Source organism: Panicum virgatum, chromosome 1N, assembly GCF_016808335.1.
Source record: "Panicum virgatum strain AP13 chromosome 1N, P.virgatum_v5, whole genome shotgun sequence".
NCBI classification, from domain to species: Eukaryota; Viridiplantae; Streptophyta; class Magnoliopsida; order Poales; family Poaceae; genus Panicum; species Panicum virgatum.
Window position 1 is genome coordinate 4,062,934 of NC_053145.1, and position 70,892 is coordinate 4,133,825.

General features: G+C 46.4%; 2 protein-coding genes, 6 long non-coding RNA genes and 4 pseudogenes across 12 annotated transcripts in view; 6 read left to right on the plus strand and 6 right to left on the minus strand.

Moving 5' to 3' along the window:
* Nucleotides 1-102: 102 nt before the first annotated feature.
* Nucleotides 103-3,193, plus strand: LOC120654675. The gene is made up of 2 exons (XR_005667143.1): nucleotides 103-237; nucleotides 2,585-3,193. It is a non-coding gene; the product is annotated as an uncharacterized LOC120654675 (long non-coding RNA).
* Nucleotides 3,194-5,345: 2,152 nt separating this feature from the next.
* On the minus strand, nucleotides 5,346-7,510 carry LOC120654311 (annotated as a pseudogene).
* A 20,982-nt stretch (nucleotides 7,511-28,492) lies between these two features.
* Nucleotides 28,493-31,082, plus strand: LOC120654681. Its single transcript, XR_005667151.1, has 5 exons — nucleotides 28,493-28,792; nucleotides 28,957-29,029; nucleotides 29,161-29,213; nucleotides 29,331-29,757; nucleotides 29,949-31,082. It is a non-coding gene; the product is annotated as an uncharacterized LOC120654681 (long non-coding RNA).
* A 51-nt stretch (nucleotides 31,083-31,133) lies between these two features.
* LOC120654679 lies at nucleotides 31,134-32,686 on the plus strand. Its single transcript, XR_005667149.1, has 2 exons — nucleotides 31,134-31,373; nucleotides 32,241-32,686. It is a non-coding gene; the product is annotated as an uncharacterized LOC120654679 (long non-coding RNA).
* On the minus strand, nucleotides 31,908-41,856 carry LOC120654674 (annotated as a pseudogene).
* On the plus strand, nucleotides 34,148-35,083 carry LOC120654680. The gene is made up of 2 exons (XR_005667150.1): nucleotides 34,148-34,593; nucleotides 34,726-35,083. It is a non-coding gene; the product is annotated as an uncharacterized LOC120654680 (long non-coding RNA).
* Nucleotides 37,993-39,657, plus strand: LOC120654676. Of its 3 annotated transcripts, none has more exons than XR_005667144.1 (2): nucleotides 37,993-38,171; nucleotides 39,443-39,657. It is a non-coding gene; the product is annotated as an uncharacterized LOC120654676 (long non-coding RNA). The 3 variants fall into 3 exon arrangements; XR_005667145.1 differs by lacking the exon at nucleotides 37,993-38,171 and adding an exon at nucleotides 39,151-39,222; XR_005667146.1 differs by lacking the exon at nucleotides 37,993-38,171 and adding an exon at nucleotides 39,316-39,333.
* A 17,694-nt stretch (nucleotides 41,857-59,550) lies between the features above and the next one.
* LOC120654686 lies at nucleotides 59,551-60,460 on the minus strand (annotated as a pseudogene).
* Nucleotides 60,461-61,750: 1,290 nt separating this feature from the next.
* Nucleotides 61,751-62,856, minus strand: LOC120654685 (annotated as a pseudogene).
* A 1,208-nt stretch (nucleotides 62,857-64,064) lies between these two features.
* On the minus strand, nucleotides 64,065-66,574 carry LOC120654688. 2 transcript variants are annotated; one of them, XM_039932298.1, is made up of 4 exons: nucleotides 66,418-66,574; nucleotides 65,946-66,087; nucleotides 65,489-65,551; nucleotides 64,065-65,415 (listed from the first exon to the last, which is right to left on the minus strand). In XM_039932298.1, exon 4 carries the CDS (start codon nucleotides 64,915-64,917, stop codon nucleotides 64,321-64,323), a length of 597 nt encoding a protein of 198 aa, XP_039788232.1. In that variant the 5' UTR covers nucleotides 64,918-65,415; nucleotides 65,489-65,551; nucleotides 65,946-66,087; nucleotides 66,418-66,574; the 3' UTR covers nucleotides 64,065-64,320. The 2 variants fall into 2 exon arrangements, with proteins under 2 accessions (XP_039788232.1, XP_039788233.1); XM_039932299.1 differs by lacking the exon at nucleotides 65,489-65,551.
* A 133-nt stretch (nucleotides 66,575-66,707) lies between these two features.
* Nucleotides 66,708-70,892, plus strand: part of LOC120654692 — an 8,354-nt gene continuing 4,169 nt past the window's right edge. The window contains exon 1 of one of the 2 annotated variants that reach the window (XR_005667153.1): nucleotides 66,708-67,157. This is a non-coding gene — a long non-coding RNA (uncharacterized LOC120654692). Of the gene's footprint in view, nucleotides 67,158-69,584; nucleotides 69,939-70,892 lie in introns of those variants that run through there. The other variant, XR_005667152.1, reaches the window with a different exon arrangement.
* Nucleotides 68,215-69,564, minus strand: LOC120654687. The gene is made up of 2 exons (XM_039932297.1): nucleotides 69,196-69,564; nucleotides 68,215-68,704 (listed from the first exon to the last, which is right to left on the minus strand). The coding sequence occupies exons 1-2, from the start codon at nucleotides 69,524-69,526 to the stop codon at nucleotides 68,322-68,324; spliced, it is 714 nt and encodes a 237-aa protein (XP_039788231.1). The 5' UTR covers nucleotides 69,527-69,564; the 3' UTR covers nucleotides 68,215-68,321.

Below are 70,892 nucleotides of genomic sequence, written 5' to 3' on the forward strand. Positions count from 1 at the left end.
ATAGTGAGAGACCAGCCCAACCGAACTACTCACGGCTCGGCCAGGTTAACAGCCTCAGCGACAGCCCGTTGGGCCGAACCAAACAAAGCCACCCCCGTCGGCCCATACACCCTTCGTCTCCAGAGCGCCGTCCTCGAGAGGCGAATGATGCGGCGGCGAAGGTCTTGCAAAGATGATGCGGGGAGCTATCGCTCAATCAGTGTGCTTGCTTAAAATGCCGGCTTCTGATCATCTAGGGTTAGTACAGTTCTTATCGTTCCTGTATATGCTACCTGTGTTGCATCAATTTCTGGAGATTTCTTTCGAGATTATGTTCCATCTAACTAGATAGCTTGGTTGATTGTTTAGCCTGATGCTGCCAAATTTGAGGTCTCTTGCGACGACAGTTCTGGTAGAAGTAGCCAGTTTAGATCCCACGATTTCCGTCTAAGTTGCTTGAGCTGTTTGGACTTTGTAATGAGAAGATTCAACATGCTAATCTACTAATAGGTTGTAGGTCTGTTCCCTGATTTTATCGCCACAATCACCACATCGTTTCACAGATGATGCAGAGTAGATATGTAATAAATGCAATACGTTTAGCTTAACATTCTCAGAGAACAACTGTCCTGCTGGTAGTCTGGGTATATCTACTCTAGTTCCCTTCTTGCAGCCCTCTGTCTACTGTAATAAGCTAGAACTTTGCCTGGAGTCTGCTCTGTGCCGTGGGCCGGTTGGGCTGTTACTTTTGCTACTAAACTCCGAACTCTGTTAATTTCGTTACTATGAGGCATGCCCAACTTGGAGATTCTGGTGGAAATCATGATTCTCTGTCTATTTATTCCTAGGTTCAGTTCTGTACACTGAATATCCATAAGCCAGGAGATGTTATAACAACCTATTGCAGCAGTAGATTCGGCTGAAATAGATGTATCTGGATAAACCATTTGCTCATATAGCACCCCCTACTCCGAAGAACATACTGAAGGCAATCACAAAGATGACCTTATCAATGTAGTGTCCTGTGGAGATGCTGGGGGCCGGAGCTGCATCTGCTGAACTATACAATAATGGTGCAATAGCATAGGGTTGCACAGCTTTGGGTTTCCAGCGAAGCTAGAATCTGGAAACGTGCTGAGCTGGCCTCCAGTTGGGACAGGGTCTTCTAAATCATTGTTGGAAATGTTGAGTTCGGAAAGGAAGTGATGCATCTCCAAAGTGGAAGGAAATGCATCGGTCAGGTTGAGTGAAGGAGTGCTTTCAACTGACCAATATCTCGGGGGATTACACCAGTAAGTTTATCGTAGCCAAGATTAAGGATTCTATTGGAATCACTGGTAGTACGGTTTTGAAGAAATGGAGCCATATAAAGAGGCAACTTAAATATAATTGAGTCTGAGTTGGCTGGCTCAAGCATTGGCATCTCCATCAGTGCTGTTGGTATATCTCCATTAAAACTGTTATTCGATATGTCTAGATAGAAAAGGAAGTTTAAGCTATGAATCCATGCTGGTATTGACCCACAGAGTTGATTGTTGTATAGAAGCAATGCTTGGAAATTTTTTAGCTTAGACAGCCACTTTGGTAAATTTCCATAGAATGAGCAGTCATTTATGGAAAGATCCATGAGATTCTTAAAGCCATAAACTGTATCATAGTCTGGTATGATCTCATGCTTGAAGTTGACCCCGAGTATCAACATAGTGAGATTTAGGTATGAGAGGCACTACAGATTTGCAAGCTTTGTATTAATATTTCATTTGCAAAACTAAAGCTGTAGAAACTATTTGCAAATGTTGTATTGGTAAAGACGTTTTAATTTGTGGGTGGTTGTATATGATCTAAACCTAAACCTAGTAAGAGTTTTTCATTTTCCATGGCTGTACATGAACTGACTATTGATTCACCAAAATAAATTTATAAATGTAGTGAAGCGCCAAAGACCAAAACTATTGGACTTTGGATAAAAGTGATGCTGATGGTAAGGGGAGCAAGGATAAGTAATCCACGGTTCTAAATTGCAAGCATGACTTATATGTATATTCTAGACTTGAAACTTTGACCATGTATTAGCTTTCTCTGAAGCTTATTTTCAACGCAGGAATAATAAAAGTTGTGAACAAGCATCTTTATTTTACAGCCATAGAATGACACCCGCCTATCCTAATTGGTGACAATGCCAACAGAAGTAGGATAACCAAGTGGAAGCTCCACACCTATCCTGATCTGATTCGATCCAGCTTTTTAGAAAGAGAAGATGCCATCAAGATATATGCTGGAAGGTAGTACCGGTACGTGTCATTCGGTCTTGTGAAGTGATTTGCTAACCGGTTCACTTCAACTTATCCATCCATAGTTCGCGCATATACTTGCATAAGTTACCACAATGACAACAACGTGGAACCTTTGAATATGTGATGCTCCATATAGTTGGTTACTCGGGAATTTTGTGTTTAAGGATAAGAAAGTGGCCAGTCAATTCGTCATGGTACATTTTGATCCTCTTTTCCATCCTCCTGATATACATTCCTCTTTTCTTTTCTTGAGAATTTTTATCTTTGCAATTCATCAGCTTATTTCTTTTTTTTATCTGAATCTTTGGCAGGTGATAATTAGTTCGGACTGATAATTGGTTCGGCGATACATCCCCCCTCCATGATCCAGACTTGTGTAACCTCATCCATTCATGCACCAGGAAGAGCAGAATGATCACAAGGCACTAGTGAAGAACCAACGCATGGATCAAAGATATTTGTCACAAGGCGTCTCCTCGATGGGAGACACGGCCTAGGGTTACAACCAGAGAGCTGCACTCCAGAGGTAACTGTGAAGATCTTCCAGAGGTCATTCAGGAGCTGTTGCCACTCCCAATCCGTGTCCTTAGCTTGTTCCAATGTTGGGCATGTGATTCATCATTTACTTGGGGTTCGTTGGCTCTCGCAGTTGCAGGCATCTGCTACCCCTACCGGATGAATCCGTACGTGTTGCTTTGAAACTTCGCTTGTTGTATGATGATTTTGCTAAACTAAGGGTAGTTAGGTTCTATATTTAGTATGCTTTTGTAGTTTGGATTGTTAAGAGTATAATAGTCAATGGTAGTATTGTAATATCCTGGTGTCTAGGTTTTGAATGCTCTCATGTATATGTATCTCTATTGGGCTATTCGACATGGATACACATTCTCAGTTCTTCTCCCTTCTATCTATTCGTAACATGGAATCAGAGCTCTAGGTTGCCTGATCCTGCCGCCACCGTCGTCATCGCCGTTGCGCTGCCCTAGGAGCTTCGTCTTGCTCCTGAGGGGCGGCCTCTCCAGCCCCAAACCCATTTTTTTAGTTGTGTCATAGCAGCAGCATCAAAGAGTAGTGTACCATTTGGGTTTTTTTTGAATTCGTGCCATTACAATTTTCCAACTTTTGAAGAGTGCTATTACAATTCAGCTATTTTGAAACTTGCCATTACAATTCTTCCCTTCTTTGAACCGTGCCATTTTATACGTCTTTGATGCTCTTAGACCTACTCACAGAACCAAGTATTTTCGTATGGTCCAAAATACCCCTATTGCTTCCCTCCTTCACTCACTGCCGCCTAGGGCCCACACGTCAGATTCTTCTTCAACCTCCGGTGCTTCTTCTTCCGGTCGTCGTCATGCTCCTGGTCGCCGGCCTCGAAGGTGTCGGTGATGCATGACGATGCAGAGGACGGCGGTGAAGGCCTCTCCTCCGCATCGTCATCTTCCCAGCTGTGGTGCGCCACCGGCTTGGTCCTCTTAAATATGCGGCAGACCACCCAGTCGCCCGCCGCGCCCTGGCAGCTCACCTGGATCAATCAATTTACCACGAAAGAGCAATTAGCCGTCGTCGCGATTCAAAGGTTATACCATCTGGATCGTGAATGCTACAACGCGCTTACATGCGTCACGATCGGGCTGCCGGCGGCGGCGCAGCCGTGTAAGGGGTGGGGGCCTGTGGGGAGGAGGCGGTATTTGTGCATGGCCCCGTCGATGCACACGGCGCCGCGGGCGCATACGCAGCAGCTCCTCGTCGGTGGGGCAGAAGCGGAAGCCGATGGGCAGCCGCACGACGGTGCCCCGGCGGGCCCCTGCAGTGGCCATGCACCACCCGACCGCCCCTCCATCGCCGGCGAAGGACTAGGCGAGATTCGAAACTCGCCCGGCGGGGGAGCAGGCCGGCCGCGGCGTGGGGGGCGGGGGAGGTGAGTAGCGGGTGGTGAAGAGGAGGATGTACAAGGAAGAAGAAGAACCAGAGGTTGAAGGAGAAGCTCACATGTCAGTGAGTGAAGGGAGAAGCAGCAGGGTATTTTGTGTCATACGAAAATACGTTGATTTGCAAGTGGGTTCAAGAGCATCAAATACCTATAAGATGACACGGTTCAAAGAAGTGAAGAATTGTAATGACAAATTTCAAAATAGGTGAATTTTAATAGCATATCTTAGAAGTTGGAAAATTATAATGGCACAAATATAAAAAAAAAACCCAATTTTTTACCCCTGCCGGGTGCCGTGGCCGCCTATCCGTTCAGTTGCGGGGCAAGCCGCAGCCCGTGCTCGTCATGGATCCATCCCCATCCGCTGTCGATCCACACGCGGGAGGGGACCAGCAGTCCCTGCCCATCATGGATTCGCCGCCATCGTCCTCCCCGTCGCCTGTTGCAACTCGTCCCGGCGTCGACTCATCTGCCATCCGCCCGTCCTCATCTCCACCGGCCACCTATCCGCTGCTCGTCGCGGCCATCACCGCCGTCACAGCCGCTCGTCGAGGCGGTCCTGTCTTTTGCTCATCGTCCGCCCACGCCTCTACCCGTCCGCGGCCATCCGCTCACCACCGTCAATCGCTCTTGATCGCCCGTTTCTAGTCCATCTGCCTTTATCCTATATTGTAATTTTCCCTAGCATGTTAGTGTCATGTTCCACCATTGTCTATCCAAGTCCACATACACTTCTCCAGTTTGTCAAAGCCGTGGGTGTCCACATATTCATGTTGTTAGATCAGCCAATATCTTCTTTTTTATTAAGGTTAGTTGAATCCCGTCGATTTAGTATCAACTCTCCACATATTTTTTTATTAAGGTTATGTATCATTTCATTTTGTTGAGTCTAGTGCTTAGTATCAACTCTCCAAATGCAGCATCATTGCATTCACATTGCATTTGAGAGGGGTTTTTAAGACTATAATAGTCAAGGGTAGTATTGTAATATCCTAGTGTCTAGGGTTTGGGTGCTCTCATGTATATGTATCCCCATCTGGGGTTATTCAACACAGATACACATTTTCAGTTCTTCTCCCTTGTCTCTCTTCGTAACATGGAGTAATAAGATGATTTAGCACACAGGTGTCACAAGTACATCTGGTCCACATCAATTCACAGATGTTATTATAGAGTAAATGTTGTAAATGCAACCACACACATTCTCAAAGAGACATACACATAGTGTTACACTAACACATAACATGCATCAACATAGTAGAGTCATATTTAAGTACAGATTGTTCTGCGACTCCACTGATCATCCATCGAGTATAGGGCACAGGCTAAATGTCGTCAACAATCTGTGATTTGAGGCTTATGAGAGGTTCTGATCTTCCTGCTGCTGGAGCCACTCAATTGCATTTCTGAAGTTTCAATCTGTGGCTGTTTATTGCTAGGTTCAATTCTGTATACAGTACACTACTGTATATCCATTAGTCATAACCCAGGACACATTACTGTAATACATTTCAGTTTATGTAGCTTCAGCCAAAATAAATATATCTGGATAGGATCATCTGATCGTATAGCACTCCGACACCGAAGAACATACCAAAGGTCACTGCAATGATGACCTTGCTGAATTACAATGGTGCATCAGCGTAGGGCTGCACAGCTTTGGATTTCCAAAAAAGCTAGAATCTAGAAATGTGTTGAATTGGCCTCCAGTTGGAACTGGCCCCTCTAGATCATTGCTGGAAATGTTGAATCTGGAAAGGAAGTGAAGCCTCTCCAGTGAGGAAGGGATTGCACCAGTCAAATCATTGTAGGATAAGTCTAGCACCTGCAAATTCGTGAGGTTGCCGATCGATGGTAGGAATTGGGATATCCCCGTGAAAGTTGTTGAAGCTCAAGTTGAGTGTAACAAGTGCTTGTAGCTGACCAATCTGGGGGGGGGGGGGGGGGATCACTCCACTGAATTTGTTGTTGCCTAGATTCAACATCTTATGAAAACTACTAGTCGCCCGGTATTGAAGAAATGGTGTCAGGTAAATAGGAAACTTAAGTACTATTGGGTCTGAGTGAGCTGACTTAAGTGTTGGCATCTCCATCAGTTCTGTTGGAATATCACCAGTAAGATTGTTATTAGATATGTCAAGATAGAAAAGGAGGTTTAAGCTATTAATCCAGGTAGGTATTGGCCCGCTGAGTCTATTGTTGTATAATACTAACCCTCGCAACTTTTTGAGTTTAGCCAGCCAGTTAGGTAAATGTCCATACAGTGAACATTCATTTAGGGCAAGACCCTGCAGATTCTCAAAGCCATGAAATGTATCATATTCTGGCATTGTTTCATTCTTGAAGTTGCCCCCAATTAGCAAGAGAGCGAGTGTCCTTGACTTACTGAGGATCTGAAGTGCATCTGTGATATTTGTAAAATTGTTGTAAGAAAGACTTAGGAATCTGATGGACCTGAGATTGTTTATCGATGATGAAAATTGACCATGGAGATTGTTGACAGATGGGCGCAACGCAACAAGGTTGCTGCAAGAGTAGAGGCTCTCTGGAATTGTGCCAGTGAATTTGTTTGACCTGAAATCTAAAATTTTTAAATTAGATAGGGTGGAGAAGTTGACACGTTTGAGCTCTCCTAGGAAGTTGTTGTCCTTGAGGATGATAGTTGTGAGATTTGAGCAATTGCTAAGAGCTGATAGCAGCACTCCAGAAATGTTGTTGTTGTCTAAGTGAAGCTCCTGCAGCCTCTTGAGCTTCCCAATAGAATCTGGGATCTTGCCATTTAGCCCATTCCACCCAAGATCAAGGATGACCAAATTGCTGAGTTTGCCTACATGATCAAGTGTACACCCGCCGCCCTTGTCCTGCTGGAGTCCGGCCCCAGATCCGGCCCGCCGCCCTTGTCTTGCGGGAGTCTGCGCCCGACGGCGCCGCCGCGGGAGCAGGGGCTGCGGACGCGGAGGGCGCGGGGGGCGCGCCGCTGCCTGGGCCCCCGCCTCAGGCGCCGTCTGGGCCACTGCCGCAGCTGCCTGTGCTGCCCGCGCCGCCCCAGCCGCCCCCTGGGCCGCTGCCGCCGCCGCCGCCGCCTGTGCCGCTGGAGCCCACCGCCGCGTCTGCCACCGCCGCCGGCACTAGGGCCGCGGGCGCGGGCGCAGGGGACGCTGCCGCCGCCGCCACCGCCCATCGCGCCGCTGTCGCGGCCAGCAAGCAGCCCGCCGCCGACGCCGCTCTTCCTGAGGCTTCTCCCGCGTGTCCTGGGCCCGGGATGCCGCCCGCAGATGCGCCGCTCGCCGATGCCGCACTCCATGGGCAGCAGGCCGACGCCGCTCTGGCCGCGGCCCTCCTCGCCGCCAAGTCGGGGGCCGCGGCGGCCCAGGAGCGGGTCCGTGTGGCCGCCCTCGCTTGGGAGCGCAAGCGCGCCATGGCCGACGCTCTCGCTCGCCGGGTCGCTGAGGCGGAGCACTCCATCCTGCTCCCCGGTCCGCGGCCCGTCGTCCCCTTCGTCGAGCACACTGCCTCCTCGTCCCACCAGGGCCCGCCCCCTAGATCTGGACCTTGGCACGACCCGACCGACTCCATGGTCGCCCAGCTCTGTGGCAGAACCGCCTAAATTATCCCGGCTCAAGTGCGCAGGCCATCACCATAAAGGCAACATTAGCTTAAACGCACTTCAAACGGAACAATTCTTGGTCTGTCGGGTAACGTCCCGATACAACCACCGATTCTCGGATCGAACAAGCATACCCCGCACGAAGGCGAGTCCAGAGATATTACAACCACAAATTTTACAACACAGGCAAGTTCAGTAGTGATTACAAAACAGTTCAAACCATTAATACAAAACCAACTTAACTAAAGCAGTTATACCAACTATAAGTGTAAGTTCAGAGTTTGAACAGCGGAAGATAAAACATGACGGCTACAACACGTCGCAAAAAGGATACCAGGCTAGCCCAAGCATGGTATCACTCGTCAAGGTCATTGCCGGTCGAAAACGTATCCCACTCTACGGACCAGCCAGGAGGCAACGCGCAAGGATAGGTCAAGCTAGCGACTTGATCCTCAAAACTCATACCTGAAAAAGAGTTTCAACAACAAGGCTGAGTATTCTAATACTCAGCAAGACTTAACCGCCAACGGGTATAAAAAGCCCACCTTAGCTAGACTATGCAAGGCTTTGTGAGGCTCTGATTTTCTTTTGCTGAAAAGCAATAAAGAGTATGTCCTTACTTTCAAGTTTTAGCTTTCAAGATTCTAGTTGATTAACCATTCTATGTAAGCAACTACTATCCAATCATGGTAGAAATCTAAGCAAACATCAAGATTGATTAAAGTATTGTTGCTCTTCTTACTCTGTGTGGCAAAGAGATCAAGCAGTCTCATTTCATCGTGAGAGGCGGACGATTCTGAATCGAAATTCAACCTTGCAAGGATAACCTAGTACACACGTCCGGAACACCGTCGGGTCATTCCCAAACAACCGTTGACCTTTCTTTCCGGCTTGTGGATAGGGTCACTCTCCCCGACTACAGGGCTCCAAGGCCGAACCTTGTCCCTTGAAGTCGTAGTGTTGCGCAACATAAAAATAAAACCTATCCCTACTGAGAGAGTGAAAGGTATATCCACTCCCCGGTCCAATCGGCTACTAGGCTTGCCGCGTACCATATTTACGGCATGTGACTAGTACTTTCAAAAACTTAACCAGCACTACCACACACCGCGACCTTAGCAAGTTCATCAACACAGACGGGGTCTCACATAAAGTCATGATATTGATCACAACCCCGTCCGTCGTCCTTATATTGATAACAGAAAGTAAACAGGCAATTCCTATAAAGCTCGCGAGTGACAGGCAATCACTCGACTTTTACCGGTCCTATAAGCTTAGCAAGTAGTCGAACACAAGTCTAGTGTTCAGTACATAGATTCCTAGGATCATGCATCTAGGGTTTCAATTCAAATCCTAAGAACTGTAAATGCACAAGTAAGTAATACAGTAAATGATATTAATTTGAAATATAGGTTATGTCCGGGGCTTGCCTTCTCGATAGTTGCTAACTATTTCAGCCCTAGGCTCTTCCGAACTTTGGTCCGGGGCTTCAGTTAGTTCAGCGGCGTTTACTTGAGCTTCGAGATCACCTCCGTCAGATTCAGGGATCAGCTCGTACGTCCCGTCCGATAAGGCAGTCGTGTCTACATGTAATGCAAGAACAGTATTATAAGCACACATGGGCAATCGTTTATAGAGTAGTTAAATAACAAATATAACTACACAAGGCATCATGATCAACAGCACAAAAGAAGTTGACTAACTTCATAAACAAGTGGGGGTGGTTTTCTAATAACAAACAAAACATAGTTTGCTAACAAAACAACTACTCATAGTACAAACAGTAATAAATTCTGCCTAAAATACACTAAACAGAACATGAACAAAGCAATCTACCCTGTAAAAATCATGCCAATACATGTATCCATTTAATCACAACAAATCATTCATGCAGGCAACACATAGAACAAACTTGAATTATACAGGTAAAATTAGAACAAAGCAGAACCTCAAAATTTAACAGGAGGTTGATACAGAAATTAAATAACTTCAGTGAATTTTTCAAGATTTTATCTATACAGAAATAAATATGAGAAAATAAACAAAACAAACAACAGATTAGCAAGATTTATTTTTAGCTCCTGATCTAGCCATGAACTGAAGGTCAAACTTCCTGGACAAACTAAGATACTCAGAAAGAGCATGCTGAAATAAATTCATGATTTATTATGAACAGAAACTATTTACCATAATTAAAGTCTACTAAACAAAGATTAAATCAAATAAATAGCTACACCAAAGAACTGATCATGAAATTTTTATAGCAAAACAAGTGTTTCAAGAGTGAACTACCATAAAAGTTTCACTGCAATACATGGCTTTATACAGTAGTTAAGAAAAAGATGAAAACAACTAATATTTAAGCACTAGTAACACAAATTAAATTCTACAGCAAAAACTTGCAACTAAAACCTAACATATTATGGTTCTACTGCATAGAGCTCTTCAAGAGGATTCCAAAACATCAAGATTTGCTATTTTACGAATTTTCTACGAATTGATATTGAATTACAAATATCACAACAAACTATTACAAACAAGCCCCTATAGCACTATTCCCCTGAGTCACTGACAACGCAGATAGCCCCCCGGGGTTTTTCAAATTCAAACTCGGGGTCCCTGGCCGTGGGGAAAAGAACAGAGGGAGGATGGCCGGCCAAATCCGGCGACGGTGAGCGCCGGCGGCGAGGGTGGAGGGTCGTGGGAGGTTAAGAAGGCCAAGGCGCACCTCTGGGTGGCTTTGGAGCTCGAGAGGAGGGCCGGAGATAGCGGGTCGACGGCGAGCGGCGGCTTGCGGGCTCGGAGCACGGCGGCGAGGTAGCTCCGGTAGGTTTGGGCGAGGGGAAAATGGCCTGGGAGCTGCGCTAGGACGAGGCGCGGCTAATGGTGGGGGCTGTAGGGGTGGAGCGGGCCTGCAGTGGCGGCTCCGCGGCGGGGTGGAGCTCGCCGGGATTCGGGGGGAGCGGCTGCGGCGTTCTGGGGCGTAGGGTTAGGGAACTGGCGTAAAGAAGAGAGAAATAGCGCGCGGGGCTTCTTGTAGTGCTCAGGCGCGCGAAAGATCGAGAGCTGGGCCTCTGGTTTGGGCTCTCCACGGCGGCGGCGAGGTGGCAGCCGGCGGTGGTCTCTGGGCGCGTGGCATGGGAGGGAGAGGGCCAGCGCGAAGCCAAGGAGCGGTGGAGGAGGCTCTGGGCGACGCGTGGGCGACAGCGCACGGCGAATTAATGGCCGGGAAGGCCGGGAAGCCTCTCCACGGCGGCGGCGTCGGTGCCGTCGGTGAGCGGCGGCGCGGAACAGAGCAGGGGGGTGGAGGTGGAAGACAAGGGCAATTTTGCAATTTCCAAAAATTCCAGGGACTAAACTGTAAACCAGCGATAACTTTTAAAATAGGGCTCAAATGAAAAAGTGCCCAACATGAAAGTTGTTCAACCTTTCAAGATCTATAACTTTGATGTTGAGCAAAAATTTATTTGACCAAAGATTCAAGAGCTAAAAATAAAAACATAGAAAGGAATTCGAATTCTAGGAAATTTGTCTTTTTCAAAGCAATTTCACTTCAAATGTAGACTTACAAGCAAAATTGACTACCAAGCATTAAATGCACTGAAATTTTACAAAAAAACCCTCCACAAAAGCTATATTCAGAAATAACTATATAAAGGACCTTGCATAAAATCATAATTACACATATAACCTTTCATAATTACAAAAAGATCCTTTTCAAGCAAATCAAACACATGATGCATAGTAAACATACATAATTACTGTGCAGACACCTATTTAATTACTGTGCAGACACCCGGGGTGTTACAGCCTTCCCCCCTAAAAGGAATCTCGTCCCGAGATTACAGGAAGAAAAGGATGCAAAGACTTGGTACCTGGATTGGTTCTAAGAAAGTCGGGAAAGTTTCTTTGGAGAAAATTTTCAGTCTCCCAAGTAGCTTCTTCTACAGTATGCTGATTCCACTGGATTTTGTACATTTTAACTTTCTCCCTTCTAGTAATTCTTTCTTTGGTGTCAAGAATCTTGATTGGATACTCCGTATAAGATAGATCGGATTCAATCTCGATATCTTGGGGTTCAAGGATCTCAGTAGGTACCCTGGTGCACTTCCGGAGTTGTGATACATGGAAGACATTATGAATGGCAGCCAACTGAGATGGAAGACGAAGTCGGTAGGCAACGGGTCCACAAGTTTCGATAATTTCAAATGGTCCGATGTATCGGGGTGCTAATTTCCCTTTTACGCCAAAGCGTTGAACACCTTTAGTAGGAGACACTCGCAAATATACGAAGTCCCCTACCTCGAATTGTAAAGGATCTCTTCTTTTGTCTGCATAACTTTTCTGTCTTGATTGAGCCGCTTTAAGATTAACCTGGATAACTTTGACTTTCTCCTCTGCCTCAGAGACTAAATCTGGCCCAAAAATTTTGCGTTCTCTAGCTTGTGACCAATTCAAAGGAGTTCGACACCTTCGACCGTATAATGCTTCAAATGGTGCCATTTGCAAGCTGGATTGATAACTGTTATTATATGAAAACTCTGCCAGTGCTAGGCATTTAACCCAGTTCTTGCCATATTGAATAGTACATTCCCTCAACATGTTTTCAAGGATTTGATTGATTCGTTCAGTTTGCCCATCTGTTTGTGGATGATAAGCTGAACTACGAATCAGTTTTGTTCCAAGGGATTCTTGCATTTGCTCCCAGAAACGTGCAAAAAACTGAGGCCCACGATCAGAAATAATCGTCTTTGGAATTCCATGTAAACGAACAATTTGATCGAGATAAATCTCTGCGTACCTCTTGGCAGAATAAGTTGTGTATACTGGAATAAAATGAGCGGTCTTGGTGAGTCTATCAACGATTACCCACACAGAATCATGCTTAAGAGGAGTAGTGGGTAGACCAACGATAAAATCCATACTGATGTCCTCCCATTTCCAGGATGGAATGGGTAAAGGTTGGAGAGTACCAGCTACTTTCAAGTGACTAGCCTTAACTCTTTGACAAACATCACATTCCGAAACATATCTGGCGATCTCTCTTTTCATTCGAGTCCACCAGAAATTTTGTTTGAGATCATGGTACATCTTGGTACCACCGGGATAAATCGAAAACTTCGATAGATGTGCTTCATCAAGGATTTGCTTTCTAAGCTGAAGATCCTTAGGTACCACCAGTCGAGATTCAAACCCTAGAACTCCTCTATGATCCACTCGGAAACATTTATACTTTGCTTCTCCTTGTGATTACTTTTCCTTGATGATCTTGATACCCTCATCATGTAATTGCCCCATGATGATGCTATCATGAAGTGTAGGCTCAAGGGATATATGGTTCAAACTTCCTTGAGGTACCATTTCTAGGTTTAACTTCATCATTTCCTGGCATAGAGTTTCATTGAATGGTTCTATAGATAGACAATGGCATTGTGACTTGCGGCTGAGTGCATCCGCAACCACATTAGCCTTTCCTGGATGATAATGCACTTCTAGATCATAATCCTTTATCAACTCTAGCCAGCGTCTCTGTCTCATGTTGAGATCAGCTTGAGTGAAGATATATTTGAGGCTCTTATGGTCAGTGTAAATATTACAGTGAGTTCCCATAAGATGATGTCTCCAAATCTTGAGGGCGTGAATGACAGCTGCTAACTCCAGATCATGTGTTGGATAATTCTTTTCATGATTCCGGAGAGCTCTTGATGCATAAGCAATAACCCGGTTATCTTGCATAAGCACACAACCAAGTCCCGTACCAGAAGCATCACAATAGACGTTAAAAGGTTTGGTACTGTCCGGTGTAGCCAATACTGGAGCAGTAGTTAAATGTGCTTTGAGAGTTTGGAAAGCTTCTTCACACTTATCATTCCAAGCAAACTTCACTCCCTTCTTCAATAACTCCGTCATAGGCTTGGCTATCCTGGAGAAATCAGTAATGAACCGACGATAATATCCAGCTAAACCAAGAAAACTGCGAATTTGATGAACTGAAATAGGAGATTCCCAATCCATCACTTCTTGTACTTTAGTTGGATCAACAGATATACCCTCACTGGAGATAGTGTGGCCTAAGAATTTCACACTGTCCAACCAAAATTCACACTTGGAGAATTTGACATAAAGATGATGATCTCGTAATCGTTGAAGAACGATACGCAAATGTTCAGCATGATCTTCTTCATTCTTGGAGTAGATCAAAATATCGTCAATGAAAACCACGACGAATTTATCCAGCTCCGGCATGAAGACTGAATTCATCAAGTACATAAAATATGCTGGGGCGTTGGTAAGGCCAAAAGACATAACCAGATATTCATATAGTCCATATCTGGTAGAGAAAGCAGTCTTTGGAATATCACAAGGCTTGATCTTTATTTGATGGTAGCCAGAACGAAGATCAATCTTTGAGAAAACCTTAGCTCCAGCTAACTAGTCAAACAGAATATCAATGCGGGGAAGAGGATACTTATTTTTAATAGTGACCGCATTGAGTGGTCGATAGTCAACACATAGCCTCAAGCTGTTATCCTTCTTCTTCACAAACAGGGCTGGACATCCCCAGGGTGAAGAACTCGGACATATAAATCCCTTATCGAGAAGGTCTTGGAGTTGGACTTTCAATTCTGCTAACTCATTTGGAGGCATTCGGTACGACCTCTTAGAAATAGGGGCGGTACCGGGTTGAAGTTCGATAACAAACTCGATATCTCTATCAGGGGGCATTCCAGGCAAATCATCTGGAAATACATCCGCATACTCCCACACAACAGGGATATCTTCAAGTTTAATTTCTTTTGCGGCATAGGCACAAGAGTTAAAGCACTCTCGTTGTGGTAGATAGAGTATGGTGGCTCCTTGATGTGGTGAATCTATCTCAATAGCTCGGGAAGAGATATCTAACAGTACTTTATGTTTAGTCATCCAATCCATGCCCAGAATAACATCCATGCCTTCTAAATTTATTAAGATCAAATCTGTCTGTTGAAGCATCGATTATTACCATTCCCACTATTGAATTGTGGGACACTTGGCCTTGGACCAAATTGCTGCTGTTGCTGCTGCTGCGGCACTGGAGGTCTGAATCCTCCTTGCTGCTGAGGCGGTCTAAAGACAAGCCTGCCCACTGGGGTATTTCTCGGTGGAGGCCTGGGTGGAGTATTTTGCACTAGACGATACCTCGGCGGCTGGGCACTCGAGGGTCCCGTTGGTGCCTTTCGCTTTTTCTCAGCACGATGTGCAGCAATACAGTCCTCTTGCGTAATGGCCATATTAACCAGCTCATTATAGGTATTGGGCTGAACCAAGTTTAAACGTTCCTTGAGCTTGGTATTGAGGCCACGACGGAAACATTCACGTTTCTTGGCATCCGTATCAGCATGATGGCCCGCATACTGGCACAGATGATTGAAGGTCTGTGCATATTGTAGAACAGTGCGGGTTCCCTGATCTAGAGCCAAGAACTCATTCAACTTTCTTTCAATTAGTCCATCCGGAATATGATGTGATCTGAAGGCAGTTCTGAATTCCTCCCAAGATATGATATGTTCAGCAGGCTGCATTGCACAATAATGATCCCACCATATACGTGCAGGACCACGAAGCTGTTGGGCGGCAAAGGGGGCCTTGTTTGCATCAACACACGGTACTGCTAACAAAGCAAATTTGGAATTGATGGTACGGAGCCAAGCATCGGCATCCAGTGGGTCATCAGCTTTGCTGAAAAGCGGAGGTTGGGTGCCAAAGAATTCCTGGTAACCCGCTGGTTGTGCCTCACGTCCTCCATACTGTTGGCGTGGCTGATTTTGTTGCCCTTGGACTAGTTGGCGAAGTAATTCTGTTTGCATGGCCATTAACTCGGCCAGATTCGACGGGGGGTAGCGGTGGCTGCTGAGATCCACTGCCAGCTTCACAACCGAAGCCATCAGGCGTTCCACGAGTATGACCTACCATCTGTAATTATGGAAGACATCCATTAGATACATATTTCTTGCTTCCAAAATCAATGGTACATGCAATGATCATACATTGGATATCAAAATAAAATCAGCAGAATTTAACTAAATGCGGTGTAGCACAATATGCATAACACATATTTGTGCAACCCATAATACTCAGAATAGGTCAGCTGTCAGATAGCTTCATGCTCCATCGTTTTGGATACTTAACGCTGAGAGCAAAAGGGTAAAGAAGATAATCTAGCCATTCATTCTTTATCGCTATGTGCTATGCTGCTAATCAACGGAGATCATGGAAGTGATCGGACTAAAAATTTAGTCTCTCAAATTCAAACAGATAATCTAGCCGTCCGTCGTCCTTATATTGATAACAGAAAGTAAACAGGCAATTCCTATAAAGCTCGCGAGTGACAGGCAGTCACTCGACTTTTACCGGTCCTATAAGCTTAGCAAGTAGTCGAACACAAGTCTAGTGTTCAGTACATAGATTCCTAGGATCATGCATCTAGGGTTTCAATTCAAATCCTAAGAACTGTAAATGCACAAGTAAGTAATACAGTAAATGATATTAATTTGAAATATAGGTTATGTCTGGGGCTTGCCTTCTCGATAGTTGCTAACTATTTCAGCCCTAGGCTCTTCCGAACTTTGGTCCGGGGCTTCAGTTAGTTCAGCGGCGTTTACTTGAGCTTCGAGATCACCTCCGTCAGATTCAGGGATCAGCTCGTACATCCCGTCCGATAAGGCAGTCGTGTCTACATGTAATGCAAGAACAGTATTATAAGCACACATGGGCAATCGTTTATAGAGTAGTTAAATAACAAATCTAACTACACAAGGCATCATGATCAACAGCACAAAAGAAGTTGACTAACTTCATAAACAAGTGGGGGTGGTTTTCTAATAACAAACAAAACATAGTTTGCTAACAAAACAACTACTCATAGTACAAACAGTAATAAATTCTGCCTAAAATACACTAAACAGAACATGAACAAAGCAATCTACCCTGTAAAAATCATGCCAATACATGTAGCCATTTAATCACAACAAATCATTCATGCAGGCAACACATAGAACAAACTTGAATTATACAGGTAAAATTAGAACAAATCAGAACCTCAAAATTTAACAGGATGTTGATACAGAAATTAAATAACTTCAGTGAATTTTTCAAGATTTTATCTATACAGAAATAAATATGAGAAAATAAACAAAACAAACAACAGATTAGCAAGATTTATTTTTAGCTCCTGATCTAGCCATGAACTGAAGCTCAAACTTCCTGGACAAACTAAGATACTCAGAAAGAGCATGCTGAAATAAATTCATGATTTATTATGAACAGAAACTATTTACCATAATTAAAGTCTACTAAACAAAGATTAAATCAAATAAATAGCTACACTAAAGAACTGATCATGAAATTTTTATAGAAAAACAAGTGTTTCAAGAGTGAACTACCATAAAAGTTTCACTGCAATACATGGCTTTATACAGTAGTTAAGAAAAAGATGAAAACAACTAATATTTAAGCACTAGTAACACAAATTAAATTCTACAGCAAAAACATGCAACTAAAACCTAACATATTATGGTTCTACTGCATAGATCTCTTCAAGAGGATTCCAAAACATCAAGATTTGCTATTTTACGAATTTTCTACGAATTGATATTGAATTACAAATATCACAACAAACTATTACAAACAAGCCCCTATAGCACTATTCCCCTGAGTCACTGACAACGCAGATAGCCCCCCGGGGTTTTTCAAATTCAAACTCGGGGTCCCTGGCCATGGGGAAAAGAACAGAGGGAGGATGGCCGGCCAAATCCGGCGACGGTGAGCGCCGGCGGCGAGGGTGGAGGGTCGTGGGAGGTTAAGAAGGCCAAGGCGCACCTCTGGGTGGCTTTGGAGCTCGAGAGGAGGGCCGGAGATAGCGGGTCGACGACGAGCGGCGGCTTGCGGGCTCGGAGCACGGCGGCGAGGTAGCTCCGGTAGGTTTGGGCGAGGGGAAAATGGCCTGGGAGCTGCGCTAGGACGAGGCGCAGCTAATGGTGGGGGCTGTAGGGGTGGAGCGGGCCTGCAGTGGCGGCTCCGCGGCGGGGTGGAGCTCGCCGGGGTTCGGGGTGAGCGGCTGCGGCGTTCTGGGGCGTAGGGTTAGGGAACTGGCGAAAAGAAGAGAGAAATAGCGCGCGGGGCTTCTTGTAGTGCTCAGGCGCGCGAAAGATCGAAAGCTGGGCCTCTGGTTTGGGCTCTCCACGGCGGCGGCGAGGTGGCAGCTGGTGGTGGTCTCTGGGCGCGTGGCACGGGAGGGAGAGGGCCAGCGCGAAGCCAAGGAGCGGTGGAGGAGGCTCTGGGCGACGCGTGGGCGACAGCGCACGGCGAATTAATGGCCGGGAAGGCCGGGAAGCCTCTCCACGGCGGCGGCGTCGGTGCCGTCGGTGGGCGGCGGCGCGGAACAGAGCAGGGGGGTGGAGGTGGAAGACAAGGGCGATTTTGCAATTTCCAAAAATTCCAGGGACTAAACTGTAAACCAGCGATAACTTTTAAAATAGGGCTCAAATGAAAAAGTGCCCAACATGAAAGTTGTTCAACCTTTCAAGATCTATAACTTTGATGTTGAGCAAAAAATTTATTTGACCAAAGATTCAAGAGGTAAAAATAAAAACATAGAAAGGAATTCGAATTCTAGAAAATTTGTCTTTTTCAAAGCAATTTCACTTCAAATGTAGACTTACAAGCAAAATTGACTACCAAGCATTAAATGCACTGAAATTTTACAAAAACACCCTCCACAAAAGCTATATTCAGAAATAACTATATAAAGGACCTTGCATAAAATCATAATTACACATATAACCTTTCATAATTACAAAAAGATCCTTTTTAAGCAAATCAAACACATGATGCATAGTAAACATACATAATTACTGTGCAGACACCTATTTAATTACTGTGCAGACACCCGGGGTGTTACAAGCTCCACCTCCCGGCCGCCGGCGTCCAGAATATCCGGGCCCTGGTCACCGTCCTCCTCGACCCCACGTCCTCCTACTACGGACGCTGGCGGGACCAGGTCCTCCTCGCCCTCCGCCGCTACACCCTCGACGACCACGTTCTCCTCGACGCGTCGATCGAGGCACGAGACGTGGTGTGGCTGCGCCTCGATAGCGTCGCCATGTCCTGGATCTTTGGGACCATCTCCCTAGATCTTCAGGACCTCGTCAGGACCCACGGCGGCATCGCACGACAGGCCTGGGTGGCGCTCGAGGGGCAGTTCCTCGGCAATGCCGAGTTCCGCGCTCTCTAGCTCGACTCCAGCTTCCGCACCTTCGAGCAGGGGGACCTCTCTGTCGATGAGTTCTGTCGGCGGATGAAGGGCATGGCTGATGCTCTTCGCGACCTCGGGTGCCCGGTGTCTGATCGGGTCTTGGTGCTCAATGTCGTGCGCGGCCTGAGCAGCACCTATGACCACCTAAAGATGTGGATCACCCGCCAGTGGCCCTTCCCCTCCTTCGTGCAGGTCCGGGACGACCTCGCCCTCGAGGAGATCACTAGGGGTCTCGCGCCCGGATCGTCCTCGTCCACCCTCACCGTGCTCGTGGCCGCTCCATCGGCTTCCTCCGCCGCTCCTACTACCTCCCTCCTTGGTGCTGCTCCCACCGGGCAGACCGGAGGTGGAGGGGGCCATGGACGTTGTCGGCGGGGGGGGGGGGGGGGGGGACGGGGTGGTGGTGGTACTGGTGGTCCTGCTTCTAGGGGTATCGGTACCGGTGGGGGCCGTCGGGGTGCGCCGACTCCGGCTCCCGCTCCTGCCCCTGGAGGTACGCCCTGGCCATCCTTCAGCAACCCGTGATCAGGGCACATCTCGATGTGGCTGTTCCAGGGTCCGGGGGGGCTCGTCCTCAGGTCCAGCAGGCTGCCATGTTCACCGGTGCTGCTCCCCTCTTCGCGCCACCCTAGACCCCGCCCGCTCAGCCCAGCCAGCAGCCGACCTTGCCTGGGGGGTGAGACCAGGCCGCTCTGGCGCAGTCCTTCAGCACCATGGGACTGACGCCGCCGGTCAGCACCGAGTGGGTCGCCGACTCGGGTGCCTCATTCCACACCACCCCAGATGCCGGTATCATCTCCTCTGTCCGACCCCCACACCCCTCTTGTCCTTCTTCCATCATGGTTGGTGATGGGTCTTGTCTTTCTGTCACCGCCGTGGGTTCTGCTCCTGGCTCTTTTCGTCTTCCCAATGTCCTTGTTGCTCCTCAAATGGTTCACAACCTTCTTTCCATTCGCCAGTTTACTACTGACAATTCTTGTTCCATTGAATTTGACTCTTCTGGTCTTACTGTGAAGAATTCGGCTTCCCGGCGTCCGCTCCTCCGATGTGACAGCTCGGGGCCCCTTTACACTCTTCGTCTTCCTGCTTCCGCTGCTCCACCTTAAACTACTTCTTCGTCTGCTGCTTTTGCCGTGACGCCGTATTCCACCACCTGGCACCGCCGACTTGGTCACCCCGGCCGCGATGTTTTGGCTCAGCTAGGTCGTAGTACCGATATTCCATGTACTAGGACTCCTGCTGAGCACGTTTGTCATGCGTGCCAGTTAGGTCGTCATGTCAGACTTTCTTTTTCTTCGTCTTCTTCGCATGCTGCGCATGCTTTCGATCTTGTTCATTGTGATCTGTGGACATCTCCTGTACTCAGCATGTCGGGTTATAAATATTATCTGGTGGTTGTTGATGATTTTTCTCATTACTCTTGGACTTTTCCTTTGCGCGCCAAGTCTGAGACCTTCCCCACCATTCTCCATTTTTTTGCCTGGGTGTCCACTCAGTTCGGCCTCACCATTGAGGCCGTCCAGTGTGACAACGGGTGTGAGTTTGATAACTCCACCTCCCGTTCCTTCTTCCTCTTTCGGGGTGTTCAACTGCGTATGTCTTGTTCATATACCTCTCCTCAGAACGGCAAGGCTGAGCGGATGATTCGCATGACGAACGATGTCATGCGCACCCTTCTGATCCAGGCCTCTCTACCCCCGTGCTTCTGGGCTGAGAGCCTCCACACCGCCACCTACTTGCTTAACCGCCTTCCGTCCACTGCTTCTCCTGCTCCCACTCCACACCACGCTCTTTTCGGTACCCCTCCTCGCTACGACCACCTTCGGGTCTTTGGGTGTGCGTGTTACCCTAACACCTCCGCCACCGCTTCTCACAAGCTGGCGCCCCGCTCGACTCGTTGTGTGTTTCTTGGGTACTCCCCTGTCCACAAGGGGTACCAATGCTATGACCTCACCTCTCGCCGCGTCATGATCTCCCGAAACATCGTGTTTGACGAGTCGGATTTCCCCTACTCCACCTCCTCCACACCTTCTCCTGACCCCGAGCTGGAGTCGCTGTTTCAAACTGACCCGGTGGTTCAACCACCGTTACCTGTCTGTCCTTTCCCTGCAGGGTCTCCCGGTGCACCGGCACCGCTTCCGGTGATCCCTGCTGCGCCACGCGCAGCCCCCGGACCTCCGGTCGTGCCGTGCGCGGACCCGGTGTCTCCTACTGCACCACGCGCGGCCCCGGTGCCTCCCACTGCACCTGCGCGGTACGCTCAGCCGATGCAGGTGTACCAGCGTCATTCGGCGCCGGCACCGGCGCCGCCGCGGTACGCTCAGCCTGTGCAGGTGTACCGGCGTCGTTCGGCGCCAACACCAGCGCCGCCTCCGGCTCCGGAGGCTCTTGCGATGCCTGCACCGGAGCCGTCGCCGTCGCCGCCTCCGCCGCCTCGCTCTCGAGTCGAGCCGGCGGTATACCACCCGCCAGTCGTCCATCGGGATCCTCGACATATCCATCCCATGGTGACTCGGCGGATGGCGTCTCAGGCCGCGACTCTCTCCGCCACCGAGGGGGAGCCGCGGGTCTCTCCGGTACCCTCATCTGTCCGCGACGCCCTAGCGGATCCTCACTGGCGTCGCGCGATGGAAGAGGAGTACGCGGCTCTTCTTGCTAACCAGACGTGGGACCTCGTACCACGTCCTTCTGGTTGCAATGTGGTCACGGGCAAGTGGATCTGGACGCATAAGCGTCGGGCTGACGGCACACTGGAGCGCTACAAGGCTCGCTGGGTTCTCCGGGGTTTCACCCAGCGGCCTGGTGTGGACTATGATGAGACCTTCAGTCCAGTGGTGAAGCCTGCTACTGCGCGCACGGTCCTCTCACTTGCGCTCTCTCGCTCTTGGCTTGTGCACCAGCTCGATGTGAAGAATGCGTTTCTTCATGGCACTCTGTCAGAGACAGTCTACTGCTCTCAGCCAGCAGGATTTGTGGACTCCAGTCGTTCGAACATGGTCTGCCGGCTCAACAAGTCTCTCTATGGTCTGAAGCAGGCTCCTCGGGCTTGGTATTCTCGGTTCGCCACGTTCTTGCTGACTTTGGGATTCACCGAGGTCAAGACTAACACTTCTCTGTTCATCTACCGCCGTGGAGATGAGACTGCCTACCTGCTGCTCTATGTTGATGAAATTGTGCTCACTTCCTCCAGTCAGCAGTTACTTGAGCGCGTCATCTACTCTCTGCAGTAGGAGTTTGCTATGAAGGATCTTTGTCAGCTCCACCACTTCTTGGGCGTCACTGTTTGTAGAGAGTTGGGCAAACACCACACACCCTAATGAGGGGGGGTGACATTTCATTATATAGGCCGTATAGGCTTGGAGTACAAGTTAGGGTACAAATACAATACAAGACCATATACAACTCTATATATCTAACACCCGCCCGCAGTCGCAGGGGAAGCATCACGAACACCAAGACTGGACCTAAAATCAGTAAACAACTGTACAGGAAGACCCTTAGTCATGATATCAGCATACTGATGTGATGAAGGAACATGGAGGACCCGGACTTCCCCCAAAGCGACCTTCTCACGGACAAAGTGGATGTCAATCTCAATGTGCTTCGTTCGTCGATGGTGAACTGGGTTAGCTGTCATATAGACAGCACTAACATTGTCACAAAAGACAACCGTAGCCTTCTTGAGAGGAAGATGAAGTTCCTGAAGAAGCTGACGCAACCAACAACACTCAGCCACAACGTGAGCAACTGCCCTATACTCGGCCTCGGCACTCGAACGAGAAACTGTGTGCTGCCGCTTGGACTTCCAAGACACCAGAGTATCACCAAGATAAACACAATAACCCGAAGTAGAACGCCTCGAATCAGGACAACCAGCCCAGTCGGCATCAGAATAGGCTGTGAGGGTATCAACAGGATCTGTACCAATGTGTAGGACAAAAGACAGTGTGCCCTTCACATAGCGCAGGATGCGCTTGACAAGCGCAAGATGTGGCTCCCTAGGATCATGCATGAACAAACAAACCTGCTGAACAGCATATGCAAGATCAGGACGAGTCAAGGTGAGATACTGCAAAGCTCCAGCAAGACTCCTGTACTCAGAGGCATTGGCCACAGGTGCACCATCTGTGGCAGACAACTTGGACTTAGAATCCACTGGCGTCGATACAGGATGGCAATCACTCATACCAGCACGCTGAAGAAGGTCCAAGGCATACTGTCGCTGAGACAGAGATAACCCATCTGAAGAGCGAGTAACAGAAACTCCCAGAAAGTGATGAAGTGCTCCAAGATCTGTCATAGCAAACTCAGCATGAAGTCGATCAGTAATGCGCTGAAGCAGGACAGAGGACGAGGCAGTGAGAACGATGTCATCCACATATAACAGAAGGTAGGCAGTGTCAGCACTAGTCTTGTAGACAAACAATGAGTGGTCAGACTCTGAAGGAACAAAACCCAACTGTCGTAAGTATGTGGCAAACCGCTGATGCCAAGCACGAGGAGCCTGCTTCAGACCATAAAGAGACTTCTGGAGAAGGCAGACATAATCAGGATATGCAGGATCAACAAAACCAGGAGGCTGTTGACAGTAAACTGTCTCATCAAGACGACCGTGAAGAAAAGCATTCTTCACATCAAGCTGGTGAATCGGCCACTGTCGAGAAGCTGCAATGCTCAGAACCGTCCGAATGGTCTCTGGCTTAACAACCGGACTGAATGTCTCATCAAAGTCAAGACCAGGCTGTTGAGTGAATCCGCGGGCGACCCAACGAGCCTTGTGACGAGATAGAGAGCCATCTGAATTATACTTAAGCTTGTAAATCCACTTCCCTGTCACAACATTAGCACCAGGAGGCCGAGGAACAAGACGCCAAGTATCATTGTCAATCAGGGCCTGAAACTCATCTGCCATAGCTGTGCGCCAATTGGGATCAGCAAGCGCACTACGATAATTGCTCGGAACAGGAGAAGCAACCTTATGATCAGCAGATAAATTCCGGTAATCGACAGGGTTTATGGTACCAGTCTGAAGACGAGTCAACCGCCGTAGAGTAGGCGGCGGTGAGGGGCCGCGCATCGGCCGGAAAGGAGGCTGAGGCGGCCGAAGATCACGCGCTGTAGCACCATACCGTCGAACAGGAAGAGGACCATTGACGGGGCGACGACGGTAGACGTTACCGAAACGCCCAGCCGGAGCAGCAGGTCCGGCAGGCGCTGGTGGAGCAGCGGGGACGACAGGAACAGCAGGCGCTGGTGGAGCAGCGGCTGGAGAAGGCGCAGGAACAGTCTCCACGGAGTCTGTCCCGCCAAGAGGAAGACAACCGCCCGTAGTCGAAGCAGATCCTGACGAGGGCACGAGACCACACCCGCCCGGACTGCCAGTAGCTGCAGCGTCGTCGAGAGGCCCTAACGGGGGCACGAGACCACACCCGCCCGGACTGCCAGTAGCTACAGCGTCGTCGAGAGGCCCTGACGGGGGCACGAGACCACACCCGCCCGGACTGCCAGAAACCGAAGTGCCAGATGGGGGTACGGAACCACACCCACCAGACGTGGAGACACCCAGAGCGCCGGGTAGGGGCACTAGACCACACCCACCAGACTGGGAAACGTCGGGGCTTGGTAGGGGTACGAAACCACGCCCACCAAGCAATCCGCCACCAGCTGCATGATCAGTAAAACAAGGTGCAATATCCAAGTCGCGACCGAGAAGAAAATCAAAGGAGCTGGTGGGAGTGCTAGAGTCACGCGCAAACGGAAAAGAGAGCTCATCAAATACAACATGACGAGAGATGATGATCCGGCGTGTGGAGAGATCCAAACAACGATATCCCTTGTGAGCAGAGGGGTACCCCAAAAACACACAGGCAGTGGAACGCGGCGCAAGCTTATGCGGGGATGTGGCCTGTAGATTGGGGTAACAAAGGCATCCAAAGACACGTAAATGCTCATAGGAGGGAGGAGATTGGTACAAACGAGTGTACGGGACTTCGTTGCGAATGGAAGAGGAGGGGCGCCGGTTAATCAAGTATGTGGCGGCTGCAAGGGCCTCAGCCCAATACTTGGGGGGCATGGACGCATGGATGAGCATGGTGCGCATAGAGTTATTGAGGGTACGAAGCACACGTTCAGCTTTGCCATTTTGTGGGGAAGTGTAGGGACAGGAGAGATGGAAGACGATGCCGTGGGCAGCAAGCAAGTCGTGCATGGCATGGTTAACAAACTCCGTCCCGTTATCAGCCTGGAAGCATCTAACGGTAGAACCGAACTGTGTGCGAACGTATGGGATAAAATCAGCAAGGTGCTGACGGACCTCAGACTTGTGCTTAAGTGGAAACGTCCAGCAAAAATGAGTGAAATCATCCAGCAAAACCAAATAATAAGAATAGCCAGAAATACTAGGAACTGGTGATGTCCAAACATCACAATGAACTATCTCGAAAGGGGAAACAGTCTGTGAACGAGATGAACTAAAAGGGAGACGCGCATGTTTGCCAAGTTGACAGGCGTGGCAAAGGGTGCGGTCTATTTTATTACATGAAAGTAGATTGTGTTTCCTGAGACTAGCTATGGCGGCTGGAGCAGGATGACCGAGGCGACGGTGCCACACCGAGGAAGATGCTGCAAGGAGGGCGGTAGCAGTGGACTGGGCAGCAGGCGAGATGGTGTAGAGATCGCCTGAGCTATTGCAGCGAAGAATCACGCGTCCTGTCTTGGGTTCCTTGACAGAGAAACCAAAAGCGTCAAATTCTATAGAACCACCATTATCGCGGGTAAACTGGCGAACAGAAAGTAAATTGCGAACAATGGAGGGAGCGATAAGGATGTTGTTCAGGAGGAATTTAGCGGAATTGGTGTCTAGAATCGAGGAGCCGCGGGTCGTGACAGGGATACGTGCACCATTGCCTACTAGAATTGAAGAATCAGCAGCTGGAAGACGAGAGTGGAGTATACCTTCAGATGAATGCATGTGAGTGGAAGCGCCGGTGTCCATCACCCAGGTGTCGCCTTGCAGCGACATCTGCTGCAGAGCAGCCACAAGGCCAGCCATGTCCCACTGCGCCTGGCCGCCGGATTGCTGCGCAGCAACCGCAGTGTGGGCCTGGGGAGCAGACCCAAGAAGTCCAGGGCCACCGCGCTGTTGTCCACCGCCACGCGAGCCCTGGCCGCCGCCGCCGAAGCCGCCCGCCTGACCCTGCTGACCCCATGGATTGATGCAAATCCAGGGTCCATTAGGGTTGGGCGCGCGTGACTGTTGCGGCTGTTGGCCGCTGCCGCCGCCCTTGCGGTTGTTGTTCCTCTTCCGCCTCTGCTGGCCGCCGCCCTGCTGTTGCTGCTGCGCCAGGAGTTGCTGAGGAGGAGGCGGCATGGAGGAGCGGCAGGAGGAGCCGCAGCCGGAGGAGCCGCAGCCGGAGGGCGTGGAGGCGTTGAGAGCGGTGGAGGTGACCAGCTTGGCCTCCTCGGCCAGGCGCAACTCCTTGAGGGCAAGGCGATCAAGGGCGCTGGAGAAGGTGATGTCGGGGTCATCAGCGATGATGTCGCAGGTGGAGCTGAAGCGAGGATTGGCGCCTCGAAGCAGGTTGAGCACCATCATCGTGTCATCGACGGGTCTGCCGACATCACGAAGGCGATCAGCAGCCTTCTTCATCTCCTGGCCGTAGGCTTCGACGGACAGATCCCCCTGAGTCAGGGTCATGAAGGCCTGACTCAGGAAGATAGCACGGGGTGCCCGATTCGCCCGGAAGCGGGCAGCGATGCCGGCCCAAAGCTTGTGTGCCGTCGGGTCCGCCTCCATGATGAAGTCGTGAACGGCGTCGGAGATGGTGCTGTAGATCCAGGAACGGACACAGCAGTCCTCCTGAATCCACAGAGGGGTGAGGGGATTGGGAGGTGCTGTCCCGTCGATGTGCGACATCAGGGCGAAAGTGCCGCACAAAGCCTCGAAGCACGCCTTCCACTTGGAGAAGTTGTCGGCGCGGAAGTCAAGCTTCATCGGGACGTAGGAGTGCACGTTGATCGCGGCGTAAGGGAGCGCCATGGGAGAATCAATCTGTGCAGCAGAGTCGTCGCCGAAGAGAAGAGAAAACCCGATGGAGCAATCGGAATCGCTGTCACCAGAGTCCACGTGGGTGATGGTGGACATTAACAGATGAGATCTGGTGTGGTGGAGAGGTCGCGCGCAGCCAGGGAGGCGGCGGCGCGAAGGGCAGCGGAAGAGAGGAGGCACGCGCGGCTAGGGAGGGGGGCGGCGCGCGCTAGGGCAGGGAGGGAGGGAGGGAGAGAGGCAGGCCTAGGGTTTCGGCTCTATACCATGTAGAGAGTTGGGCAAACACCACACACCCTAATGAGGGGGGGTGACCTTTCATTATATAGGCCGTATAGGCTTGGAGTACAAGTTAGGGTACAAATACAATACAAGACCATATACAACTCTATATATCTAACACTGTTGAGCCTCGCCCGTCTGGCCTTCTCCTTCACCAGCGGCAGTACACGCTCGATATTCTGGAGCGGGCTGGGAGGACTGATTGCAAGCCCTGCTCTACTCCTGTCGACACTCAGGCGAAGCTGTCTGCTGATCTGGGTGCTCCTGTGGCTGATCCTACTACCTACCGGAGTCTGGCCGGTGCCTTGCAGTACCTTACCTTCACCAGGCCGGACCTCACCTACGCTGTTCAGCAGGTCTGTCTCCATATGCATGATCCCCGGGAGTCACACCTTGCTGCCCTGAAGCGTCTCCTCCGCTACGTCCGTGGCACTGTGGACCATGGCCTGGTGCTTCACCGCTCGTCCTCTGCTGAGCTGGTGGTCTACACCGACGCTGACTGGGTTGGCTGCCCGGACACTCGCCGCTCCACTTCCAGTTACGCCGTCTTCCTGGGCGGCAACCTGGTCTCCTGGTCATCCAAGCGACAGCCGGTTGTCTCCCACTCCAGTGCCGAGGCGGAGTACCGGGCTGTCGCTAACGGCGTGGCGGAGGCGTCCTGGCTCCGACAGCTCTTGGCGGAGCTCCACAGCCCACTCGCCAAGAGCACGCTCGTCTTCTGCGACAACGTCAGCGCCGTGTATCTCTCCACCAACCCCGTTCAGCATCAGCGGACGAAGCATGTGGAGATCGACTTACACTTCATGCGCGACAGGGTCGCCATCGGCGATGTTCGGGTACTCCATGTCCCGATCACCTCCCAGTTTGCCGACATCTTCACCAAGGGACTATTCTCCTCGACCTTCTCGGAGTTTCGCTCCAACCTCAACGTAGCAGGTGGCTAGTTGTGGCTGCGGGGAGGTGTTTGCCCTTTGTACTTTCTTCTTGTCCAGTCTTGAACACCGCTGCGATGTTAGTTTAGACTACGGGGGTGTTAGCTTTCTTATTGTCCAGTCTTGAACACCGCTGCGCCGGTAGTTCAGACTGCGGGGGTTGTTGGTATATATGTGAGCCCATGTATAGAGGCCCATCTAGAAGCCCATGTATAAGAAATATATATCCCACCCTTCTAGAATTTGGTGGAATAGAGACAATTATTCTCTTCATCAAGCAATACCATGTAAATGTATGTGTGTTATTTTCGATCTTCTGTTGTTGCATGAAGACCAAAGTGGCTGCATGGTCTTTTCCTTGAAACAACAAGGACCTCCCGAAGACATCCTGCTATATAGAGCACCGACAACTGAATATTGAAAAGCATGTGAGAATCTTGATCCGATATTTCTTGTATCCTATTTTTTTTCATTATTAGATGCTTGTAGCCTTTTTCTGGCGCACGTTCTAACATCAAGATGCGTATGAGCTTTCTTGACAGTGACACTGAGTTCTGACTCTGGTTCCCAACTCCTTTTTGTGGTTTCTTAGTCTTTGTACTCTGATGGTTACAGAATGAAGTAGCAATTCTTTCAGCAAAAGAGAAGCATTGCATATTTGCAAGGTAGGTTGTATTAGTATTTAATGTGCTAAAAGACTGTATATAATCTAAGCCTTGTGATAGTCCTTTTCTGTTTCCAATGTTTTTCATGGTCTGAACTGAATACTGATTCACCCAACATTGTATAATCACAGTGAAGCGCTAAGGATGGAATGTTGAAATTTGGATGCACCACACTGTCATACAGGTACGTGCTGAACTTAAAATTCTCATGGTATGTTAGCAGTTTGAATCTTAAGCCACGATTCATTGAACACAACAACGTTGCTAATGTTGCTTCCTCTGCTTGAACATCGGATAACAGGGTTGGTAACAAGTATCTTAAAGCATTGCAGTGGCGTCTGCCCTTCGCTGGCAAGTGCACTCTAGGTGGTGATGACCATTCTACCATTTCCTGATCTGATCTGTTTTTGGAAAAGATGAGACCCGTACACGATCCACGTGAATGCATCTTCCAAAGCTAAAGCTTCCAACCACGATGGTTTCATCTCTCACTCATCGATTGGGACTTGTCTGGCTTTCGCATCTCCACACCAGCGCTGCAGCGCTTGCTGCCTGCTGGCCATGGATTCTTCTCCTCGTCAGTGTCTTGGCATCAGCACGTGGATATGGCATCGTGTCCTTTGAGATGATTGGCAGATTGGGTCACTTCAAGCTTTGTATCTACCCACTGACTCACGGATATACTTCAAAACTGGTCATCCGAGGATCTTATGCTAAAGGGAGAGAAGGTACTTGTCCAATTGGCATAGCGAATTTGATTCTTTTCTTCTTCCTTTTGATCTTCCTCATCCTGTCTTTCTCCTTGTTTTTTTCAGAATCCTTATCCTCGCGATTCATCTTTGTTTTCCAGCGAATCTTAGCAGATTTGGTTCCCACTAGCAGTCTGTACTTTGTAACATGCTCTTTTTTTTTGTCACAGTGTAAGTAACGAAGGATGAGAAAATATAATATCATTGACCTTGAACCACAATGGTCATGGTGAGCTTACATTATCTACAGTGGTAAGCAAGGAATATCTGTTGAATTCTTTTGAGGAATTCACACTTGATGTCTCAACATTACTGATACTCACCGTGCTCTCATGAAACTGATACTCACATCTGATGTCTCAACATTACTACCTGCAGTCAAAGAAAAGGTTGGTTAGGGTGTTACCCTGCCTCGAAAATACAAAGCATCAGTATTGCTGTGGATGTTTGTGCAAAATATGATTGAACTTGCCATGGATTTTATTTTCCCAGTAGATGTGGTGTACACGACAAATTATGGCAAGTGCAGCAATGTATTTATTTTGTTCACTATTAAATTTAGCAGGCCTTAATTGCAATATTTTTCTGGAAGTAAGATAAACATAGATATTAAAGTTACACGGGATCCTGACTAGATTGTTAGTATTGGAGCTTTTTTTTAAAAAAACTAGTATTTGAACATTTAGATCTCACACTTTTACATAGTTTTACATCGTCAGGAAGGGATCACTCATCAGGTTCACTGTGAATCTCTTCCAGTTGCATTACTCTGAACCAGAATATGAGCTAAATTTGACGGATTGGTTATTTTGTGGGACCCTGAGCAACCAAAGTCACAACAAATGTAAAATGAAATAATAGTGTTGTAGGACAAGCCGGAAAACTATGATAACACCTTCATATAGCACCTATACAATAAACTATGTGCCAAAGGAAATTGCAGAGATGAGATGGCAGATCCTGTATCCATCTTCATGCATTTCAGTTACAGATAAGTATAACGTGCTTTTCTTTTGAAGTGATCCAAAAACAATGTCAGGGCAGGGCAGATCTTGAATGAATCCGACGAATGGAAGTTCTATCTGTACAGCTTCTTTTGCAATAAAAGCACAAAATGTTTTAGGTTTCCGTGTACCATCGCTGCTCTTGAGATTTCTCTATGCAATTTTTTTCACGGTTGCTCTTGGGACTTTTTCTTTTAAAAGCTTGGCTGCTCAAATGTTTCCCTGAAATCTTCTTCTTGTAGAGCCTCACCTTTTTACGGCCTTGAACGTTTGGGCTGACATGAAGCACGCTGCATCCATCATTTTTTTTTAGTGGACCATCATTTTCTTCTAGGGCCTCACTTTCTCGGCCCAAACGTGCAGCTTCTACGGCCCGACTCCCACGTTCCGCGTCCACGGCCCAACTAATTTCCAAGCCCAACCAGGAGCGGAACTGGCAGCCATCCCTCTCGGCCTCCTCCGCTCCGGCAGGAGGCGAGGCGGGGCGCCGCCGCAGCAATCCGCGGCGACACGGCGTTGCGCGCAGTAGCGACGGCCGCGGCGGACAGCTGCCGGAGCGGGCCATCAGTTCCTGCGCCACGCTCCCTCGAGGTACATTCTACGCTCCAAAAAATTTGTGGGTTGGCAAAAATTTGTGGGGATGTTGTGATGGAATATCCGATCCAGAAATTATGGCTAGTATTACATACCACCTAGTTTGCTCGAAGGTTTATATTATTAAGTTTGGCATTTTTAAGTACGTTATCGTTGTTGTTTTAGAAAAGTACATTATTGTTCGGTATGCAAATTAAATCACGCAAAAAAAAGGCATGAGATCAGAGTTACGCAGGATCCCGACAAGGCAACAAGATTCAAGTACTGACGTGTTCATATTGCGTCGGTTAAAATTAGCTCACATGGCACATGGTTACTCACTTTAATACATCTCCAACCATGGGATCACATTTCACAATTCAATTATCACCTCAGAATCACTTCCAGTTTACCTTTTTGGTAAATCTGAATATAAGTTAACCCCTTGTTTAGTTCCCTTCAAAATTCCAAAACTTTACAAGATTCCACATTACATCGGATCTTTGAACGCATGCATGAAGTATTAAATGTAGCTAAACAAAATAACTAATTACACAGTTTGTCTATAATTTGCGAGATGAATCTTTTGAGTCTAGTTAACTCATGATCGGACAATAATTATCAAATACAAACGAAAGTGTTGCAGTACTTTATAGCTTTCCTTTTACGCATCTAAACAAGGGCTAAGTATGGTTCCACATGTGGAGGCTTGTAGACTGAAGCTGCTGCTAAACCTGAATAAGCAAAAGGTATGCAAACTGAAGTAGGACTAGCCAAAAAACTTGGATAATACTATCTGATCATACAGCACCCCTACACCAAAGAACGCGCCAAAGGCGATCGCAAAGATGACCTTTTCAATCATGTCGCCGTTTTGTTTTGCAGAGAAAATCACTTCTGGCGAATCACAGTGGTGGGCAAGCATAGGACCACACAACTTTGGATTCCCGTCGAAGCTAGAACTTGGAAATGTGCTCAGCTGGCCAGTGGTTGGAATAGGCCCTTCTAGGTCGTTGTTGGAGATATTGAATTTAGAAAGGAAATGCAGATTGTTTAGTGCGGTCGGGATTGCACCTGTTAGATGGTTGCTAGACAAGTCCAGTGCCTCGAGGTTTGTGAGGTTGCAGATCGATTGTGGGATTGGTCCAGTTAATTTGTTGTAGCCCAAATAGAGTGAAAGGAGCGCTTTCAACTGACCGATCTCTTCAGGGATCACACCACTGAAGTTATTCATGCCTAAATTCAGTGTCGTAGAGAAAGAAATAAGCATACGGAATTGTCGTGATTGACTCTTGTAAACAGGAAGCTCAAAGGCCTTTGATGCAACCTTATCTGCTTTTAGCATTGCCATGTCCACTAAGGATGTTGGAATTTCCCCTATAAGACTGTTGTTTGATAGGTTTATATGGAATAGGAAGTTTAGGCTGTTGATCCAGTCTGGTACTGGTCCAGTTAGTTGATTTCCATACAAAAGTAACACTTCCAATTTTTTTAGCTTTGAGAACCAGAAAGGTATTTTTCCAAATAAGGAACAATGATTCAAAGCAAGAACCTGAAGATTCTCAAAGCCATCAATTGTATCATCCTCTGGCATGGCCTCATCAAAGAAGTTGTGCCCAATAAATAAGGTGGTCAGATTCCTGCAACTCCCTAGGATCTGAAGTGCACCTGTGATATTTGAAATGGAGTTGTTAACAAGCGATAGAAATGTGAGGTATTTCAGATTGCTGATTCTTTCTGACAACTGGCCATGAAACTTATTTGAAGATAGTCGCAATGCTGTTAGATTGCTGCATGAATAGATGCTCTCTGGGATTGTGCCATTAAAGTTGTTCCGCAAAAGATCCAATACTTTTAAATTGGGTAAGTTGGAGAAATTGACATTGCTAAGTTCTCCGCTGAAACTGTTACTTTTGAGGTCTATGATAATGAGATTTGTGCAGTTGCTTAGAGTGGATGGGAGCTCCCCATGTATGTTATTGTGGTCCAAATGGAGCTCCTCTAATCTCTTTAGTTCACCTATTGAGTCCGGGACATTTCCACTGAGACTGTTCCCTCCAAGATCAAGGGTGGCCAGATTTTTGAGCTTGCTGATGCCACTGAGTGATCCTTCTAACTGATTGTTAGATAAAGAGAGGTGCTCCAATAAGGTGAGGTTGAAGAGTTCATCAGGAAGAACCCCACTGAGGTTGTTGCTCCCAGCACTGAGAGATGTCAGCATGGAGCAATTACCGAGTCCTGGAGGGATGCCTCCACTGAATTGGTTGTAGCTGAGATGAAGCAAAGCAAAGGATGGTGCACTGAAACAAAACATGGTTGGTATCTCCCCAGTAAAGCTGTTGTTGCTAGCATTGAGTGCAACCAGACTCTTCATCACTTCCCATGTGGTGGATGGAAACTGTCCTGTAAAGAAGTTGCTTGAGATGTTCAGCACCTGCAGAGGTCTCAGGGTTGAAGATTGCAGCTCCTGAAAATCTCCGTTGAGTTGGTTGAAGCTGAGATCTAGAACAATGATGCTGTTGGAGTACACCAGCTCTGTCGGTAGGCCTCCAGATAGCATGTTGTTGGACAAGTTTAAGTGCAGAAGGCCGGTGAGGTTGCCAAGGGACGGTGAGATGTGCCCCTGAAGACCTCTGGAAGCCAGGGAAACATCAGTCACCGTCCGGTTTGAACTGCAGACTACCCCTTCCCATTTGCAACAATCTGTGTCATGCTTCCACGAAGTATTGAGGCCACCATTGACGGAGAGCTCAGCGACAAACTGGAGCAAGGAGCTCTTCTCCTTCTCGGTGCATGAGGTGGTAGGAGAGGCCAATGAGAGAATTAACACTAGGGAAAATCCAAGCACTGGTGTCGCTAACTTACTGGTTTTGCTGTTGCATGAAGAATGAGGTAATGTCTTCATGAGTTCTCTTGTGGCACTATCAGGAGTGTTCTTGCGGGGTATGGTTTGGAGCAATGAATGCCCAATATATGTTTTATTTGGAGACGTTTGCCCTTTAAGTAATCAAGTATTCAACGTGCAAGAGATGGCAAGCCACTTCAAAATTCGTCTATTCACGACCTGTGCTATCATTCTAACAAGGTCAATCTGTCTCTTTAGAGACTTGACCGGCCTTGCTGTCAAAAGATGCAGGACTTGTTGGCCGATATCATGGACCTGTCTATTGCTATTGTTCGAGAATGACAAACATCGGCACCAGTACCTGCACAGAAAATTAGCCTATCTATATAGCAGGTACTGTTTTCAGAAAGATGTATTCTGGAGATCAAAGAATTTTGGGCAATAGTTTTGTCTGTATATATAAGTCAATGATTTTGATGGAGAAAAGAGAGCTTTTTGACCTGATGCTACTTGCTGCTTTTTCAGTGGCTGTGAAGTCTGGAGGATGGTTTTTGCCCTACAGCTGGTGCCGAACTGCCGACTTTGATCATTATCATTCATTGACATATCACTTGGCCTGATCTTGGTGTAGGACTGTAGGTGAAACATACAGAGAATGTTTTCACTTCCTTTTCAAGTTCAGGCTGCGATTTCAGCTACGCTAAAAAGAAGTGGTTGATGTCAGAGTCAAGAGAGTCGGCTTGACTACATGTCGATGAGCACTATCTGTGCTAATCCTTTGACCAAGGGGTCTTGTGTCACGGACTTTGTGCTCCTTGGAAGTTTTATGGATTTTTTTTTGAAGAAATAGTTATTCAGATAAATCTCGCTTTCTTTTCTCGTACCAACTGAATATGATATTTCTGTTTGTATGCTGGAATTGGGAGAACCTGGGATTGGAGAAAATCCGAGAAACCCATTTAAGAACGTGGTGAACATTTTTTTTTTGAAAATAAAGAGAACATTTTTTAAAAAAGAAAGAAAGAAAGACAGGCTGTTGTGGGTCGTGTGGGCTACTGCATACGGTCCAACATAGCCAATAAAACCATTCTACGGCCCAGCTACATATAGAGACCATGCTGATTGCTGGAGTTGCTGAACCTCACCGTCCCCAGCAGCACCTCCCACGCCGGAGCTCGAGATGACGGGAAGAGGATGCACCGCCACATAGAAATTGTGCAAACTAGAAAGAAATCGTTGCAACCCCAGATTTGTTTTGCAGGCCTATTGTTTGTTCCAAACAAAATGATAAAATATTGCAGGCCTTGGAAAAACCGTTCCAACTAAAAGAAAGAAATGATCTAGACATAGAAGAAATTGTTGCAAATAAAATAAGAAAATATTTCAGGTCCAATAAAAATATGTTCCAAACAAAAGAAAGTGATCTAGACCTAGGAAAAATCTGTTTCAAAAAAAAAAGATGTCTCCACTAGAGAGCGAATGCAACGGAGCAGAGGATTGATCTCAACACATGAGGTGGTGGTGGTTGCAATGGAGCTTGTTACTTGCTAGCGAGCTACCTATGACATTATGCTCATGGTAAGCTACTAAATCTATTTTAAAGTGATTGCTTTTTTTTTTCTTTTGAGGAGGTTTTAAAGTGAATGCTTTTCAGTATTCTTCACGAGCTTTTGTTCTATTACATATGGCCCAACTTTTTTTTAGGCTAATAACATATGGCCCAAATAGGTTGTTCTGTTTGTGTGCGGCCCAAATTAACCTTGGAACATGGCGTCTTTTTTATTTTTGTATTTTTCAAAAAAAAATTACAGAAATATATTTTTAGTTTTAGATTTTACAGTTCTATACCCTACCGCCCGGCAGGGGGCGGCAGGGAGGCGGTACGGACCTATATGTAAATAAAAATAAATTTGTTTTGCGCAGAGGTCTTTGGAGGGAGCCTGCCGCCCCCCTGCCGGGCGGCAAGCCCCCTGCCGCCCCACCAGTTGGCGGCAGGGGGCCTGCCGCCCAGCAGGAGGGCGGTAGGCTCCCTCCCCAAATATAAAACTCGCTCCTTCCCTCTGCGCCCTCGTTTTCTGCCCACGAGATCCAGAGAGGGGAGAGAGGAGAGAGGAGGGGTGAGGGAGGTAAAAAAACCGGCGAAGCCCTGTAGGATTTTGGATCCGAACCGCAGATAACCAATATTTCGCCGCATCTAGTTGTGCATGTAATAGCTTGCAATGTATTTGTGTGTACGAAACTAAGTATATTATGTATTTGCCTCGAATTTGGTTGTAATGAATGAAACCTTTAATGTAATATGTTATGTGGTATTTTGTTTAACTTTCTATTTATATTTCGTTCATTGTATCTTATGTGGTATTGTATCTTAAATATAATCATTACAATCAAACATAACAAACATATAAGTATTGCAATTAAAGGTACAGGCGTCCCGTTACAATTTACATCACAATCTAAAACTGATGTCCATCATAAGTTACAGATCATGTCATGAAATCATCTAAATCGTCATCCCAGTTGACAGATGGTGGTGCTGTAGGTGGTGCAGCATTACTTGACGAACCTCTTGACTTTTCTTTTCTCTCTTTTCTGGTTTTCGGTTCATGTACAGGGGGAGGAACATCATGTGTTCGAGGCCATGATTTGGGAGGCATGAAGTCATCCATATCGTCATCCCAGTTAACACAACTAGGTGCTCGAGGTGGTGCTGCGTGACTTGACGAACCTCCGGTCATCTGTTCTTGCGGAGGCCGAGAACTATCACCCGAAGATTTTTTACACCTCCTTCGTTTAGTTTGCGGCATAACTCCACCGAAGATACATACAAATTTACGAAAATTTAGTATCGATTTGTTAATCAACTCCGTGTCCTCGGGGTAATCCTAGCATATAATTACACAATAATTTTACTATTTCGTAAATATGGATTACAAATAACGGACGTGATTAGAACTGAATAAGAGTTACCTTAATGTGCATCTCATACACCTCTGGCCGCATCCATATCTTACAAGTAGTTTGTAACAATCCAATAACATAAGGATGATTCGCTAGTTCACATATCCTCATGTATATCTTCCGATGTTCTAGCAGGTGTTCCTTTAAATCTTGCATTGTAATACCTCGAAACAATGTCAAATCTTTAAACTCAACTAATTTGGACAACACCATCTCTATCGTACCATCCGCTAATGGATCTAACTTCTTACTGATTACAAGATGCGTCATGATCTCAAGAAATATACTAGATTTTTCTTCGGTCCATGAAAATCCAAAAGAATTAAGGTACTGTCATTCTAAGTTTACTATTTTATATTTCACTATCCAAAAACTAAATCTATTCTAATTCATAATTATTTTAGAAACAAGTCTATAATAATTGAGAAATATTGGTTACCTGCGGTTCGGATCCAAAATCCTGCAGGGATTCACCGGTTTTTTTACCTCCCTCACCCCTCCTCTCTCCCTCTCCCCTCTCTGGATCTCGTGGGCAGAAAATGAGGGCGCAGAGGGAAGGAGCGGAGTTTTATATTTGGGGAGGGAGCCTGCCGCCCCCCTGCCGCTAACTGGTGGGGCGGCAGGGGGCCCCCTGCCGGGCGGCAGGCTCCCTCCAAAGACCTCTGCGCAAAACAAATTTATTTTTATTTACATATAGGTCCCTACCACCTCTCTGCCGGGCAGCAGGAGTATAGAACTGTAAAACCTAAAACCAAAAATATATTTCTCTGCAACATGGGCCATGCCACACCGTCTCCTCCAACTTGTCTCCGGCTCTCACCCCCTAAAAAAAACTGGAAAAATTGTCTCCGGCTCTCCGCCGCTCCCAAGGTAGGACGCACGAGGCCGCAGCAGCCGCGGTCGACGGCTCCCGGCGGTGCGCCGCTCCCATGCGCGCACCACGGCGGCGAATTCCGGAGTCTGAGGCAGCGGCAGGCGGGGCGGCTATAATTAATGCTACAAATCCTGCCGTGAGTTCATTTCGGCCTTTTAGGGAGGCATATCCGGTGCAATCACCGAACTGGTGAAAGCACCGTGAAAGCAAACTAAAAATGTCTTCAAAAAATTCTGAAAAAAATCATGAATATACATCTCGGTCTACCCCATCTACATATAAAATTTCATGATCAAATTCATCTTACTCTAACAGTTACAAAAAAAGACAAATTTGGGCTGCATTTGAACGTTAATGATTGTCAGAAAATTTGTCTTTTTTGTAACTGCAAGTGTAAGATGAATTTGATCGTGAAATTTTATATGTAGATGGGGTAGACCGAGATGTATATTCATGATTTTTTTCAGAATTTTTTGAAGACCTTTTTAGTTTGCTTTCACGGTGCTTTCACCAGTTCGGTGATTGCACCGGATATGCCTCCGCCTTTTAGGGCCGAGCCCACACACCTTCCTCATTCGCCTCGCCGTCGCCGCTGCTTCTCCTCCGCATCGCAGCCGGAGCTTTGGGGTTCGGGTTCGGGGCTTCGGGGTTCTGGGTTGCTTGGGTGGGGTTGCCTCCGGTGCTGTGGAGGACAACCGGTGCCATGCAGAGGCGGCGGGGGAGTGCGGTGCTTTTCGATGGAGCTTGTGCCGGAGCTGGTGGCGGAGAGTCCGGCGGTGGCCGCCGGAGCGGAGGATGGGGACCCGGGGGCGTGGAATTGAATTTGCTCCCGCCGCCGGAGCCGAGGAGGACGGCGGCGCGGGGGGAGGAGGATGACTCTCGTTGTCGGCCGTTTGGTTCGTGAGCCGACGAAGGTTCTTCTTTAGGTGATGATTTCAGATTTTATCGCCTTCGGCCATATCTAAAGGCTGAGCCCTTAATCCATTTCGGTGGGTTAATTTATCCCTGATCTCTCTTTAAGGCCCAAGTGACGCTAAATTATCCTGACTATTTTTTTATGCAGAGAGCACGAAAGCTTACCGCTGTTTTTTACGCTGCAAATCTAGGGGCAGAGCCAGGATTTGATTAGGGGGGGGGGCAAGCAGTGATTGGGGGGGCCAAAAGTCTCGCCGCAGGCTGCCACTGGGGTAAGTTCCACCTTTAATAATAGTGTTATAATGGTGCTACGGGATCATTAGGGGGGCCAGGCCACTGCCCGCCCCCCCTTGTCTCCGCCCCTGTGCAAATCATGGCTAGCCGTGCGTGCATCCTTATATTTGTTTGTGTTCTAAACTGTATACATATCTGATAATCTAGCAAAATATGCATGATGATGAAATTGAACTTACTCTGGATTCCATATGGCAGGATTTAAGCTTGTGAAGATTCTGGAGTTAAACGGCGCAATTCAAGCGTTTGTTCCATCTAGTTTGGTTGTGCAGCATGATTTTACAAGTATGTTTTGGTCTTGCGGAAGTGAGAACAACTGATGATCACAACAAGGTTGGTGATGGTGATAAAATTACAAAGCTCACCCCAAAAAATAAAAATTACAAAGCTATAGTTGTCTGTTTTCTGGCGCAGTTCTGTCAATAGCTTGTCTTCAAGCCAAATAGCCAATGCACGCTACTGTAGCCCATTTCTGTTGACTTAGATTGGCTAAAAGTACCAGGATAATACAATCTGATCATACATCACTCCTACTCCGAAGAAAACACCGAAGGTGATTGTGAAGATGACCTTGCTACCACACTGTTTGTCAATTGTCATAGACAATGGACACAGGATCCGCCTCTGCTGAATTGCAATGATGGTTAAGAATTGGACCACACAACATGGGGTTGCCATCAAAGCTGGAATTTGTAAATGTACTAAGCTGGCCTGTAGTTGGAACAGGTCCCTCTAGGTCATTGAAAGAAACATTGAATTCAGAAAGGAAGTGTAGATTGTTCAGTGAGGATGGGATTGTACCCGTTAGATGGTTGTTTGCTAAGTCGAGCACCTGCAAGTTAGTGAGGTTGCAGATAGACTGGGGGATATCTCCATGAAATTCATTGAAGCTCAAGTTTAGTGAAAGGAGTTCTTTCAAGCGACCGATCTCTGGAGGGATTACTCCAGTGAAGCCATTGTTTCCTAGATTGAGAACTTTTGGGTGCATTGGCCGTCCGGTACTGAAGTGATGTACCTACAATCATTTCTAGCCCAAAGACTCTTGGATCCAGACGTGCTGCAGTCTTCTCTGATTTTAGCATTGGCATATCTGTTATGGATCTAGGAATTTCCCCAGTCAGATTGTTATTTGATATATCAACACAGAACAAGAAGGTTAGGCTGCTTATCCAATCAGGTATTGTTCCAGTTAGTTGATTGCCCTGTAGAAATAACATCTCCAAATTTCTGAGCTTTGATAACCAATGAGGTATTTCCCCCATCAATGAGCATGCACTTATTGAAAGAACTTGAAGATTCACAAAACCATCAATGTCGTCATTGTTGGGCATGGTCTCATTCATGAAACTAGTTCCGATAAGAAGAATTGTGAGATTCTTGAAGCTCTTTACTATATGAAGTGTATTTGTGATGTTTGTAAAATTGTTCATAGCAAGTGATAGGAAGGTGAGGGACTTCAGGTTACCCATTCTTGGTGAAAGTTGCCCACGTAAGTTGTTGCCAGATAGCCTTAATGCAGTCAAATTTCTGCAAGAGTATATGCTTTCTGGAATTGTGCCATTGAAGCTGTTGTACAGAAGGTCTAAAGTTTTTAGATTGTGCAGGGTGGAGAAGTTGACCTTGGCAAGCTCTCCAATGAAGTTGTTGTTCCTGAGGTTGATGGTTTTCAGATTTGTGCAGCTACCTAGCGATGATGGCAGCTCCCCAGACATGCTATTTTGGTCCAAATGAAGCTCCTCCAATCTCTTTAGCTGTCCTATAGAATCAGGGATGTTGCCAATCAGATTGTTCCGTCCCAGATCAAGGGTTGCCAGATTTTTGAGGTTGATTATATGTGAACCATCAAGTACACCATTCGAATCATTGTTAGGAAAAGACAGGTGCTCCAACGAGGTGGCGCTGAACAGTTCATTTGGGAGTGAGCCACTGAGATTGTTGTGGCCAGCCTTGAGAACTCTGAGCATGGAGCAATTACCAAGCCCTTGGGGAACTGTGCTACTGAACCGGTTGTAGCTGAGTTCAAGCACAGCAAGGGATGGAGATATGCTACAGAAATGGGTTGGCATCTTCCCAGTAAAGCTGTTGTTGCTGGCATTGAGTACGACCAGATTCACCATCCCTTTCCATGTTGTGGATGTAAACTGCCCGGAAAAAAAATTGCTTGAGATGTTAAGTACCTGTAGAGGTCGGTGAGGTGCTAGACGTGCCAAATCTCCCATGTCTCCATTGAGTTGGTTGAAGCTGACGTCCAGGACAAGAATGCTGTTGGAGGACAGCAATTCTAGCGGCAGGCCTCCAGACAGCACGTTGTTGGACAGGTTCAGACGCAGCAGGCCGGTGAGGTTGCCAAGGGACGGTGAGATGTGTCCCTGAAGGCTCCTGGAAGCGAGGAAGACATCGGTGATCGTGCCATCTGAATTGCAGGCGATCCCTTCCCACTTGCAGCAATCATAGGCATTCTCCCACGAACTGCTTAGGCCACCATCTTGGGAAAGCCCAGACGAATTGGAGCAAGGAGCTCCTCTCCTGGTCGATGCATGAGGCGGCAAGCGAGACCATGGAGACAAGAATCACAAGGGTAGTGCCGAGTAGTGGCATGTCTAATCCGTTGGTGGTGTTGTTGGAAGAAGAATAATAGCAATCCCAACCCAAGACACTACTAGTAGTTTTTATATTTGCCATGTCATATAGACACTACTCATAGAAATTACATCTCCAATCATATTTCTTCTCTCTCTTTTCTCCCTCCAATCACCTCGTCTTTTGTCTTGGTTTTCGCATAGATATGGTTTTTTTGCATGAGATCTGGTTTCTTCATGTTTTTTCTTCTCTCCTCATTAACTCACCTGCCAAATCAGTTTTTTGCTTATATGGCACTATATTTAATACTATGGAAACCAGCTGAGTTGAAGGATTGGGACTGCCCTAAGGTATTAGCTTCATGATCCTTCTAGGTGTTTGCACTTTGAAGTAAATATATAATACCTAGAGACTAGAGTGGGAAAGATATCTATTGCTCCCAAGCCTGCAAAAAGCACCGCACAAAATCTTGTCGATATTTGCTTGCAACGTACCAGAGCTTGCAGGTCACTTTGAAAATTTGGTTCTTTCAAAGAAGAATAAAAACTTGGAAAACTGGGAAGGCCGTCAAAGTCGTTGTTAGTCTCCATATCCACATGGTGTCTAAGATCTTGGTGACTTTGTCTTGAGTCTTGACCGACGTGGATGGACCATATATATATTATTAAAGAAATCTATATGTATCTGCTTGGTTGGCTACCAAAATATGAACATGCTAAAACGTGGGCATACTAATTTTTCTATTAAAACCTTAGCAATTTTATAATAACATTTAGTTAGGTGGGATGCTTTTTGGATTCTAATCGATTGAGTGCCAAAATTTATAGGTTTGCTCATGTTTTGGCATGTCCATATTTTGATAGCCAACCAAGCAGACCATATATCATTCTTTTTTTCTTTATTGAAACATCATCCTTTTTTATCCACATCATTTGCGTGTATTGCAATGTGTCAGGTTTGTTGTTGCCATGGTGGTGTAGATCGACGCGGTCTTGTGCTCACCCAAAACAAAGCAAAGCTGATCTGGATTATTTATGAGTACATGAGCAATGTACAGAGAGTACAAAGTTGCTTTCAGCTTTACATATTGCTAGGCTAGCTGAATCCTGAGACTACTACACGGCACGGCCGGCAAGTGCCGTTCCAAGCACGGCAGGAACAATCTAGGGCAAACTCTTTTCCCTCGAACACGGCAGCTGTGCAAGTCTTTTCCCCAGATCCCAGATCCCAATCATCGTCGACCTCAAAGAAGAGAAGAATTCCAGTCGCATACGAGGGCTCACACCAATAGTTACAGGTAGGGTTGGTAAAAGATTTAAGATTTTGAACTAGAAAATCTAAGAGCTGGATTCTAAAAGAGTCGGATTCTAATCTTATTTAATTTTAAACTAAATAATTTAAAAGTCTTGTTGGGCTGTGAAGAGACCATTAGGGCCATGGCCCATTACCATCCAGTTACAATTGGATCTCGTCAAGGGCGAAGCTTTGATCAGGCATGTACAGTACAACAGGATGTGGCCAAGGTGTGCAGTGCATAGCCTGCACCTGCGATAGTGAATATGCAGTGCATTGACTGTTTCTTGCTCACGTGTTTTTTTTCTTTCCGTGGAGCCTCCAAAGACTTGACTACTACTACAGAATAGCCTTTTGTTCCAGGACATTTGTCCCGGCAACCTTTGGGCCCGGGACAATAGGTGGCTTTTGTCCCGGGTCCAACAGCTAGCCGGGTCAGTGGGGGGCCAAGGCCTTTTGTCCCGGTTGGAGACACCAACCGGGACAAAATGGGGCCCTTTTGTCCCGGTTGGTGTCTCCAAGCGGGACAAAAGGCCCGCGTACCCTTTTGTTCCGGTTGGAACCACCAACCGGGACATAAGGCCCTCATTTTGTCCCGGTTGGTGTCTCCAACCGGGACAAAAGCCTTGGCCCCCTTATCCCCTTCCCTCTCCCCCCGCCCGAGCTATTCAGCTCACTTATTTCTTGCTGTTCTCGGCTCGGGAGGGAGGAGTTCTTGCTCATTTCTTTACCACATTTGTGAAGATCTTTGATTCCCCGTCCATCCATCGGTGCTAAAGGTTTGGGGCTTGTTTTTTTTCTTCCTTGGCTTGTATAGCTCATTTCATGATTTAGAAATAGAGAAAATGTGTAGCTAGCTCATTTCTTGGACATTTAGCTAGCTAGATTGCATATGTAGGTGTGATTTTCTTTTAGATTTAGATGAGTATGTGGATAGTATAAATTTTTAGAATGAGTGTAGACACTTCATGTGATGTACTTGTATACATGACCATATTGTGGATAGTTGATTTTTGTATTCATGAATGAATTAATGAAATGAGTATATTACAATTTTTTGTAATATGAATGGATTATTCTGATACTCTAGTGATGTATTTATTCAGGCTCACATTGAAACCATCTAGAAGCTAAAAAAATCTTTATTTCGAAACAAGTATACGTCGTTAATCTCCATCCAACGGTGATGGCACTACCTTTCGGGAATACACGATGCGCTATAAGTACGTCGCGAATCGGTTGGTCGCATCACCAGCACTTCCGATTGATAAGAAGACAACATTTGACGCAGTCAGCATGACCGTTGTTGTACTGAGAGCATATCAACGAGCATGTTGCCTGTGCCAAGTGTTGTGCCTATTAATCGTAAATGTTGGTGCTGCGACTGGCCGATTGGTGACATCCTTGTACCGCACCGTGTCCCCCCGAAAGGCAGTGTCATCACCGCAGGGTTAAGGTTACTGACATATACATTTTCAGAAATAAAAGTTTATTTTTCTTCTAGAGGGTTTCTGAATATTGAAAAGAGTGTACTCCTGGAACTGAAGGGTGTCAAAGTAATTAGAAGTTATAGAGAATTCTTTCAATTAATTAGAGATTTCTTGAGGATTAATGATACATTTCGTCTTTTTTATATGATTTCATTGTTATTTGCAAGAGTTATTAATCTGATCATTGTAATTGTAATAGTAAATAATTTTTGCATTGTAATGGTAAGAATTTATAATTTTGTGGAAAATAAAGGTATTTTTCAGTAAAATATGGCTTCAGCAGCTGGAGAGAGTGGCGCCGGTGGGGGTGATCGTTGTCCTTCTGGAGAGAATGGCACAACTCGAGTAGGTCGTCGGTACAAAAAATCTAGTGCTTTTCATAGGGCAGCGCTCCGTTATTTGGAAAAAGAATATAGAGAATGCATGGCAAGGGGCGAGGAACCTCCGTTTGATCTTGAGGATTTATTGCGGCGTTACGGTTCGTCACCACCAAACTCGGAGGTTTCAGCTCCGCCATCTTCTTCTGCGTCAGCAAGAAATCTGTTAGAGCATTCTGCATTCCAACGCAAGGACGGTTGAAAACCTATGTGTTGTTGACCGAATTTTTAAATTTCATGTATAGTACTCCTTTGTTAAGTTCTGTAATGGATTAAGTACTCCTTTTAATTAATCAAGATGTATGATGGATATTGCATATCTTTTAATTATTCATGTTATGTTACATTTAGTTTAATTTGGGTTTGATATATTTTATTTATTCGATACGTGTAAAGAATTCAAATCGATTTATTTAAAATGCAGATGGACCGGCAATGGATGTACAATGCTGACCGACGTTCGAAAGAATTCATTGATGGCCTGCATTATTTTTTGTCTACGGCTGAGGCAAACAAGCAGAATGGTTTTATGTGCTGCCCGTGTGTTCATTGCAACAATAACAAGGATTACTCATCTTCAAGAATCCTACACAGCCACATTTTCGCAAATGGTTTCATGGAGAAGTATGTTTGTTGGACGAAGCACGGAGAACAGGGGGTTACCATGGAAGACAATGAAGAAGAAGATTTTGACGACCACTTTCCCGGGAATGCTGGAATCGGTGCATTCGATGACGATATTCCCATGGAAGAGCCCGAAGTAGATGTAGCAGAAAATGATCCCAGCGACGATCTGGGGCAGGCATTGCACAAAGTGCAGGCAGACTGTGAGAGTGAAACGGAGAGGTTGAAGTTCCAGAAGTTGTTAGAGGACCACCATAAGTTGTTGTACCCAGATTGTCAAAAAGAATTTAAGAAACTTGGCACCACCTTAGAGTTGCTGCAATGGAAGGCGACATATGGTGTATCCGACAAGAGATTTGGTGAATTACTCAAACTTGTTAAAAAAATGATTCCTAAGGACAATGAATTGCCTGCCACAACGTATGAAGCCAAACAACTTGTTTGCCCTTTAGGACTGGAAGTGCAAAAGATACATGCATGCCCCAACGACTGCATCCTCTACCGAGGCGAGTACGAGAATTTGGATGCATGTCCCGTATGCAGTGCATTGCGTTACAAGATTAGAAAAGATGATCCTGGAGATGTCGAGGGGGAGCCTCCCCGGAAGAGAGTTCCTGCGAAGGTCATGTGGTATTCGCCTATAATACCACGTTTGAAGCGTCTATTTAGAAATAAAGATAATGCTAAGTTGATGCGATGGCACAAAGAGGAACGCAAGAAAGACTCGATGTTGAGACACCCCACTGATGGGTCGCAGTGGAGAAAAATAGATAGAACGTACCCTGAATTTGATTTGGATGCGAGAAACATAAGGTTCGGTTTGAGTACGGATGGCATGAATCCTTTTGGTGAGATGAGCAGTGGTCATAGCACTTGGCCTGTGACTCTTTGTCTGTACAATCTTCCACCATGGCTCTACATGAAACGAAAGTTCATCATGATGTCAGTGCTTATCCCGGGTCCAAAGCAGCCCGGAAATGACATTGATGTGTACCTAAGACCATTGGTCGAAGAACTCTTATTGCTCTGGGGCGATGAAGGTGTACGGATGTGGGATGAATACAAACAGGAAAACTTCAACCTACGAGCATTGCTGTTCGTAACGATCAATGACTGGCCTGCTCTTAGTAACTTGTCAGGACATTCGAACAAGGGATACAAAGCATGCACACACTGTTTAGATGATACCGATAATATATGGTTGACTCATTGTAAGAAGGTTGTATACATGGGTCATCGTCGGTTTCTTCCCATCAGGCATGCGGTACGAAAGAAGGGCAAGCATTTCAAAGGCCAAGCGGACCACCGAACAAAACCGATGCACCGTAGTGGTAAAGACGTCTTCAACATGGTAAAAGATCTAGAAGTTATTTTTAGAAAGGGATCTGGTAGCCAACCTGTTCCGAACGAAAACGGAATGGCGCCCATGTGGAATAAGAAATCTATATTTTGGGAGCTACCATATTGGGAAGTCTTAGATGTTCGTCATGCAATTGATGTGATGCACCTCACAAAGAATTTTTGCGTCAACCTGATAGCATTCTTGGGAGTGTACGGAAAGACAAAAGATACAATAGAAGCACGTCAAGAATTGCAACGTATGGAAGAACGAGATGCCTTACATCCACAACAGCGAGATAATGGACGACAATACTTAAGTCCTGCCAGCTATACTCTTAGCAAGGAAGAGAAAGAAACCATGTTTGACAGCTTGAGCAGTATAAAGGTTCCATCTGGATACTCATCCAATATAAAAGGAATCTTAAATTTGGCAGAGAAGAAATTTACAAATCTCAAGTCCCATGACTGCCATGTGCTTATGACCGAACTTCTTCCGGTTGTGCTGCGGGGGATTCTGCCTGATAACGTCCGGTTAACCATCGTGAAGATATGTGCCTTCCTCAACGCAGTTTCTCAGAAGATAATTGACCCGGAGAATTTGATAAAGCTGCAAAACGATGTGGTGCAATGTCTTGTTGGCTTTGAGCTGATATTTCCACCATCTTTCTTCAACATCATGACACATCTTCTAGTGCACCTTGTCAAAGAGATTGATATCCTCGGACCAGTATTTCTACACAACATGTTCCCATTCGAAAGGTTCATGGGGGTACTTAAGAAATGTGTTCGTAATAGAGCTCGTCCAGAAGGAAGCATCGCCAGTGCCTACGGAACTGAGGAGGTCATTGACTTTTGTGTTGACTTTATTGATGACCTTAAACCGATTGGAGTCCCTGAATCGCGATATGAGGGGAGACTAACTGGAAAGGGTACATTAGGAAAGAAATCTTATGTCTGCACAGATGATTTCTCATTCAAGAAAGCACATTATATGGTTCTTCAACAATCATCCTTGGTTGACCCATATATCGAGGAACACAAGAAAATTCTGCTCTCCAATTTCCCGAAAAAGTCTGAGGCATGGATTACACGTGAGCACATGAACACTTTCTGCAGCTGATTGCGGAAGCATCTAATGCATAACATGGATATAAGTGAACAACTGTTCTTATTGGCTATGGGACCATCTTGGAATATCTTAACATACCAAGGGTACGAGATAAATGGAAACACATTTTATACGATAGCCCAAGATAAAAAGAGTACCAACCAAAACAGCGGTGTTCGTATGGATGCCACGGACAATAATGGAAAAAAACACATATTACTGCTACATTGAAGAGATATGGGAGCTGGATTACGGTCCCAATTTTAAGGTGTCTCTATTTCGTTGCCAATGGGTTAAGCTATCTGGAGGAGGGGTAACAAAAGATGAGTATGGGATGACAATAGTTGATCTCAACAATCTTGGGTATAGAGACGAGCCATTTGTCCTAGCCCAGGATGTCGCTCAGGTTTTCTACATTAAGGACATGTCCAGCAAGCCAAAGAAGGGATAAACAAGCAAAAGGATGAGCCTAAGCGACACATAGTTCTATCAGGAAAGAGAAACATCGTTGGCGTGGAGGACAAGACAGACTTTTCAGAAGAATATAATAATTTTGTTGCCATTCCACCTTTCGAAGTAAATGCTGATCCATACATCCTGCTAGCCAATGATGATGCTCCATACTTGCGCCGTGATCATAATCAAGGGACATTTGTGAAGAGAAAGTATGTTACCGCTAATCCTTCATGTACTTGAATCATTTTATATTATTGTATAAAAACATAATCGCAATTCGAATACTTTTATTATATATGTACTGTACAATTATACTTTATGTGTTATTTATATTATTTTATATATATTTTAACTTAATTACTAGACTCAATTATAATTTTCATTCAATAATGGATTACTCAACTAATTTTATTTATTTCATGAAATTACATTCACATTAACACACTATACTCTCTCACTAACACACACAATCTCACTAACACACACTATCTCTCAAACTCACACACTACTCATTAATATCATGAAATTGCTTAATTTTATCTAAAATTCACTTTTTAAACGTTAATATCGTGATAGAATCCACTTTTTGTCGAAAAGCAACAGTTTGAAAAAAAATTCACCTAATATATTTTTGCATGGTCAAAATAACAAATATGATTTAAAAAAAGTTAGATATTTCATTGACCCAATCACTTGAATGAAAATTAATTATTTTTGTTGCGTGTATCAAGTTTATATAGAGATAAGAAATTTTGTTCCATAATTTTTGGAATCATAATTTTATTAACTGAATTAACAAATGAAAGCCAATTTTAAAAGAGAAGTAAAAAGAAACAAAAACAAACATAACATTAGGCGGGAACGAGGGAAAACGGGCCCCTTTTGTCCCGGGTGGTAGATCCACCCGGGACTAAAGGTGGGCCGCGGGCTGGGAATTTTCCCGGCCCGCCCAAAAACACCTTTTGTCCCGGGTAAAGCCACCACCCGGGACAAAAGTTTTGTACCGGGTGGTGGCTTCACCCGGGAGAAAAGGCCCCCCCCCATATATTTCCTTCCTCCCTCCTTCGCCCTTCCCCCAAACACTTGTTTCTTTTGGTGCCGCCGCCGTCCCCTGCTCCCCCCACCGCGCGAGCCCACGTCCCCGAGCACCGCCGCCGTCGACGTCGCCGCCCAGAGCCCCGCCGCGCGAGCCCAACGTCACCGAGCGTCGTCGTCCCTGCCAGCGCCGCCGCCGTTGACGTCCGCCATCCCGGCCCCGGCCCCGTGCCACCTCGGCTCGCCGCCCCGGCCTCCACTCCGCGCGCACGCCCTCGTCTTCGCCGCCCCCGGCGGCCTCCACTGCACGCCACCGCGCCGCCACCCTCTCCGCTGCGCGCCACCACGCCGCCAGCTCCCCGCCTCGTCGTCCAGGGCCGTGCCGCGCCCCTAGGTTTCCCCGCCGCCCTGTGTGAGTAGTGTGGCCGGCCGCATTTTCTTTTTTCTTTTCAAATTTTGTGTTTATGTAGAATTTAATTATCATGTATGAGTAGTGTTAATTTAATTTATTATATATTAAGTAGAATTCAATTATTAGAATTAGGTGCAAATTTTGTGCAAATGTTATTAGAATGTAATTTTGGATATATTATTAGAATTCAATTATAGATATATTAGTAGAATTCAATTATGGAAATATTATTAGAATTCAATTTTGGAAAAATTATTAGAATTTAATTAAGGAAATATTATTAGAATTCAATTTTGGATATATTATTAGAATTCAATTTTGGATATATTATTAGCAACAAATTATGGATATATTATTAGAGAGAATTTCGAGAGAAATAGAGAAGGAAATATAGAATTAGAGAGAATTTCTATTATGATGTATTCATTATTTAATTATGTCATTCAAAGGCTTTAATTCATCATGTATTTATTATTTTTTATGTCATTCAAAGAGTTCAATTTATCATGTATTTATTCTTTAATTATGTCTCGAGCTCGCAAACTCGCGCTAACACACAAACATTTCCGATAGTTTCCGATCGTTACCGATCCCGACCGAATCGTTTCCGATAGTTTCCGATCGTTACCGATCCCGACCGAATCATTTCCGATAGTTTCCGATCGTTACCGATACCGACCGAATCATTTCCGATCGTTACCGATACCGATCGAATCGTTTCCGATAGTTTCCGATCGTTACCGATCTAAATATGTGGATTATTTAGATAATTTTTTAAGGGTTTTATTTGTATTCATATTTTAGTTACGAAGGACCCGCGACACACAGACGCGGAAGACGAATAGTTCCTGTTGAATATGATTGGCGAAGGTCAAGGAGATGTCGCTGAACAAGCTGATGATGGCAGCAATACCGACATATATTTGAATATGTCCGGTGATGGAATTGAGGCACCATCTATTCAGTATGACGCTGCTGCTGAACAAAGTGCTAATGTACATATCACAACTATACTTATTTGTAGTGACAATCATATTTTCATCTGAATCTATATGAATACTATGAATATTTTTTTATAGCCATCTGGATCATCGTCGCAGCAGAAAAAGACGAAGCGAGGCCCAACAAAAAACTGGAAGGGCAGTTCATTATAACGGAAGTTGGTCCAGATGGCGAACCGATCGCTCCAGAAGCTGCCGCCAAAAAATTCATAAAACAATCCGAATGTATTGTTAGGGACCACATCCCGATCAGCTTTAGGCTCTGGAAAGCTTCCAATCCAAGCGAGGAACGGGATGCGGTACCCGAAAGAGAAAAAGAATGGTGCTGGCGGGAGCTTAAGAAAAACTTCACGGTTCCAGCTGAATCCGAAGAGATATGCAAGCACTGGACCCTGAGTAAGATGGCCGAACAGCTGCGATCATTCAAGAAAATTTTGACGAAGAAATATATCAAGACCGGGACCACACCCGTATTTACCGGCGAGCTCGAAAAGCTCAGGGGTCACTGGGATGCATTTGTGGAATACAAGTCTTCAGAGCTTGGGCTTCAGAAGGTGCAGAAGGCCAAAGACAATGCCTCGAAGAAAGTGTACCATCACACTCTAGGCCAAGGAGGCTACAAGCTTGCAGTACCCAAATGGGAGAAGATGGAGCAGGATCTGCTTGACAGAGGCATCCAACCTGCGACCATGAACTGGCCTGAAAGGTCAAGGACCTGGTTTTATGGTCACGGGGGAAGCTTGGACCCATTGACTGGTGACTGCATCTATGGGCCAAACATCCAGCGAGCAGCCCAGAGACTACAGGAGGCCATACAAGCAGCGGCCGAGGGAACATTCCAGCCGGATAGAGAGAGGGACGAGCTGACTTACGCCCTTGGGAATCCAGAGCATCCGGGCCGCACAAGAGGCAAAGGCGTGGTTCCGTGGAAGTATGGGTTCAGGGATTACATTGATTCATATAGAAGCTGGCAAAGAAGAAAAAATGATGAGCGGGAGCACTTGCGAAGGCTAGAGGAACGGCTCATGTCACACGATCAAAGACTGGAGGAAGAGGTTCAACGCCAAGTGGCCGTAGCAATGAGCCAGCAACAACAAGCGCAAATGGTGCCTCCAGAGCCTAGTGTCGCAGCCGATCACCTGTCTCAGCGGAAAAGCAGCTGCGCTTCCACAGACGTCGCCGTCACCGAGCCAACGGGGATCCAGGCCGCAGTTGAAGCGTCGGCCCCGCAGCGATTTCCAGTGGATGAGATCACCCACCGGACACCTTGTGACCTGCAGACTGCCGTTAAGAACTTAATGTTCACTGTTGCGTACGGTACTGCCATGCTAACCGAACCAGGCGACGTGTACCACGGGCAGCAAATTCCGCCTAGATACACAAGAGTTGGCGTGGAGCAGGTGTGCCAGGGTTGGGAGACGCTCGAGCTTGATATTCCTGGAGGCGATGGGGAGAGGACACTAGCAGAAACCATTCATGGCTACATCCTATGGGATAAGCGCTACATTGTCCTAAAGTCGGATGATCAAACACCAAGACCGGCATCTAAGCATGCCTCTCCAAGACCGGCATCTCCGCAAAACTCCCCAAGGGCAGCACTGTCTCGGCAAGGTTCACCGGCACATTCTCCATCACCATCATCTCATGCGCCGATGAACACTCAAGCGTCACCGTCGCCTCCATGGTCACCCCCTCCGCCGCCGGCAAAGAAGCAGAAACGGCCGCCGGCAAAGAAGGTAGCTGCACCGGCTAAGGAGCCTCCAAAGAAGAAGGAAAAGGAGAAGAAAACCAAGGAGGCTCCTATTAAACCCTGGGACATGAGCCTTGAAGAATGCGATCGGATAACTCAAGAAAGAGTTAAAGAGCACTTCAAGCCGAAGCCGAAGCCGGAGCCCAAGAAAGTGATAAATCCGATAGATTTGAAATTTTTTAAGGGAATGTGCGAAGCAAATAAGAGAAAATTCATTCCGAGAGACCCCCTTTCAGACTACGAACGCACAATTATCAAAACTACTGAGAAAAAGAAGAGACAATCAAAGTCGTCGTCGTCCGACATTCCACAGCTCGGAGCCCAAAAGAAACAATCAATAGAGCCTCTCGTAGTGGGACAGACGACGCAAGAACAAGACTTTGTTACATTTTTGAAAGAATCAAACCTGACGGCCGCTCAGATTGCAGGGGGAGAAGATATTCCAAAGGCCGATGTGGTCGTCAAATGGACGTTTGAGATCGGCAAAACTCTTGTACCCCCCAAAGTAGTGTCTGTGCTTCCAACGCAAATGTATAAGCTGCACCAGCACTACATGCGTGCGATGGCCGATTGCATCTTCATGCAGGGCGCAAAGATTAAAGATGACGATTTCTTACGGGGGAGGCCATTATATGGATAAACTGGGAAGAAATTTACCAACTATTCCATCAGGAGGCCCTCGACATCTCTATGGTCGGCTTGTGGGTTCTGTAAGTATTTTACTCTCCTTACGTATTGTTTTGCATGATCTCAACATACTGATCTCTTGATTTATTCGGTATCATGTAGAATGGAGATACAAACTTGCAGAAGAAAGGGATACTCTCACCTCGGCTTCATCGACCCAATTACTTGTAATTGGAGGCTTCTACGTGACAATTCCGATGAGATATTCCAAAACTTGTTCAAGTACATAAGCGTTCATCACAACAAGCAAATGATATTGTTTCCTTTCAACTTTGCGTGAGTGATTCCTTCCGTCTAACTCTTTCTATTATGTAATCGAATTATTTAAACCTTAACTACCAAGAACTGTCTCCGTATAATCTTGCAGTGAACACTGGGTCCTAATTGTCATAATTCCCGAGAAGAGCCTACTCGTGGTTATGGACTCATTGAGGAGACCTCCAGAACAATACGAAAATCTTCTTAACATGATGAAAAAGTAATTCTACCACTACTCCGTCGATGACCGATAATTTGAATCACTTTGTTACTTGACTATAATTGTTCTAATTATGCACAGGGTTTGGAAAGAATTCGCTAAAAATCATCCAGGCAAATTTGACAAGGAATTGAAGATCAAGACAGATTTTCCGGTACGCACTTGGATGATTCGTTGCACGATTCATTAGTTTTATTATATATTCATGTAAATACCTGATAATTTCTTCTCTCTTAAAGTGTATGAGGCAGAAACCAGGCAGAATCAATGGTCTGGTAGGTCCTCCAAAGGGCTGAACAGATTGGGAGGAGGAATTAAGTAAAAAACTTGTTAATATTTGAACTCGTATTTTAATTAGTCGAAATTAATTATCCCCTTTTTCCATAGGTCGGGGAGATGCGCGATAAACTCATACAGGAGGAAAAGATTATGGCGATTCAAGAACAATTCTTCAGATTTATTGTTGAGCAAGTCCTAAATCCAAAAGGCGAATTCTACTATGATGGAATATCTAATATTGACAATCACAGCAAATATGACAATATACGTGTATATATGTAATTAAGAACGAATATACCTATGTAAATATATATGTGTGTCTATGTATTAAATTTCTATTTATGAGTATCTATGTATGTATTAAATTTCCAAAAGGCGAATTCTACTATGTAATTAAGAACGAATATACCTATGCAAATATGATGGAGTATGTATGTATTATATATATAAGCACTCCAATAATATATATGTGTATATATATATTTATATAATATTGGTCCTAGACATTTTCATATGTAAAGGAATTCACATGTATAGATATGTGTATACATATATATATAAGTGAATTAATTTATATATGAAAACTATCTAGGACAAATATTATATAAGTAACTATATATATGTATATATTAGTGGAGATCATACACACTGAATTCCAATACATAAGTTTAATTGAAATGCAAAAGTATAATTGAAATAGAAAAAAAATTGAGAAAAGAAAAACATAAAAAAAGAGACCTTTTGTCCCGGTTGGTAACACCAACCGGGACAAAAGGGTGCGCTAGCCACGTGGGCGCTGGCTGCACCTTTTGTCCCGGTTGGTGTTACCAACCGGGACAAAAAGTCCTCTTTTGTCCCGGTTGCCAGACCCAGGACAAAAGGGCACCGCCTTTTGTCCCGGACTGGCGTTCCCGGTTGGGAAACCGGGACAACAGCGGTTTCCCAACCGGGACAAATCAACGTTTTTGTAGTAGTGCTATATACTTTTCATGTTTGAGTTCATTGTTCCTTTGTTCACGTGTTTCCTCGTTTTGTTCATCTTATAGCCTAATTTGTAATATTAATTTTTTGTTTTGTATACGAAATTGTTCATCTTTAAGAATATATAGCTTGTTCTTGATGTGCTTACTATTGTTCTTGATGTAGAATTTTTGTTTCTCCAACTTGGCCCCGAACATCCCTTAATTCGGCCCAGCTCGTGATGACCGGCCCGGTTCCATCCTGGTTGATTGTGTAGCTTGGAATCAGGGGCGGAGCCAGGAAGTTGATTTTTTCATTATTAGGGGGGCCAACCATACAAATTTATATAAAAATTTAATCAAAATTTAAATTTCTAATGTAAATTTGGAGACAGGGGGCAGGCCCCTATCCCCCTGTCTCCGCCCCTGCTTGGAATTCTGCATGTTCTTCTTCTTGTGTTTTGTGTCCCATCGGGCGACTACAGGCTCTTCCGTTAAAGTTGGAGACCTAAGCCTGTCCGCAGCAGAAAACAAATGCTAAAACATATAGCCTACGCCTATGGCGTTTTTTTTTGCTGTAGCGGGACACTCCATCCAGAACGGCATCGCAGCGGACGGGCTCCCGAATGCCAAATCAAGTGCGGTAGCGGTCGTCCGCTATGCGGCGACGCGGCGTGGGGGCCGCTCTGATCGTTGCTCCCCTATGGCTGGACACCACCACCGCCCGCCGCTGGACGCCGCCACCGTTGCTCTGGGCCGCCGCCGACGCCCGCCGTGCCGTACGCCGCAGGGCAGCGCTCCGGCCGCAGAGCAGTGCTGTGCCGCTGCAAAACCCGCCCCGCCACGCAGACCCACGCCGTGGAGCGAGGTCCGCCGCACAGACCCGCCGCCACCGCGAGGAGCCGCTGCAGCTCCGCATACCTCGCCCTCGCCGCGCGCCGCCGCCTGGTGAGCAGAGAGGAGAGGGAGAAGGAGCGTGGAGGGGCGGAGCTCGAGGCCGCCATGGCCATCACACGGCCATCCGAGGAAGCAGGGGAGGGCCGCGCCGCCCATGGCCGCCGAGAGGAGGAGGCGTGTGTAGGGCCCCTGCTCTACCTCGGAGGCGCGCCGCTGCCCTGGGTCCGCCGCACACTCCCGCCCCTGCCTCGCACCCGTGGTCGAAGCCGGCCGGAAGGTAGAGACGGCCACCGCTGCCGGATGTGGCCCCGCCTGAGGTCTACTGGGCCGGCACGGTGGCAGCCTGCGGGGCTGGTGGCGCGGTGACGCCCGCTCGCGAGCCGGCCGGATCTAGCGGCGGTCAGAGGGGCGTGGCCGGCTCGGTTCCTCCCCGCCGTCCCCGTGCCCCGCGGCCCTAGCTCTTCCCCCGCCGGATGGTCCAGGCCCTTGCTTGTCCCCTGCGCCGGCCGAGAGAGGTGTCAGCCGGATCCGACTGCCATGGCTCCGAGCGGCTCGAGAGGTGGGAGGTCGCCAGGGCTCTGCCGCACACGGATCCGCTCGAGACCGGCTGAGCTCCGCGCCGACGAGCTCGAGGCTGGCCGGCACGCAGAGGGAGGAGTCGAGCGGCAGCGGCGAGTCAGGGAGGAGGGAGGAGAGGGCCGCCGGCCGCCGCGCCGGCGGGGGAGCAGGGGAGAAGGGCGGGGGGGGGGGGAGAGAGTGGTGGGAGGGAGGGCGGTCGGGTGAGGTAAAATAAAAAACTGACACGTGGGTTCGGTAGTTGTTATAGAGTAAAAAATAGAGTATGAATGAGTGCAGAAAAACTGAATGTAGAGGAGAGAATATCGATTACTAGAATAAAATATTTCTTTTAGAGGATCAATTTAGAGTACGACGAGTGCGGACAGTCTGACCAGGAAGGCTGGGCGCTGGACTTGACCAGCCTGGCATTCTCTCATTCTCTCATGAACTGCATTGAGATGGAGAGGTTTCTTTGGGTCAGCATCTGTGCTCTCTTAAATTTTAGACTGTTGGATTCGCTCGCTCGTTTCAGCTTTGAGTGCCACAACAGCAGGATGCAGTTTCAGCTTTCAGAACCTGCCGGCTCTCCACATGACATTCCAGAATCCTTCGCATCTGCTGTATTTGCAATCCTAAACTCTTTTTTTTTTGACAGAAGATTTGCAATCCAAAATTAACAACTGACCTGCCCAGTCGCAACTCACAACGTAAAAAGGAGGCATCTGAAACTGGAGAACAGACGCAAGCACGAGAAGCACCAACATCATGGTACACGATGACAAAGCCAGTTGCCGTCATCAGTATTCAGTAACGCCAACATTCTTCTGACCTCGACAGATCAATCGTGTGAGATCCTCTAGCAATCTGTCACTGTCAGACCAAAGCTGACGGGCTCCTTCAACCAACTGAAAGGTTGAAAGAACAAGCGAGATCCTGCCAAATTAATCAGCCATCAGGTATCGGAGAGCAGGTTAACTGCCGCCGTACGCCGCCGGCGGCGGCCGGTTGAAGGCGGGTGGTGCGGACATTTTTGCCAAAGGCACCCTTCTTTTCCCAGCATATTCGCCGAAGCAACACCTTCGCGGGAGCGGTCGGTAAAATGGAATAACCACCGGGATGTGCCGGCCAGAATGCGCTTATATTGGTGACCGTCCGATGGGGCTTCAGACGGTTGAGATTTGGAGCTGGGTGGAGAAGTGATCCAAGCAAACGACAACCTGGAGTTCTCTGGTGCCCTCCTCCCTCCGGTTCCTCCTCCCGCGGCAGTCGCGCCGGCGCGGAGGCCATGGAGGTGGCGGCGGGGGGGGGGGGGGGGGGGCAGCATTGCCTCTCACCTGTTGTGTGCAGTCCCAGTACCCTGTGCGTCGCTCGCGCGATCCGGCATCTTGTCGCGCGCGCGCGCTGCCGTACGCCGCTTCAAGAGGCGGCGGCTGGGAGTCGCAGCGGCAGCTCGGGACCCGTGATTTCGAGTTGCAGGTAAATAGCACAACACTCTAGCCAAATTCTGTATTTGGCATTGGATTATCTCAGCAGCAAGCGGCCACTCTTTAATCTCCTTATGCTCCGATAGGATTGGCCGTTTAGCATTTTTGAATGCAGAGAAAACGGGTGGATTGCGAGATCTATACGGTCAGTGCAAAGGTTCCTCTCAAATTTGAATATTGCAACTTTTCTGTGTTTGAGTTGAGTCTCACGTTAGTGTTAGAGTAGAACAGGTTGCATTTTTTTTATATTTTTTACTCTCAGTGTAGCAGTAGCATCTGACTCATTAGTGTCACTTGTTCAGTTAGCAGTCCTCGATGAAGGCCCCTTAGAATTTAGCTACTGTTTAAAAGTATGCCTGCAGGTTTTGGACAACTCCATTTCTCCATGTATTTGAAAATTCCTTTTCTGCATTCAAAAGAATCAGTATACAGTGCAAGCATTAAATCAATATGAAAAGATTAGTTTACTCACACTTTTACAGTACAGACTCTTATCTCTATCTCAATGATCTAGAGCTGCTTCAGTATCTAATTCATCTACATACTTTGGTACATCCTGCAGGCTGAACTAGCGTCCTTATTGGTTGAATCTTTAGGTAATGACAAACTCTTATGACTTGTGAGCTCAGTTTGATTAATGTGGTAGTAGGCTGGTAGCCCATGGTCTCACTATGTTTAGCCACCCAACTATCTAATTACCTTTCTAATAAAAACTGTACACCAAACAAAACTTGCCTTAGTAATATCATTCGGCGTGGTAGAACTGTATAGTATTATTGTTAAGATGATAAAATTAAGTTCACACAGAATTTTTACAGTGTTCAACGTTTTTAACACATTTATTTCAAAAACTCAGATATCACTAGATCTCCACGAACCACGACTGGATCAGACAGAAGCAGATGAGCCTGTTCAGTGGATGTGTTGCTGAACCTGAATATCGGCAGAATGTGATCAAAGTCTCTGACTAGCAAAATTACTAATACTTCGATGAGGCTATCTGATCATACAGATAATTAGATATAGGAATATTAATCCCTACAACAAATATTGCACCAAAGGCAATCACAAATGGAACCTCCTCCAAGATTTGCCCTTGAGATAATAGAAACCCAAGGTGCTCCGGTGGAATTACATGTTGGGTAAGCATAGAGCCGCATAGCTTCGGATTACCACTGTAGCTACAATTTTTCAAATGTATCAAACAGGCCTTGAGTTGGAACAGCCGTACGTCATCCATGAATACATTGAATGCAGAAACAGCATATGGATTGTGGATCTGCTCCATGTAATTTGTTGGAGCTCAAATTAAGCACAGTAACCGCTTTCAACTCAACGATCTGTGGTGTTATTGCACCTGCAAGGTTGTTGCTGCCCAGCATCTGTGCTTTAGGAATACAGTAGGTGCACTGTATTCGTATGATTGGTCCACGTAGATAAGACAGGCATATGTGTCATGTGTACAAATGGGTTTCAGTAGTCAGTACATTAACAACATGAAGTGAACCAAAACTTTGATTTTTCATTGAGCTATTTATGTACACTTGTCCTATACAAATGAAGTACATAACGATTGATGTATCCTTTAAAAGACGGATGCCAATCGCAGGTGTCAAAAGCGGCATATCTTGAGGATATCTATGAACTGAGAATGTTCAGGAGTGTAACCCTGCTCTGGATTAATCTCCTGAACAGAAGTCCTGCTCCATCCTCAAGATCCTTGATGTTGCACTCTAACACCTGCAACTGCTCCTCCTTGCAAACAACTGAAGTTCTCTTCTGTAATGCCTTCAATACAATAGATGATCTGGGCATTGCGATTTGCTTGGCCAAGAGCTGCACTGTTGACTCCAGAAGAGAGGTAGTAATCTCTCTAGCCTCGCGCAACAGCCTCAGGATCCTGCAGTCCTCATTGTCAGAGGAAACCTTCTTTGCAGCCTTCTTGAAATGTTTCTTCGCCTTCTTAACCAAGCGGAAGTAAGACTGGATCTTGGCCTGAACTGCTGCATCATCTCCTTTTCTGAGAGACACTTGCAGATCTTGGACAATGGCCTTCAACTCGGCAAAGTTCTCTTGCATGGCATTGCAGAGATCCAACAGCTGAAGAGAGCATTCCATCTCTCCATCCAGCAATTTCCTTTGCTGGGAGGAGCAAACTTGGTTGCTAGGGAGGCAAATAACCTCCTCAATGCAACTGTAGATGTCTCCAAGCTTCCTCAGACCATCGCAGGTTGTCTCGATGGTTGTCGAGGATGAGGAGGTGCATGCCTCTAGGATTTGCAGCTGCTCCTCAACTTTGGAGGCAGGACTAGAAGGAAGACTGATTGATCTATGGTGGTAAGCCATGACTTTTGAATTTTGATGGAGGCTTTAGCTGTGTTGTAGTTTAGGAGATTAGAAGCTAGGGTAGCAGATGTTGGGTTGAAAGTGTCTGGCCTTCAGAGGAGGCCTATTTATACCGAAAAAGCGTGTGTGACAGCATCATGTTGATGGTGGGCAAATAGAGTTCTGCCATTTGAATTTCCCAGCACATGGAATCTGTTTCCTTCATATATCATGTGTTATCCAATTTTTTAGTGCAGGATTTATCGTAGCAATGAGCTATCACATTGTCATGTTCCAGCTACTGGCGGCAAGAATCAACAGGTTAGTTCACTCTACTGGTAGATCCTGACTTGATTGCGTACTTTACAGATTATTTTAGTGGATTGCCAACCAATTATTGTCGGTGACAAGCGTGTCATCGAGCTGCTTTGCAAGAGTAGATGCCTTATTAAGCGCAATTCATGCTTCTTACACGCTCAACCTCGTGTTTTGGAGCTGACTTGTTCTAGATTTGCGCAGCAAGATCCACTGCACGAGGATTCTTTGCTTGTTGCTGGGGCAACACATGGCATCTGCAGAACATGCCCATCTAATTGTAAAGCATTTCAAACATTAACTTGAATAATGAACTGCTCCTTCAAGCATCAATAATGATGAACATCTTCTGGGTATTCTTGGTAAAAAACAAAGACACGTGAACTTCCAAAACTTTGCAGCATAACAACGGGATGCAAATTCATAAATAGTGAAGTTGACAGTAGGAAATAGACCAAAAACTGTGACTTTCTTTTTAGTACTGTTAGAGCGCCCCACCTAGCCAACTCGACCATAAAACCCAGGTGTTATAGTGGGAGGGGTGGTGGCTTTTATCCATAGTCCATCATTCCCCCTACGGCGTGCGAGCCCGGCGTAGCCCGCAGCAGGTTCTAGTGCCCGGCGTAGCCCGCAGCAGGTCTCAGCACACGAGAGGCGCAGGGGAAATCGCGCAGCGGAAATGCGTGGCCGGGTGGGTTCGAACCCGGGACCTCGGCTCTGGTACTATGTTAGAGCGCCCCACCTAGCCAACCCGACCATAAAACCCAGGTGTTATAGTGGGAGGGGTGGGGGCTTTTATCCTCAGTCCAACATTCCCCCTACTGCGTGCGAGCCGGGCGAGCCGCGGGGCTGTGCCACCTGTCCGGTCTCAGCACTTCGGTCTCAGCAAACGCAGCCAGGGAAATCGCGCAGCGGAAATGCGTGGCCGGGAGGGATCGAACCCAGGACCTCGGCTCTGGTACCAAGTTAGAGCGCCCCACCTAACCAACCTGACCATAAAACCCAGGTGTTAGAGTGGGGGAGAGGGGGGGCTTTATCACTGGACCAACAAGTACAGTTGCTCATTTACTGGTACACTACAAAATTGTATGATGATCGGCAGATCCTTTAAAAGGCGGATGCTAATCACATTGGATCGGGGTTCGTGCATAATCTATCTACAAACTGAGAGTGTTGAGGACTAGAACTCTGCTCTGGATCAATTTCCTGAACAAAGTCTCAATTCCAATCTCAAGATCAACAATGACCGACTCCATCGCCTGCAATTGCTCCTCGCCTCCTCCTCGCATGTTAGTCTTCTTTTGTGGGTAGTCCTGGAGAGAAGGGACCATTTGCTAGAGCATGGCATTGCAATTTGGTTCAACAAGAGATGCGGCAAGGATTCAAGCATGGAGATTCCAATCTCTCTAGCTTCAGCCAACTGCTTGATCACCCTGCAGCTTTCCTGGTCAACTGCAATAGGCTTCTTGCTGATCTTCTTCAACTGTTTTTGCACCTTCTTAGCCAAGCAGATGTAGGACTGGATCTTGGATTCAAGAGCAGACTCATCTCTTCTCTTGATGACCAACTGCATCTCCTGGATGCTTGTCTTGAGCTCAGAAAAGTTCTCTTGCATGGCGTTGAAGAGGCCAAGAAAGATCAGGGACTTCTCAAGCTCTTGCTCCACTGCTTTCCTCTGTTGTGGCTGGCAAAGGCTAACCTGTCCACTTGGTGAGCACATCATCTCCTCGATGCTGTTGTACAACCCTCCAAGCCTCCTGATACCATCGACCACTTTTTCAGTGGTAGCAGAAGCAATGGTTTCCTTGAGGCTCTGCAACTGTTCTTCGATGTTGATTTCTGCAGAATGAAGGCTAGAAGGCAAACTTGTGGATCTAAGAATGGAAGCCATGGCTTAAACTAGAGCTGCGGTATTTTTTCTTGTTTCTTTGGAAATGGCTGTGAGAAGCTGAGCTGCAATGGTATCAACTAGGCTACGATTTGCCAGTATATATAACCAAGGAAGCTGAAGCAGTAGCACTGCAACCCGGCCGACAAAAAGAATATTGCCACTGATGAAGTGTGCTGTGCTGTTGCGACATAGCCACAGATGTCCACGGCAGGTTGATGCTTTCTGTATGTTCACCCAAAGCAAGAGGAATCTCTGAAGCTGTCATAGTTCCATCTCCCAATTATCAGCAGCGATTTGTCTGGATGAGTCTGTTCTTCATGTTGAGATCTGGATCTAGAAATCGGTGAGCGTGGCAACCTGTGGCGTTTTGTGGTGTCTGGTTGTTTCTCATGTTGGCAACAGGAATCAACTAGGCAGCTTGGCACGTTAGCAATTGGCTGCAGCTTGGCATACATGCTAGTAGCTTTTGGAGAGCAGGATCCACTCTGCAAGCATCTTTTGCTTGTTGTTCAGCAGACATATATAGTGTGATTATGAAAAGAGAGAAACTTGATACTATTATACTTAATATATTGTTACCCTGCAACAAATACAATTTTTTTTCTGATAATATATGTATGAATTTGGAACTGTATTGCAGACATAAGTGTGTTGTCTATTGTACTCAAGCAATTGCATGAATAAGAAATTATGTGTACAAGAGGAAATGTGAACCTTTGTTTTTGTTTCTCGTTTGACAAACTTTTTGTACATTGCCCTCATAAAAATAGTTTCCACTATCAGCAAACACTTGCTTCATCTCTGCAGGATCCAAAGCTCCATGGCATCTCGGTCATGTTCCACCTGCCTGCTGCTCTTGCAACATTTGGAATCTGAGCTTTGCAATCTCAAGATGACTCATGTGCCGTCCAATTAATGCTGTGTTAGGTTTAACTGAATCACATTACCATGCTACACGTATTGGCAGCAAGAGCTGCCTGCTGGTGAACATTTGACTTCAGCATTCATGATTCTTCATGCCACATTGTCCTGCCAGCTGGTGCTTCCAGCATTTAGAATCTGAAGTTTGCAATTTCAAGATGAACCACATGCTGCCCAAGTTTCTTAACCGTCGGAACCAACCAAACCAGATCACCATGTTCCAAGTATTGGCAGCAAGAATCAGAATATCAGCTTACTCTAGGGCCAAAAAATTATAAATTGAGCTGGCATGCTATCTGTTAACCGGTGCAAGATGCACATCACAAGGATCTTGTACCTATTGTTGAGCCACATCACATGTGACTATTAACCGTGTCCATCTCAGCAAACAACTAGTCATTTCTTTTATAATCGGAAAATGAAAAGTTAAATGTTTTTATTCAACACCAAATTTTATCTGAAGCTCCCAGTTTCAGGTTATAGTTTAGCAATTTAGCTGTCTTCCGTATCAAATTTGGACAAGAAAATTCAAAGTTCAGACAATTTGGACAACATGAAATAGATCAAAACTTTGCTCTTTCATTCAGTATCTTTCTGTACATTTGTCCCATATATACATCAAAATTGTTTTGATGATCAGCCAGTCCTCTAAAAGGCGGATGCTAATCGCAGGGAACCTGAGTTGGTGTATGATCTTTCTACAGACTAAGAGTGTTGAGAAGCGAGACCCTGCATTGGATCAGTCTCCTGAAGACAATCTGGAGTTCGCTCTCAAGATCAACAATCTCCAACTCCAAGACCTGCAACTGCTCCTCCTAGCATGCAACTCTCTTCTTCTGGAATGCCTTGGACACAAGAGACCACTTGCTTGCACTCGGGATCAGGATCTCCTTTGATAGGAGGTACAATGTCGATTCCAGCATCGATAGAGCAATCTCTCTTGCTTCAGACAATAGCTTGACCACTCTGCAGCTATCAGTGTCAAGAACAACCTTGATGTTGATCTTCTTGAGCTGCTTGTATGCCTTCTTGACCAAACGGGCATAAGACTGAGCCTTGGCCTGAACAGCCACATCGTCTCCTCTCTTGAGACCCAATTGCATCTGTTGGAGGCTTGTCCTGAGCTCTGCGAAGCTCTCTTGCATGGCATTGCAGAGGTCAAGCAAGATGAGAGAGCGCTCAAGCTCCTCCTCCACTGCCTTCCTCTGTTGACGCTGGCTGCTGGGAAAGCATACGAGCTCATCGATGCAGCTGTAGATGTTCCCGAGCTTGGACAGACCATCAACTATGGTCTCGATGGTGGCAGAGGGAGAAGAGACAGCTGCCTTCAGGCTCTGGATGTGTTCCTCGACATTGGTTCCGTTGGAGCGAGGGCTTGAGGGAACACTTGCGGATCTCAGGTGGAAGGCCATGTTTGGAATGGAAGGGAAAGTTATGAAGCCTGTTTTCTCTGGAGGACGGAAGAGAAGTGAAGTTTCTGCAATGGTGTCTTCCCAGCTCTGGCTTTCCTCTTTATATAGGGAAAGACGTTGAAGCAACTGCACAGCCCAACCAGCAGACAGCACGAATCATTCTCATGTGCGATCCTGATGACCTGCAACAGAATCCACTCAACCCAAGAGGCATCGTTGGATGAGCTTGATTAGGAGGCTGTCATGTCTGCATTGTGGGTGGCAAACTGAACTGCACGGGTGAAGGACCATGAGTTTAGTATCAGATTCAGATCATGGTGAATGAACAAACAGCTGGAAGAACAAAGAGCATGTTGACTTTGCCTCATCTCCAGGCTCCGAAGACATGTTTAACCAGCTGGTCACAGCATTACACAATGGATCAGTGATAGTCCTTGTACAGTTGTCTGCATGTTTCTTTTCTTCATTGCCTGCTCGTTCCATCATCCCCACGTGTTTCTGCAATTTCCTAGCACATTAGGTGCAACTCTCAAATAAAGATATTATTATCACGCTGTCAAGTTGCAAGTACCAATAGCAAATAATCCATCCAAAGTGTAGAATATGTGCACGCTTGGCCACAGATATCCCTCTCCTAAACATTGTGGGAAGAAACAAATGAGTTTTTAGAGGGAAGCAAAACAATAGAAAAGAGGAGAACTTGATGCTTGTGTTGTATGATTGTATCAGCACAATTCACTATTTTGTTCACTGTGGTTTTTTTGGGTTAAGTGACAAAGTAAATATTTCCTGAAGTTACATTTCAGTTTCTAATGAATCATCTATTTATGCAGAATATTTCTCTGCTATGTGAATTTATCTCCAGCCCAAACATTTTTTAAACAAGCATAAAACAAATGTCAAGTTTCTAGCACTCTTCAAATAATTTTGCACCAGAAATCTAGTACGGTAGAATCATAGGCAATATGTCAAGCGCACTGTCTACAGAATGTGGAACTAATGATGCTACGCCTACAAGTTCAACTTACTTCAATCTTTCTTCGAGCACTGATCTGTTTCTTGTGCTGTGAAATTTGAAGCAGATCCACCGGAAGGGAACTCGGACCGCAGATTTCATCGAGATGTCGACGCTTCCGCTTCCGGAGACATGGATGCCACGGACGTTTCGCTCTGAATTGAAGAATAAGTTCAAATGCAACCTAAATTTGTTTTTTTTTTAACTTCCAGAGGAGGACGAATTTGACCCTGAAATTTTATATATAGATGAAGTAGGTTGAGATGCACATTCAAGATTTTTTTCAGAATTTTTTGAGACTTTTTTTAGTTGGATTGTACGGTGATTGCACCATAAGCTTGATTGCACAGGATATGTCTCCAGTGAGAGACTGAATGACTGATTACGCAAGTGAGAGGATTTAACACTGAAACAAATCGACCATCACGGCATCACTGAAACAAATCGACCGCATCCATGGTAGGAGGCGGAGAGCGGAGGCTCACCAGTTCGTCTGCTCATCTCCTAGCTGCGGATGCGAAACGAGCTGCCGTGGCGACTTTGAGGGCGGCCGGCCCCGGCCGTCCCGCGGAGCCTCCGCCGCGGTCGTCCTCCCATCCCCCTTGCCTCTTCCCAGGTTCCGGCTAATTTTACACGTGACCCCCTAAATATTTACACAGAACACCCTAACTTGGATTGCGAGTATTAATCGTGATCCAAAACTTTACACAAAACCCTCCAAATTGGATCCGCGTTTTTACATAAAACCCCCTGATATTTTGGCATAAACCCTCTTTTTTCTGATTAGTCCTCATTTGTTTCTGCTCTCCCCCGTGGCATGCGTTCCCGTCCGCCGCCGTCCGCCGGACGCTGCCGCCGCCACATGAGGCCACAGTTCCGGTCATGGGGTGTGCCCCAAGATAGCACCTGGCCCTCCTTGTGGGCTTCCTAATCCTTTTCCCCAGCCCACTCATCCATCAACCCCTTCTCACATCGGTAGGTAGCCAATTTCTCCATCGGTAGGGGCGCTCGATGGAGAGCAAGGGCAAAATGTTCCTGCGCTACGGGCCGTGCGGCGGGATCACTGCCAGAACAGCGACCTGCTGCCGCGCCGTGGACACCCCGCTGCTGCACCGCATGTCCGCACCCAACCCTGCATCCTCGATCGGGACATCGGGAGTGGCCCCGAGTCACCGCCGCGCCCTCCCCCTCCGGCCGCCGGCTAACTGCTCCGTGAGTTGAGGAGGTAAAGGCTAGACGTTTTGATTGATTTGATGCAACTGAAGACAATTGGATTAGGGTGCATTCTGCATATTTTGTTCGCATCTGCTTGCCATGTGAGATGATGCAGTTGCAGTCTATGGATGTCTGTGCTATTGCAAAGTATTCAGTAAACTGGAAAATCAGTAGCACTGCATAATAACATGCTTGGCAATGCATTCAACAAATATTGTTGATTAAAGGAATTTAGAGGTGGAAAATGCAATGATGTCCATCCAGCCATGGCTTGCCTCTCTATTTAACAGAACTAGACGAAGGAAGGAATGGCATCGTAACCATGTAGACAGCAAGAATCTATTCGACGATGAGGTGCTGTGCTGCAGTGACAAAGAGACAGAACTGCTTGTCCCGCTTTAGAAGCACCGCGGACTATAGTTGAGCATCAGCGTGGGATGTTTCAATAGTTGGTGGCAAATTCATTTGCATGAGTGCCTAGTTTAATGATAGATTAATATTGTGAGAAGAGCTGCCTGCTGTTGAACATTTTGACTTTAGCACTCATGATTCTTCATGCCACATTGTCCTGCCTGTTGGTGCTTCCAGCATTTAGAATCTGAAGTTTGCAATTTCAAGATGAACCACATGCTGCCCAAGTTTCTTAACCGGTGGCAACATCCTAACCACATCATCATGTTCCAAGTATTGGCAGCAAGAATCAGAATATATAGTGGCTTACTCTGGAGCAAATAAATTATCAATTGCGAGCTCATATCTCGTGGCTAGAGCTGGCATGCCATCAGTTAGGCATAGCAAGATCCACTTCACAAGGGTCTTGTGGCTGTTGTTGAGCCACATTGCATGTGAATGTTACCAGTGTCCATCTCATCAAACAACTAGTACTAATTTATTTTATAATACCAAGAATAAAGAATTAAAGGGACTTTTTCTTCGAATCTGAAGCTCCCAATTTCAGGTTAGAGTTTAGCTGCCTTCCGTGTCAAGTTTGGACAAGAAAATTAAAAGATCAGACAATTTTGACAAAATGAAATGTATCAAAACTTTGCTCTTTCATTGAGTATTTTTTCTGTACACTTAGTCTCATATATACATCAAAATTGTTTTGTTGATCAGCCAATCCTCTAAAAGGTGGATGCTAATCGCAGGGAATCTGAGTTGGTGTATGATCATTCTACAGGGTAAGAGAGTTGAGAAGCGAGACTCTGCATTGGAACAATCTCCTGAAGACAATCTGGAGTTCGCTCTCAAGATCAACAATACCCAACTCCAAAACCTGCAATTGCTCCTCCTCGCACGCGACTCTCTTCTTCTGGAATGCCTTAGACACAAGAGACCACTTGCTAGCACTCGGCATCTGGATCTCCTTTGATAGGAGGTACAATGTCGATTCCAGCATCGATATAGCAATCTCTCTTGCTTCAGACAATAGCTTGACCACTCTGCAGCTATCAGTGTCAAGAACAACCTTGATGTTGATCTTCTTGAGCTGCTTGTGCACCTTCTTGACCAAACGGGCATAAAACTGAGCCTTGGCCTGAACAGTCACATCGTCTCCTTCATAGTCACAGGATTCGGGGTCGATGCCTCGTCCCACAACCCGGGAACGCCGTTCCGATTCGAGGGTCGGGGTCGAAGAGGGTCAGTGTCCCATTCAAGGTTGGATCGCGTCCCGGTTTGAGAGGGGTCACAGCCCCATTACTAGCAGATTTAATTGGGATAAGAAGGTTAAGGACAGTGGATTGGTGTGGTTTTTGTTAGATAATGAGCCGAGTACGTGTACTATGGTCTAAATGTACTCTTTTTATACATTTCTTATATGCTTGTGCAGATTAGTTTCTTCATTAGCAGTACATATATATAGTTTTTGTCTTTTTAAAGACGCATCGACCCGAAGATATCGACCCGGATGAATCAGGGTCGCGTTCCACATAATAATTTATCGTTCCATAGAGGTATACCCTCTTCGTACCACAATTTTATAAAGTGACGACCCTCGACCCCGTTCCTCGACCCGGTCGACCCAGGAACTTTGTGACTATGGTTTCCTCTCTTGAGACCCAGTTGCATCTCTTGGACGCTTGTCCCGAGCTCTGCGGAGCTTTCTTGCACGGCACTGCAGAGGTCAAGCAAGACGAGAGATCGCTCAAGCTCCTCCTCCACTGCCTTCCTCTGTTGACGCTGGCTGCTGGGAAAGCATATGAGCTCATCGATGCAGCTGTAGATGTTCCCGAGCTTGGATAGACCATCAACTATGGTTTCAATGGTGGCAGAGGGAGAAGAGACAGCTGCCTTCAGGGTCTGGATGTGTTCCTCGACATTGGTTCCGTTGGAGCGAGGGCTTGAGGGCACACTGGCGGATCTCAGGTGGCAGGCCATTGTTTGAATGGAAGAGGAAGTTATGAAGCCTGTTTTCACTGAAGATGGAAGAGACGTTCAATGGTGTCTTCCCAGCTCTGGCTTCCATCTTTATATAGGCAAAGAGGTTGAAGCAACCTCTCAGGCGAACCAGCAGACAGCAAGAATCATTCGCATGTGTGATCATGGTGCCCTGCAACAGAAGCCACTAGACCCCAAAAGGCATCGCTGGTTGAGCTTGAGTAGGAGGCTGTCATGTCTGCATTATGGCTGGCAACGGACCTGCATGGGTGAATGGCTATTGAGTTTAGTAGCAGATTCTGATCATTATCAATTAATTAACATGCAAGTTGCCAGTCGAAGCACAAACAGCTTGTTGACCTCCAGGCTCCCAAGACACGTTTAACCAGCTGATCTGAGCATTACACGACAGGTCAGTTGTACCCCTTGTCCTCATGTTCTGTTCTTTGTTTCCTGCTTGTTGGATCATGCCCATTTCTTTCTGCAATTTCCTAGCGCATTAGGTGCTCCTCATTAATTAGTTTATTGTCACGCTGTCATGTTTCATTCGCTAATAGCAAACAATCCATTCGTGTGTATAATATGTGCACACTTTGCACCAGATATCCATCTCTCCTAAGCATCATGAGAAAAAAAATACATATGATTTTTCTTTTAAGAGAAACAGCAGGAAAGGAGAAGAGAATATAATTAGTTACTTGTGTTGTATCTGCACCATTACTATTTTGTCCACAGTTGTTTTCTGGGTTGAAGAGATACAGGTAAATATTTCCTTACATTTTTTTTCTGAGGAATCATCTTCAAAGATTATTTCGCTACTATATGAACCTTTATCTTCAGCCCAAACACTTGTTTAAACAAGTATTCCAGCCTGAGCAAGTGTTTTGAGTTCATTGAATGATGAAACTATAGGTACACATAAATCTAATAGGCGCTGTCTCTTATTTTCTTGACAAATTTAGACTTCTTCGATTCTCAGCTTACATGGTTGCATTCTTTTGCATTTGCACCAAATGGCTTATTCCTCACCTCCTCAGTCCTGAGACCTGACCAGAAATCCCCTCCAGTTACTTATTTTTTGTAGTAGACATGAAAAAGATAATTAAATATGCTTCACACCTATAGAAAGCTAGTCCATAATCGACATGCAACTCAATATTGTGGAACCTGAGTAGGAGACAATTAGAACTAAAATCATCAATTCTTCACAATCTCAATTCTCACATGTAAACTGGGACTAACCAAAATACCTTGACAACACTGTTTGATCATATAGCACTCCTATACCAAAGAAAGCTCCAAAAGCAATCACAAAGGTGACCCTTTTGACCATTTGTTCTGTGGAGGTAACAGAGACTGGAGGTGC

Coding starts and splice junctions, on each gene's coding strand:
- LOC120654687 (XM_039932297.1), bottom strand. CDS start 69,526: ATGGCCTGCCACCTGAGATCCGCCAGTGTGCCCTCAAGCCCTCGCTCC. Junction 68,705..69,195: donor GCAACTGGGTCTCAAGAGAG/GAAACCATAGTC, acceptor GTGACTATGAAG/GAGACGATGTGACTGTTCAG.
- LOC120654688 (XM_039932299.1), bottom strand. CDS start 64,917: ATGGCCTTCCACCTGAGATCCGCAAGTGTTCCCTCAAGCCCTCGCTCC.